The sequence below is a fragment of the Phragmites australis genome, chromosome 2, assembly GCF_958298935.1.
Source record: "Phragmites australis chromosome 2, lpPhrAust1.1, whole genome shotgun sequence".
NCBI lineage: Eukaryota > Viridiplantae > Streptophyta > Magnoliopsida > Poales > Poaceae > Phragmites > Phragmites australis.
The window spans coordinates 11,434,663-11,500,247 of NC_084922.1; the positions used below are offsets into that span (position 1 = coordinate 11,434,663).

At 43.0% G+C, this 65,585-nt stretch overlaps 3 protein-coding genes and 1 pseudogene across 8 annotated transcripts; 2 read left to right on the forward strand and 2 right to left on the reverse strand.

The window, feature by feature from the left end:
- The first annotated feature begins 1,882 nt into the window (after positions 1 to 1,882).
- Positions 1,883 to 5,452, forward strand: LOC133899581 (uncharacterized). 2 transcript variants are annotated; one of them, XM_062340583.1, is made up of 3 exons: positions 1,883 to 2,307; positions 3,384 to 3,711; positions 4,976 to 5,452. In XM_062340583.1, exons 1-3 carry the CDS (start codon positions 2,130 to 2,132, stop codon positions 5,178 to 5,180), a joined length of 711 nt encoding a protein of 236 aa, XP_062196567.1. In that variant the 5' UTR covers positions 1,883 to 2,129; the 3' UTR covers positions 5,181 to 5,452. The 2 variants fall into 2 exon arrangements, with proteins under 2 accessions (XP_062196567.1, XP_062196573.1); XM_062340589.1 differs by lacking the exon at positions 1,883 to 2,307 and adding an exon at positions 2,341 to 2,648.
- A 12,353-nt stretch (positions 5,453 to 17,805) lies between these two features.
- Positions 17,806 to 30,523, forward strand: LOC133899593 (probable peptide/nitrate transporter At3g43790). Of its 5 annotated transcripts, XM_062340618.1 has the most exons (18): positions 17,938 to 18,056; positions 19,762 to 19,870; positions 26,333 to 26,373; positions 26,492 to 26,552; positions 26,754 to 26,856; positions 26,945 to 27,047; positions 27,131 to 27,184; positions 27,305 to 27,367; positions 27,879 to 27,928; positions 28,019 to 28,094; positions 28,293 to 28,493; positions 28,658 to 28,745; positions 28,923 to 29,008; positions 29,327 to 29,434; positions 29,671 to 29,715; positions 29,813 to 29,901; positions 30,035 to 30,078; positions 30,219 to 30,523. In XM_062340618.1, the coding sequence occupies exons 3-18, from the start codon at positions 26,335 to 26,337 to the stop codon at positions 30,320 to 30,322; spliced, it is 1,314 nt and encodes a 437-aa protein (XP_062196602.1). In that variant the 5' UTR covers positions 17,938 to 18,056; positions 19,762 to 19,870; positions 26,333 to 26,334; the 3' UTR covers positions 30,323 to 30,523. The 5 variants fall into 5 exon arrangements, with proteins under 5 accessions (XP_062196586.1, XP_062196593.1, XP_062196609.1 ...); XM_062340602.1 differs by lacking the exon at positions 19,762 to 19,870 and having other exon boundaries at positions 17,806 to 18,056; XM_062340609.1 differs by lacking the exon at positions 19,762 to 19,870 and having other exon boundaries at positions 17,806 to 18,056; positions 26,754 to 26,814.
- A 638-nt stretch (positions 30,524 to 31,161) lies between these two features.
- LOC133902841 (calmodulin-6-like) lies at positions 31,162 to 34,124 on the reverse strand (annotated as a pseudogene).
- An 8,157-nt stretch (positions 34,125 to 42,281) lies between these two features.
- LOC133899624 (COP9 signalosome complex subunit 2) lies at positions 42,282 to 58,546 on the reverse strand. Its single transcript, XM_062340644.1, has 12 exons — positions 58,384 to 58,546; positions 58,161 to 58,253; positions 56,604 to 56,682; positions 44,989 to 45,229; positions 44,833 to 44,907; positions 44,607 to 44,741; positions 43,834 to 44,021; positions 43,652 to 43,720; positions 43,485 to 43,575; positions 43,245 to 43,379; positions 42,673 to 42,785; positions 42,282 to 42,591 (listed from the first exon to the last, which is right to left on the reverse strand). The coding sequence occupies exons 1-12, from the start codon at positions 58,391 to 58,393 to the stop codon at positions 42,501 to 42,503; spliced, it is 1,320 nt and encodes a 439-aa protein (XP_062196628.1). The 5' UTR covers positions 58,394 to 58,546; the 3' UTR covers positions 42,282 to 42,500.
- Between the last annotated feature and the right edge of the window lie 7,039 nt (positions 58,547 to 65,585).

The window sequence follows — 65,585 nt, forward strand, 5'->3', positions numbered from 1 at the left end:
CCCTCTTAAATGCAGCATCGGGCCTCCCATCAATTGACACCTCACCGTTGAGCCCTCGTGGGGACCACCGGCAAAGGACTTCTCATGTCCTCGGGGAACTGTGAGTGCTCAGGGACTACTGTTCACAGCCCCGAACACTTTCTCCCGGATATGCCCTCTCTTGGTCCTCGAGGAACTCTGGTGCTCGGGGACCACTGTTCATGGCCTCAAGCGCCTTCTCCCGAAACTTGATTGTTCGGGTCCTCGGGGAACTCGGGTGCTCGAGGACCACTGTTTATGGTCCCGAGCACTCTCTCCCGGAACTGACTTCTCTTATCATCGAGAAACTTGGGCGCTCGGGGACCACTGTTCATGACCCCGAGCACTCTTTCCCGGAACTTGGCCTTCTCGAGTCATCGAGGAACTCGGGTACTCGGGTACCACTGTTCATGGCCCCGAGCACCCTCTCCCGGAACTTGATCTTCTCGGACCTCGAGGAGATAATCCCCGAGGAAGGACGCCATATGACACTCTGCTGTCCTGATCTCGGGACTCGAGGACCCTGATTCCTATGTCACCGACACATACCTACTGAAAAATACTTTCGAAAATTGGATAGTCATATACCATTCAAAGATATCCCTCATCCAAATACACCCTTAGATTCACCAGTCTAGTGTTCAATTTGTTTACTCTTAACCTTTATATGTTCATCAAATCCTTCCGGTAAAAAAGTACTTGCACCTTTTTTCTTGAAGTTAGCTGTTGGCCAGTCAGTGCTTACACAAATCTTATTTATAAGACAGTGACATAACGTGTCTGAATATTTTCCAAAGGCCACGGACAATTGGCTAATACAGTTATCTTAATGCTTGAAAGACACAAATTAGAGTCAAGGTGCAATCCATATATTTGGTTAAGGTGGGGAAAAGCATGATCCCTTCTAGTGGGAGATGCAAATGTTCCTTGGCTTGCCATTTTCGTATAAAACGTTTCCTATAATTGCCGTATTTTCAACAAGAGTCGATTAATTATTTTGGTGGATGAAAAAAGGCGACATATCCTCTCAAATTTGTTGACTTCTTCGTTTCCTTAAAATTGGGAGAACTTAACATCCACTGATGCATGCTCACGACATACCTTCTTCCTAAAGGCATGCATGTCAAAAGTATGTATATTCACAAGCCGCATCTAAACTTCTCTCTCCTTTTCTCCGGGAAAATAAAATCGTTTTTTCATTTGATATTTGAGAGAACTAACGTATACTATCGTATACCGATTGTTTCAAAATCTTTGTTGCTCCGCATACTCTCGGTTTAAACTTGGAACTAGGCAAGTAACGTGCCCGTGTTCGAATATATTCTTCCGAAAATCAAAATGGTGGCCTCGAACATGCGATTGAGAGTCGTTGTGATTGATAAAACTTCTCATGTGCTAAACTATGGATGTGCAGGGATGAACAATTTGGTATGTGATCTATGTTTTTGAGGATTATCGTGTTAAACATTCGTTCCCGCATTCATCTATCCCGTATAATCTTTTCAGGCACGGTTAGGCCGAATCCGATCCGACCACGCTGCAACCGTGGAATTTTAGAATTTGTTTTTTTTAAAAAAATTCTAAGCATAAATCTATGCAAAAGTAATACGAAAAATAGACTTTTTACCCCACTATAACACATAACGTCATGATAATTGATACCGGGGTAACTACCACGTATAATATTTCAAGTCTAAAATGGAAGATCAGTAACATGATATCAAAATATCAGTGTCCTATTATTCAATCACGACGCTAAATATTATGGTACCGTGAAAAAAAAATATTTTCAAAAAATATTTTTACAGAGTATATTAGTAGAATATATTTTAAAAAATATAAAAACTCCACCGCTGCAACCGCCCGTCCGTCGCCGGGTGCCCGGGTCCAAGCCGAGGCCAGGACGCTTTCGCCCGCCTCGCACTCCAACTCCACTCGCTTTCTCCCCTCCCACCCGCTCGCTCGCCTTCCTCCCTCTCGTCACAGATCTCCATCCCACCGTCAAGGCGGCGCGGCGCGGATCGGGCCGGCGCCGAGGGGGCTAAGGCCGTCGCAGCTCGCGTCCCAGCAGTGCGAAGAGAGAGCACGAGCGACCAGGAATTGAGCAGGGGATGGACGGCGGCGTCGGCGGCGGCTTGGGCGGGCTCCATTGGACCGCGGAGGAGGCGTCGACGATCGGGGGCATCGCGACGGTGTCGCTGCTGCACTCGTTCATCCCTACGCACTGGCTCCCCTTCTCCATCGTCGCGCGCGCGCAGCGTTGGCCGCTCTCCCGCACCCTCCTCGTCAGTCAGTACCCATGCCCTCCCTCCCCCGCGCCTCCTTTACTCTTGTTGCTGTTTCCCGTTTCATCTCTGTTCACCACCCTCCTAGATCTGGGGCCTAAAGGGGCACGGACGGGTTAAGGCACGGGTTCAGGTCTGCCTTTAGCAGGAGAGTGCGGTTAGGGTTTATTCAGGATGTGCTGCTCTCGGTGGTTGGATTGGTTTGTTCTTGTGGGCTGTGGCATAAAGAAATGGCGCCAATTGTGGTGGTGTGTTGCCAAGGGTGCTGCTGCGTAGTGCATACGGCATGGAGGGCGCTGGCTCAACATCCTGGTGGTATTGCCCCGGCAGTGGCAGCATCTTCAGGTGTGCACCGCTCCTCCCGGCGTGATTGGGTAGATGAATGTATCGTGTTGGAAGGCCAGACGGTATTTGCATTAGAGATAGTTCCGTTGCGTATGGGCTTGTGTTGTCTTCCTCTGAGTGGATTTTCGTTCCGAGCTTGCTAGTGAAGTGTTGCCATGTCTTATCCCAATGAAGTGTTGCCTGTGGGAGGTGATTGTGACAAATGTAGTTTTTCGGTGTTTCTCAGCTTTGACCTAAATTGTTTGATATGGATAGTTGATGGTTACGGAAGAGATTAGTGTGCATTCTTAGTAATGCAAGTAATTTATCCACGACCCAAGTTTGGGGGAACAAGTTGACAAAGCTTTGTTTGGTTAGAGCAGTTGCATCTACATGAGTAATTTGGTTGCAAATATCTAATAGCGGCTTGTTTGAGACAATGTGTAGTTGTGATCTAAGCGGGCAATCTACTAGTTGCTTCATAATCATTGTGATCTCTAAGGAGTTAATGATTCATTACAATATGAAGTCATGATTTATGCACTACAGCTATCTTTCTCCCTACTTGGTTTCGCTTTTTGCACTGCAACAATGAATCCCTATCTTGCTTCATTTTGGGTAGGATACTCTCTGAAAACTTTATTTTGCACTTCCATATACTTCTTCCTTGTATTTACTGTGTAAATTAGTGATGACCACTGTTATTTTCCCAACTTCTATATGTTTGTACTAAGAAAAGATCACCAACTTCTGCAGCTGCATTTGGAGGTGTTCTTCATGTTGTTTCTACGGCTCTTCTCGGGATAACTGCAGTTACTATGGCAAACACTATAGCTGGCGAAGAAACAGTGCACAAGCTTGCCTCTCTGTTGCTAGTTTTTCTTGGAGGAAGTTATATCCTGTTATTTGTGTTAGGAAAAGGTGGTCACAGCCATGCTCATAATCATCCAATGGAAAAGATGGCAGTTGCTGGTCTTGTACTTGTGCCTGCACTATCGCCATGCGCAACAACCCTTCCAGTTTTTCTCGCAGTTGGCAACTCTTCCTCAATGATGATTCTTGCGATCATTGTGCTCCTCTTCAGGTGCCCACCCCGTCCTCTGTTTTCAATTGTTTTACTTGTTGGTACTTATCAATTAAAATGCTGCCGTTGCTTCTCCTTTCGTTTTCTTTTTTCCATGCTCTAGAGTTGAAAGGGGGAAATGAATGAACTATGACAATGTAATTTATTCTTCAACTAAATAAGAGCTGAAAAATGTAACCAAACACTTCTCAGGATTACCCATCGTCCTGGCTTCTAAGAAGCTGCTTAGTTGTGTAATTCCCTTTGTGTTGGGTTCTATTACCAGCATGTGCCACCTTATCCTAAGGAAAAAAAGAAAAAGTCAAAGAGATTCTTTTCAGTATGCTGTATGTATATACCACGTACAAAAACATAGCCTTGTTTTTCTTAGCATATGTAAGCTTTCGTTTTGAGGCATCTCTCTTGCGTCATCAATTATTATTTTGTTCTCCAAGCATATACATAACAAATCTAGACTCCAGAATATCAATAGATCAGTTTTTTTGCATGTCTACTGCATGGAATATATTTTTACCTTTTGGAGAAATCATGTTCTTGTGGTGCGCTTACTAATATTCACCAAAGTTCTAACCGTATATTCTGTTCTAAACCATCAATTAACGTGAATGTTCCCACAAAAGTACAGCTTTACATCTACAGATAAATGGAGTATTTGCTTTAATATTTGCCTTAATCAATGTGCTGGATAGGATAACTAGTCTGTATAGACTGCCTCTTAAGGATAGTTCTGAAGCCTTGCTGCCACTGTCCTAAACCTTGAGAGAGACTTCACAAAAGCCTCTGCGTGCCAAACGGTCTATCTCGTATGAGCTGTGGCATGCCTGTTAGCACAGGTTTGGGCATGTGGAACACTTGGGCTAGCTGAATTGAACTTTCAAGCACCTTCTGCTGTACGAGTATGGCCAGTAAGACTGGTGAACGAAAGAGAACTCATATTTAATGGCAGTACTTGTTCAGTGTTAGCATCATCATGAATGGTTGGTATTTAAAATGATAGTGATAGCTTTGATTGTTGTGACACAAGATTAATTCGTACTTGTTCGCTTTAGTATTTATTCTTCTAAAAACAGATGGCACGTTACTTTTGGGAGTGGTATGTAGTTGTAGCCAACGGAGTGCCTTTTTTCCTTAAAAAAAATCTTCTTTGTAATGGTTTTGAATGTGATAGGCACATAAATTGTTAACAAAACCTAGGCTTTATCATACTCCTTTTTAAATCCTTTGGTGTCCTATTTACTGTTGACTTACAACTTTCTGGCTGCAGTACCATCACAGTGATGACATCGTTGGTGGCCCTCTCATTCTACGGCGCTAGCCAAATCCAGTTTCACTGGGTGGAGCGCTACGACAAGATGCTCGTCGGCACGGTGCTGTGCCTTGTCGGAGTCTTAACATACGTGTTCCATCATCACGACGGCGATGAGCACTCTCTCCATGCACATGTGCACAGGAAGCTCGTGGCTCCATAGATGGCTACATAGCGAATGAAGTTCCGCATGTTTGTGTGGCAAATTTGATGTTGTTCCCTAACCGTCGTCGCATCGTGGTTGCTGTACACAGATGTGATTATTAATCCATCCAAATTTATCTGCCTTTCTGGCCTTGCTAGGAATTCAGATCAAGTGAATATAGCGGAAGCTGCGTGAACTTTGTAACCTTGTGGTGGTGATGTACAGGTTCATTCTGTGATCTTATCGGGACTCGGAAGTGTTTGAACTCAGATTTTGTTTGGTGTTCTAAATTCTTCGCTACTTCTGGATACAAGTTAGTGCAATTACCTATTTGCTAGAAATCCTTTCATTAGGTTTTCCTTTTGAAGAAAAAAAAACATTTTCTTATGTGTGAAAGTGAAATCAAAATGCAATTGGCCCATGACGGTATGTGAGGCCCAGTCTAGGCCCAAATCAAGCCCAACTAACTCTAGATAGGGCCAGTCCTCTTGGCCCAAATCGAGCCCAACTGACTCTAGATAGGGCCAGTCCTCTTGGCCCAAATCGAGCCCAACTGACTCTAGATAGGGCCAGGCTGGGCCTGGCAAGAAACGCGCGGCAGGCAGAGCGCGGCCACGCCTCTGCCGCTTCCTTTCGTCTCCCGGGCACCCAGCCACCTCCGTCCCCCTTTCCTCCGGCGATCCACCGATCGAATCCGATCGCCTCTCCGCGCGCGCGCGGGCGGGCCATGGGCGACCACTACCAAGCGCTGGGGCTCCTTATGGGGGTATGCTATTGGGTGGTAGGCAAGCAATTAACTTGTAGATTGGGTTGTTAGTGATAAAAGGGGCCTGAGTGAAACTAAATACGGAGGGAGGGGAATGGTAAACTGTACTCATTTTAATTTGGTACGTTGCAAAAAGAAGGGGAATCCATGCAATATCTTGTTATTTTCATCATTGCATCACAAGAGTGGAGCCAAAATGTGTTAAATAAGTACAAAAAAAGAGCAATTGGATGGCTTAGTTATATCTGTAAATTCGGCATCCAACAGAGATGTATTTTCCTTTTTCCTGTCAATTTATTCAGTAATACACATTTAGAAAATTACAGTATCTTAAATTTGGATTCCTAGTACTTTATATTGTAACGATGTACTATGTTGAAATTACGGAATAGCTTTGAACTTTGAATGGTACTCACCATTTGTTTTTAGGAAAACACATAAACTTTCGAGAAATTTTAAAATTTGACATTTGTCTGACTTAACCTGTCAACAAAGCGAAGTCCTCTACTTTAGCAAGATCATTTTGATTGAATCGTATCTTCAATTGAATCTACGCATAATTGATGGGACAAGCACTGTGATGGTATTTGCATGCTTGGCAGTAGTATAGTGAGCCCACAGACTTCAATCTGCTGTAAGAAAGTACAATGAGCCATTATTTGTATTACATTCTACTGATACCTTTTAGATTTCAGTGTTAACTTGGCCATTGTAATACTAGTTACTTGAGATGCATAGACCTTGGACTTGTGGGGAATTTATGGCAGCCATCAAAATATTGTTAGTTGCACGTCCTATTCTGGTGCATTTCTCTCCTAACCTGTAGAGTGGCCTAATGGTTTAATCCTTTCCAGCTGCACCCTTTAACCAAGACTACCCGGACCCGATGTTGTTTCACTAATGATGTAATCATTCTAGAATGGTTCATCGGTAAATGTAGATAGTAAATATATAGTAAATATTATATCCCGCCAGAGATAAAACATTCTCACTGACAACAAACCCCTCAAGCAGCCCAGTGATGATGTTTCAGTTCTGATGGGTGGGTAATCAGCCTGATTGGTAAATTTCAAAAAGTTGAGTGATCATAGACAAGAGATAAGGAAAGATGGTGAATTGGTGATTACATGTAAATGGCCACTTGAGCTTTTATTGTTGCCATGTTATGACTGATGTAACAAACAAAGTGTGTGCTATATTTATCTTTTGCAGAAATCATTTGAGGACACAATGGAGTCGATCGAGAAGGTCAAAAGGACGCAGAAGGGTAACCGGTAGAACTTGTGAAGTTAAATGGATTCTTGGTACATATATATAGAGATACTGATGTACAAAGCAATGTGCATACTGTTCTTCAGATCCCGATGTACTGCAATACGTATGGCCTAAATATTTTGTCTTGATCCTTATAATCTTGTGGGTCTGTATTCTCCCCTAGAAACTATGCTTGTATGGACGTTTTAAGAAAGGTCATGGGATTGTTCAGTTTTACTGTTATTTATTGCAAATAGGAAGGCAGCACTCAATCTGAACTGTAACTATACGAGTTTGTTTTTTTTTGTTTTTTTTTTTTTTTTGAGAAAACTATACGAGCTTGCTAGACTGTCTCAAAGACTGTTTAGCTCAGCCACGCTTGTGTAATTGTGTACTATGTTTTGGTTCAGAACCCTGACAGTTGTCTGAACTCTGAAGCGCAGCCCAGTGCATTTGCGTAACCCAGCCGAGCCCAATAGAACAACCAACACAACCATTTTTCCATAGGTGCACGTTTCAATTTCCATACTGGTTTTTCGTAACAAAAAAAAGTTACAAACTACTGCGTGGAGTTCCAGAGCAGCTGGAAGCAATGCTCACGTGGACGGCACGCTGCACTCCAAGTCCAAAAGTTTAACCGGAGCTGTTTGGTTGTCTGTATAACCTAGTTAGGCTCAAATCATATGAACGGCACGTTGCACCCCAAGTAGGAGTTTATCTAGGGCTTGTTTGGTTGTATGTATGGTCTAGACTGGTTCGTATCTAGTGAGCTAAATTTATTTGAGCTAGGTTAGATACATATAGTGATATTTATTTGGTTAACTATATGTGTTTAACTTGATTGAGAAAAGATTGTGTTTGGTTGTCCGTATGAGTATATGTTGTGTTAAATTAAAATAAAAAAGTAAGTGTTAACATAATGTTTATTTTCATAAATACACTCTATAGTACTTAATTATCATGTTAAGCCTTAATCTAATTTAAAATATACTAATATGAGTTAATACTAACTAATTATACACTAATCACGTTATTAATGACCTCCCATCGGCTTGGCCTGCGGAAACGGATTCGAAATCCGTTTTCGCCGAGCTAGGCTCGCTCGCTGATTTTGCACGCACGAGACCAGACCTGCTCTAGCACACAGGCAACCAAACACGTTGGACTGCACACGCAGGACCAGGCCAGCGCTGGAGCAGGCAACCAAATAGCTCGCTAGTGATTAGCGAATTGAAGCATAAAAAGAAGAAAGATTTCAAACTAGTACGAAGGCATCGCTAGGGTTTAGGTTCTCAAGAAATCTTAAGATGGATCTCATATATGATGGTTTGGTTTAAGGTCTATTTGTGTTACGTTTGACATATAAATACTTGAAAATAAAAAAATTCTTTACGAGAGTTTTGATTGGTGGTAGTTGATAGGTAATAGAGGGGAAAGAGATAATCAATATAGAAATAATATTTTATTGCTTGAAGAAGATGGTCATAGTAATATGAACATTTGTAATATATAAGGACATATCTTAACCAAAAAATTTTGGCTTACAACCCCTTGTTTACACCTACTAGGGGTGCCCTGATCAGTTTCACATCAATACATAAATAGATAAACTCCTGCGCTCTACCCGGCCAGTAATCAACTTACGGCGCTCAAACAGATAAACTCCTGCACTCTATCCGACCAGTAATCAACTACGGCGCCCAACAACGACTGCGAGCCTGCGAGTTGCACGACGCGTTCACACTACGGTGCAGCCCCACAACCGCTGCGTTCACACTACGTGGACCGTCATCAGTCAAAGCCTCTCGCCACAACTTAGTGTAGTCTACTGCTACTAGTGGCATGCGTGCATGCACACCCGATGTAAAAGTTGTTGTTACCCATGGTTCACCCCTCGGCTCTTCCGGCTGTAGATCATAACGAGAGCTCTTGACATATCCATCATTTTGTAGAGTCGAAGGTTTCGTAAATCTCTTTAATAAATTATATATATAGATTGTAGTTCTTAAGATGTGTTTAGATATATACGTGTGTGAGTATGTTATAAGTTCATACTATAACCTATACCCAGTTGAGGCTGAAACAAAACTCTCTTTGTTCCTGACACCCAGAGGCTGAAAGCTGTACGGCGACTAAATCGTTCCCACCAGTCTCCCAAAACTCGCTGGGATTGCATGCAGGGGAGGTGAGGACTTTTTTTTTTCCTTTCCTTTTCCAGACTCATATCAAATTTCTTTGTACCAACCGGGCACACTTAAGGCTACTCCTAGTGCACTGTATCATGCATATTTATTACGTGCTAAATCATGTATAAAATACAACTTGTGCAGTTGTGCTGGATATCTAAGACTAGAAAACTGTGTAACTTGCATTGTGTTGCATCATATGAAGAATTTTTTCATAAAACACAACAATTGACTTTGGAGACTAGGAAACAACAGTATGATACTCCCTCCGTCCAAAAATACAAAAAAGTATTTTTTTTGAAAAAAATCAAACTTTATATATATTAACCAACAATTAATCAAATTGTAAGTATGTTTAACGAATAAAAATTGTACAACTATATTTATATCTCAAAATGCTATCATATTAGAATAGTTTTGTAGGTATAAACGATATATTTTATGAGTAAACAATGATCAAAGTCGTTTAATTTTGAAGACCGAGCTACAATAAATTGTGTTTTGTATTCTTGGATGGATGGAGTAATATGCATTGTATGAGTTGTTTTCTCATATCAATTTAGTGCTCTCCAAGACAACTTTGGATATAGCAATTTGATACTAGACATTGAAAGTAGCCTTAGATTCCACTAGAGATTAACTGCATAATCTCGTTAACTAATGAGAAGGAACCAAGGCAATGCAACCATGTCATGTAGCAGCACTACAATGCTACAACTGATTACAGTACACTAAAAAAAAAAGAAAAAGAAAAAACTCCATGGTTGTTACATCACGGGCATCATCGAGGCATCGGCCACGCACAACCGTCCGATCCTCGGATCGGACGGACAAAAAAGACCCAACAAGATCAACATGCTAAAAAGGAGCAAACACACGGTAACCATTTGTCCATCACTTGATCCCTTTTCGATTTTCCCTAAAAAATCCCTTTTCGATTTACTCGAGAGCGTCAGATGATTTCCCAACTCTCCAGTGTTGGGAAGCTGGACACGGCCGCTGGTGCGCACACCATCGCCTCCAGTTCCAGAAGCATCGACGAGACGTCCTCCCCTTCCACAGCAGCGACGGCCATTGCGGTCGACTCATCTCTGCTTGAGCCGTTGTCATCCGGCCCCGGCTCCGGTTGCGTCATGGAGCGGTCGAGTAGGAATGCGGATGTGTCCAGCGTCAGGAGCATGCACGTGGGGGGCGTCGTCCAGTTGGGGCGCCGTGGTGGAGATAGGCTCCGAGATGGGGAAGCCGGTGGTCTCCTGCACCATGTGGCAGAAGTTGGTTGGGTCGGCGCTGATGTAGGTGGTTAGAGCACGGTGGGACGGCCGTGGCTTGCACTTGCTGATGCGGCCGACCTTGGGCCTCACCAGGGCCGCCGTGCGGGGCCTGCTCGCCGATGCATGAGATTTTTTGGCCTCCAGAGAGGAGCTCAAACACCGAGGAGCTTGAGGACGAGGACGGGGTGGCTGGGTACGAGGAGGCAGCGAGCGACATGGATGCCCGAAGTGCGGAGGTGAGCATCTTGTTCTCGAAGGCGGCGGCGAGGGTGAGCCAGGTGGAAGAGTAGTAGTGGCTGGCGACAACGTGAGCCGTATGGGTCAATGCGGGCATAGGGAGGTGGGCCCAGGTGGGGTTGAGGCGATTCGCCATGGGAGGAGAGGTGGTGGTGTTGATTGGAGTGAGGGGGTGGCCAGGTGGGGAAGGTGAGGTGAGAGGGCAGTGAGGATTTTATAAGAGGAAGTCAGAAGGAGGGCTGCCGACCAAAATGCTAGACATACATGGCTTGTTTACAACGAATGCTCTATGCTCAATTTGCAGAGATATAAGAGAATTTAGTGCCACTGTTTTGTTTTGTTTATTTTTAGTATTTTGCATGAGAAAGATATTCTAGAGTTAAGTAACATTGGAATTTAGTACATCAAACTTCATCGTTTTTAATAAATAAAAGAGCCTGGGATACCAATATCATAGAATTTTTGAAGCATACAACCAAACCGTTCAATGACAGTAGAATGGAAGGGGCTGCACTATGGCATGCTGACAAGAGATATCTTGTCTAGATTAGTAGGTCTCAAAATCTAGTTACACATAGTCGGTGAACATGGTAGGGTTCTGAGTTCGTGATACAAAGTGGTAGGCATATCCTGAATAAGATTTGAAAACCGCATGAGAAGCAAAAGAAATCGTTACTTCAAGATTGAAGTGTGCTTAAATTTGTGGTGTGAAGGAGCCGATAATAACTCGAACCGATAGAAACAGCAAGAGCAAGGGAGTTGTAAGCAAGGTAGGCTAGCTTTAAGCTTAGGTAATACAGAGACGAGCAATGAATCCAAAGAAGAAGAAAAAAGAGAGGCGATGGTGTGCGCATCCTGATGGTCATGTCAGCTATACTGCTTGATGATTCTTTAATCGACAATTTATAATGGAGTATCAATTAGAGAATATCAATACACATAATAAAACGAGACATGTGACATTATAACTCACGTGTGTACGGAAATAGGAATATGATCTCCCAGCGCGATCGGGATGGCACATCACGCAGTGGATGGCATAGTCTTCGACGAATATGCCGAACACTAGTTTTTTCCTCGTCATCCAAAACACAATTCAGAGATCCCACAGCCAGCGGATCGTCGTAGCACTACAATGCTCTCAGATGGTGTACGTTTTCCAAATGACCATATCAGCCCTCAGATGGTCGAACTGCTCAGTGAAAACCTCATACGCTGAACGAACCTGAACTCTGCCCACTGCGGCTACAAATTTAATATAATTAATTTGCAACAGCTTATTAATTAATACCATTTGATATTAAGAGTCTTGTGAATTTTCAAAAACATAATGTTCATTGAATTTTACAATTTCAACATAAATACTTCGGTATTGTATTGCTTTTTGGATCCTCTCTTTGTTTTATTATCTTCTGTTGCAAACCACTAGTTCTAAGTTAAAAATAATTCAATAAATACTGTATTTTAGTGTAACGTATAATAATACAATCCTATAATATAATCTTACATACGTCATCTTAACTAGAGTACCGATATCTAATTTTTGCACGCATATATATTTTATTTTCTTAACCTAATACTAAAATAATGTAATACAAAGATTTCTCCCTAAAATAAACATTTACAAACGATAAATTATTTTTCTACTTTCTAATTCAATCTAAATACACATAGATCGATAGACATAGATCGATAGACATACATCTAAAAACACAATTATAAAGGAAAAGCTTTACCTCAACGATTCTTCATCCTCCTTCACTTCTCCTTCCTCCTCCTCCTTCTCCTACCTCCTCCCTTCTTCCTCTTTTCTCTTTTCTCTTCTCCTCTCTGCTGTGTGCGCCTTGTCTGCTTGCTCACGCGACCCGCGAAAGGCAAATGAGACGACACAACCGTGCGGACGCAGGGGCGAGGTGATACAAGGGGCCCGGATTTTTTGCTGTCTCGTTTGGCAAAAATACAGTTTTCGTCATATGGTTTGGCGACAGCTAATTTTCGCGAAACCGTATAGCGAAAATTGCCTTGAAATTGCAGTCGTGCACACCAGCCTTTCTGCTGGCACCACGTCACCTATTTTCGCCATACGGTTTGGCGAAAATAAGGTTTTCACCGTATGGTAGGGTGAAAATATGTTTTCGCCAAACCGTTGGGTGAATAGGTATTATTTTTTAATTTTCTCATTTAAACTATTGGGCGAATAGGTATTATTTTTGGAATTTTCTCATTTTTGGTATTATTTCCGCAATATCTGTATAAAAAATAATATTAAAAAAATCCTAACAAATACGACCGATGACCGAAAATCGGACCCAGCGTATTCTTCGAAAACTGGAGACTTCGGTAAACAATCAGTTAAATTCAATAGAAATTTATCAAAATTTTGAATTCTAAATTTGAATTTGATGAAAAACCGTCTGATTTCTAAATACGAACCGGTTGAAGACCACGCCTTTCGAGCGGGTTTTCGTCGTATTTGTTAACCCGGTGTATAATCAGCTGGTCGATCGATCAAGCAGACGGTGCTGGAGCGTCCCCGGCGTGGCGGAAGTGCGTGGAACACAGCAACACGCCATATATATCCGCGATGCGATAGGCTATCGGACCAGAATCGTCGTGGGGACGACCGGTGAACTTTCCCTTGCTTGATTCGCGACGGACGGCTCGGCTCGGCTAGTCAACTGTGCATTATAGGAGCATAGCATCGTTGCTCGTCCTTTGGATGGAGATGGATCGGGACCGGGACCAGGACCAGGAGCCCATGTGCATCGATCAAAACTGTACCGTCTGTTCCGCCGAGCGATCTGTGCGTATGCGTATGACCACTGCCCAGCGGTTAAGCGTATAGATTATAAAAAAAATAGTATATTAATGTATTTATAAATCTAACACTTGTATTTAGTACTTAAATTTTAGAAAAACACTAGAATGATGGGCTCAGGCTATATTTGGCATCTGAGGTGATAAATAAGGTGTTAAATATAAATAATAGTGCCGTATTCGGTACCTTAAATACCGAAAATTGTCTGAGATGCTAAATATGTTGTACAGTATCGTATTCGACAACTTAAACGTTGAATATAGCCGGACTTACTGTACCTGTCGTCTCTGCTTTCAACGTGCAGTGACGTCGTATCGTCTCGCTATCACTTTCTATATTTGTTGTCCCTGATAATTAGTGATCCTCATGCTATTATTTTTTGTTATAAAATAAAAACGTGCTAGTAAGAAGTAGCGTTAGCGCATGCACAAACCGTCGCGAGAAGAGAGAAGAAGCAATAGCTCTACATGGGAAAAGAAGAGAAGAGTTTTATTTTAATCTATTTTTCTATTTTTGTCCTGTCCAGCTGCACGCATCGATCGTGTCTGCAGCACCAGCTGGCCGGCCACTGGTAGCTACTACTAAACACTAGCTAGTACTAGTACCCTCCGCATGTGATCGATCGTCTCGTGGCTTGTTTGGTTTTCCTTTTCCCATCCGTCAGTTCCGCTTCAGAAACCTAATAAAGGATATGATAAGTTGGTAATATAGCACGCGGTGACTATATTACTGGAGGGTCGTACACGTTAGGCTGATCATGGACTTATTTTTTCTGTCAATAATTATGGAACAGATGGACGGCTGTGAAAAGCCTGCACTCGCACAGGCATGCTGTTGTGCGTTTCTCTACACAAAGATGTGCATGTGAGTCAATGACTTGGATCAGTTGTTAGATTGAAGTGTTAAAAATATAAAAATTATAAGAAAACTTAATGAATAATCTCTTTTTTAAAAATTCTATTTAAAATTAAATTATGATTGTCGGAGGGTGAACTTCTCAAACATGGATCCGGAGAGACCCCTTTGAGATTCGACCAGGGGATGATTCTGAATCTGTTTTGGGAGTGAAATAAATGGGTGTAAATGCGATGCAGGTGGAATGGAATGATCGGATGTAGAAGTAGTAAATGCACATGAGGTTTTTAGACAGGTTCGAACCGCACTGAGCGTAACACTATACTCCTATGTGTATGCTATAAATGCTCTGAGAATGTCTCTCAGAGATATTGCTAGTTACAAGAATATTTATCTAACCTAGAGTTTCGGGCTCTTGTTCTTTGGTGATCTGAGCTTCTGTGCTTGTCTTTGCTGCTATCTTCGATTTTTCCTGGCTACTGTCCTCTGAAATCGTCGTCTCTCCAGGGAGCCCGTCCCGCCTTAAATACCCGTCGGGGCGGTAGCGTGTCCAGAAAGGGATGACGCGAGTTTCAAAGTGCCATAAATGGAAAGCAACCATCATGGGCTGCTGCGCGAGGTGACGAGGAGGGTTGAAAACGCGCCCCCCATCCGATCTTGTAGGTCATCATACCGTTTTTCAACAGGCGCCGCGGGGAGGGCCCACGGGGCAGCCACCGAGCAGCCCGGTGTGCCCGCCCGATCAGAGCGAGTCTGACACAGCAGGGCGGGAGGCGGGGCGCCTTAGGCTTCGCAATGTTATCCCGAGGCGCGTCGGATGTTCCGCGATGGGACCCGTGCATTAAATATCTCCACGCCTCCCTGCTAGACCGTGGCAGAGACTGACAGCAAGCGTGGAGGAGCAGTTGGAGGTGACAGGCCACGCGCCCTCTTAAATACAGCATCGGGCCTTTCACTGGTTGACACCTCACCGCTGGACCTCTGTGAGGGCCACCCCGAAGGACTTCTGAGGTCGTCAGGGAACCGAGTGCTCGAGGGCCACTGTTCATAGCCCCGAGCACTCTCTCCCGAAACTGACTGTTCGGGTCCTCAGGGAACCGAGTGCTCGGGGGCCACTGTTCACGGCCCCGAGCACCCTCTCCCGAAACTGACTTCTCTTGGATCCTCGAGGTACTCAGGTGCTCGGGTGCTCGAGGGCCACTGTTCGCAACCCCAGAGCACCCATTTCCCGGTACTTAGCTTTTCTGGTCGTCGGGGGACTCAAATGTTCAGGGGCCACTGTTCGCAACTCCAAGTACTTTCTTTTCGGCATTCGATCTTCTTAGATCATCGGGAAACTCTGGTACTCGGAGACCACTGTTTATAGCCCCGAGTACCCTCTTTCGGGACTTAGTCTTCTTTACCTTACGAAGGTGATCCCGCATGAGTGCGTCACATGGCACACTGCTGATCTGTCTTCAGAACTTGAAGACTCTTAATTCCTGTATCACTGATAATGATGATACTTCTACGTCATATCTATATTTATAGTTGATATTACTGTATTACGGATATTTAACTAGTATTATCAAAGATTCGGAGAGCCCATCTGCTTTTTCCTGTCCCATCGTCTCCACGCATTCGACATATGAGGTGGCGGACAGTACTAGCATGCTAGGCACGCGCACCTCTTCAATTGGCTGCGAACAGGCTGCTACTAGCCTGCTAGGCAGAGGACAGTACTAGCTAGGAACAAACATCATCACGTGGCTCATGGTCCTCTCCTCTGCGCTGCTTGCGTTGTCGCCTGGCGTAGCTACTAGCTCCTTGTTATTTTTCGTAGATTTAATTCTTTTTTTAGAGCTGAGCTGACGGTGATAAGTGGCCTGGCCGTGAGAAGATCTGTGATCGATCACACAGATAAGGTGTGGCCGCTATACACAACTATCCAAAATAAAAATATTATTACATTGATTTTGAGGCACCGGCACAAGAGTACTTTAATTAGCTTCCAAAACACCACTTCGACGAGTAACATTGGAGGTGGCATGGCACCACAACTGCCTCTTGTTTCATTTCCTGAATCTTTTCTTTTCCGGAAATTATACTAGGAGCTCCGACGTTCGGTTAAGAAGACGATGGGTGCTCGGGTACCACTACCAGCCCAGGCGGACGTGATGTTACATGACACCCTCTACCAATCAAGAAAGCGCTTGGTCCGGCCTGTTCGATTGCCTGTGTATAAGTAATAAGAGGCATTCTATTATGATAGTAGGCATATTTTAAGTAGAAGGTTGTTTGGTTGTTTCTATATATTATTATTTTATATATATATAGATATAATTATATAGTTGGAGTTTGATTCCGTAGATACGTTTGAATTGAGTTTTTCTATAGTGCTTAGTCCGGTAGATGTATTACATATGATACAGTACTATAATAGACTCACTCGTTAGCTTTAGATGTAGAGTCACTATATTCGTTTATGTAGGTAATCAAACACCTTCATATAGATCCACAGATATAAAGTCATTGTATCTATCCATACAAATAATCGTACACTCTTCTTTTCAAAGTTACTGAATCTGTTCAGTCTGCTTCTACTCACCCAAAATATACCAAGTAGCTTTAAAAAATATATCTGAGCAATCAAACACACTCTAAGTGGATCGATCTCTTTTCCACATAATTGTTTGTGTTGAAGGGTTTTAGACCCAAGCCCTCTTAAATAGTTAGTTTAAATAGAGGGGAAATTAGTTCATTTTTTCTATTCCAATGGCTTTAGATTGGGCCTATTAGTACATAGGGGTTGTTTAGTTTTTGTCCCAACAGACCAAAGTAAAATTTGGCTAAAGGTCAAATAAGAGTGCTGCTAAATTTTGACCATCAAAATAGTGAATTTGGTCGACTAAAATTTTTGGCGAACGCTTTGGGTTAACTGATCAAATTTTTTCGAGATATAATTAAATTTTAATCTTAAACCAAATAAAGAATAAATTTTTAAGACACGATCAAAATTTGAATTAGCTCCTTTAACCTCTAACCAAACAGCCTGATAGTACCTGCCCGTCCAAACAAGGCCACATGTTGAAGCATCTGCATGGGATTCGACTTTTCCCGATGCGAGGAACGAGACGCACGTGCCAATCGAGACCAGGGCACCCGGCGCGCGCTGTGTGGTTCTGACCTCTCACGTACCTGGCGTGCGCGCGCTTACATGCGCGTCTGCAAAAGCGGCCTCCTCCTCCGCTCGTTACATGCTCAGTACAGGTGATAGCTGCCTTTGCATCTCCTTTACTGCCACTCTGCTCTAGCTGAGAGAGAGAGAGAGGGAGGAGGAGGAGGAGGAGGAGGAGGAGAGGGAGCAGGAGATGGCCACCGGCGAGAATGGTTCGGCTGCGCCATTGCTGGAGGCGAAGAGGAAACACGAGGGGTGCCCCGGGTGCCGGCTGGACCAGATCAACAAGACCAAGACCGGCATCCCCTACCTCAACTTCTTCTACATTTGGATCGTCTGCCTCACCTCCTGTACGTTAGCCCCCCTCCCCCCCTCTTCTTCCCGGTTTTCTCGATTCTTCTTTTCTTTTTTTAACCAATTTTGATTGATTCTTGGCAAGTGGTAGTACGTTTTTAGGCGTGCACAGGCACCGTCTTTCATCTGTTAGCTACTACTCCCTCCCGCATAAGTCATAATTTATTATCTTTGACCATTAATGGAAAAAAACCATATAAATTGACGGTATAATGTTAATGTTATCAGACTCATCATGAAAAATATATTCATAATATATAACTCTTTCTATTTAAACTAATATAGTTTTATAAATGTTATTAATCAAAATATCATATTGAAAACCGTGTCCATGACTCCATGTCCATATAGTTTTATAGATGTTAGATGTTATTAATCAAAAACTGCTGCCAGGGGTAAAGGGGATACCTAATAAGGTCAATATTTAGTTCATTTTAATAACTTAATTAGGTGAGAGTAAATCTCTACTTTATTTTTTAATTTTTTTTAGTTGATCGAATAATTAAAAAAATACAAAATTTGCTTCCTATTGCTGCCAAAAGTTAGCTAGAACGGGCGGAATGAGAGAACCTCCGTACGTTAATTCTGAGAAGGGCAGGACGCCGGGGAAGCCACCGGACTGCGGCTTGCCGTCCGGGTGAAAAAGATTGAGGAGCTTCACGGCTAGCTCCGGCCAGCCCCAGACTCCCCGCAGGTCGAGCTGCCACTCTGCAGCTGGTTGCTTTGTTTCACCTTCCACTGTCATGCGCGGCTCCGGGCAAGTAGGCAACGTCCAGTGGGGCTCCAGAGTCAGGCAGCTAAATAATGGGTACATGCTGGTGGCTCTTTTCTCCTTCAGAAGAAGAGAGGATATATCTACCTCAGCTTGTCAGACCTAATTAGACCTGCAGCTATCTACAGTACTGTTTCCTTAGGCAGTGTTTGATTGGAGAGCGAGGTGGGATGTGACGATTCTATTCATATATTTGAGGATATAATAATTCTATTCATATATAAATGCTTCTTTGGTGGGTGAGATGGAACAAGTCCATTTTAGTATCTCGGGCCCACTACCAGTGTTATGTTTGAAGTGGGACGGCTGTGTTTCACTATTTTTTTGGAACGACTCCATCCCGAATCTTTGAAGAATATTCCCTGATTCCGAACCATTTCATCCCACTGTTCTCCATCCAAACAGTTCAAAAACAGGATAGATCCGCTCCATCCCCTCCCGTCCCACCAACCAAATACTACCTTAGTTTTTGCACCTAGCCCCGACCGGGACGGTATTGTCCAAGCTTTTACAGGCTTGTTTGGAACTTTGGATACTGCTAATGCGGCCCGTGGGTTTGCTCCCCTGCTAAACCCCGTGGCTATTTAGATACCTCACGGGCTAAATTTTTTTTGGCCCATTCCACCCCCATCTCCGTCAATTCAAAGGGAGAAAAAAAACTCTTTTGCACTCGTGAATTTCTTTCCTCGTCACGCTCTCTCTTGCTCGCTCCATCTTGTGGGTCATGGGTGACTCGTTTCCTTCGTCAACTGCCTCGCCGCCTCCTAATGCCCACGGTTCGTGGAGTTCGAGGCCCTCATGGCAGATCACACACGCTCCTCCGATCGAGATGACCCATCTGTCATCATCTTGTACCTCGTCCTCTCCTTTTGGTAAATCATGCTCGGCATCCCATATTGCATCTTGTCTCTCAGCGTCTCATTTCCCAGGGCGTTCCTTCGACCTAGCCACTAGCATCCGAGTCAGCGAATGTTTGCAGGGTTGGCGGCAGCCTGGCTTCTTCGAGTTCCACTTCCACCACCAAGCATATGGACTGAGGTAGCACAATTCGTTATGGAGAAACAATTCAATTTTTTTTTAATTCTATCTTGGGATGTTAATGGATATGATTAGTGCTACAGATTAACTGGATCAAATGCATGCATGGATTTGGTGAATGTTTGTGCCAAGCCTAGCAAATTTCTGAATTTCCTCCAATGTTTCTAAATTATTTCATTTTTGTTGATTTTGTTTGGATTTCATTTGTTTGGGTGGATTTTTTCATCCTCTATCTTCCAAACGTCAAGAGGAGATGTCTATGGATTTGACGGGATGCCATTTGCATGATAAATTTTCCCGTCGTGATTTAGCTCCACATGGGTTATTTCTGCCTTGCATCCAAACATGCCCTAAAGGTATAGCGAGTCATTTCTTGATGTGTGCGTGCATGTACATATATGTATGTATATAAATATGTACACACATTGATACATACGGCCTGCACCAGGACATGGTGCGTGAGGCACGTTTTCGCTGCACAACACACACGGAGCGTGTTCCTTCACCTCGTCGTGCAGCCGGCATGCACGCGCGTATCTTGCAGACGTCGCTACCTCTCTAATATAATCGAGAAAAGAAAGAGGTACAGACAGATACATTGTTATCACTGGGAAACTGAAATGAATTCTGAAACAATAATGTGCGTGCCCGCGACGCGAGGGTAGCACTCAGCTAGGCTTTCGCAAATCGCAGTATATATGCCAGAAAGGATCAAGGAGAAAGTGACCTCCAAATATGTATGCCAGAAAGGATCAAGGAGAAAGTGACCTCCAAATATGTATGCCAGAAAGGCATCAGTCATCACATGTATAGCACGCACGCCCATCTAGCACCGGCGTTGCCTGCCGTCGAGATCATCGCCGGCGGCGACGCGCTGTTGCTCATCGGTGTTAGAATGATCTTGTCATTTAAATTTGCGTATAGAATTAGAGTGTGCGTAACATGTGTGCAGGCGTCCGTGCATCACTACTGCGCGTATATATACGACTGGGGAGTCGAGTGTCTGTGCCGTTGTGCGCACGTAAGGATGTGTGCGTGTGCAGATGCACGTTGAGTAGTCGTAGGCAGGATAGAGAAGCATGCGTGAATTTGTGTTGAGTCGTGGAGCCATGCATGCTTGAAGTTCTATTTATAAATCGATCGTGATAGGATTTATCACTTCTAGTTTATAAAGACTTAATCATTGATATATCGGTTGAATTATGAATTGACAGTGATAAATCTTATTATTGCCGGTCCATAACACTAATTGTTAGTGTTGTATCACTATCGGTTCGTGTTATAAATTGACAGTGATAAATAAATATCATTATTGGTCTATAACAGCAATAATAAAGAAGTATTATTACCGGTCAATAACACTAACCGACAGTATTGTATCACTGCCAGATCGTATTATGAATTGATAGTGATAGTGGATATCACTGATTGTTTTTAATGACTCACTGATTGATTGACCATTGAAACTCGTGAACCGTCAGCGATATTTTATTACTACCGGTTGTTTTTGAGCCGGGAGTGAAAAAGTGACACGGAAGACTCGCTCTGTAGTAATGGGGTGTTACTTGGGATAGTGGCCTGCACGTATTAGGGAGTACGTGGTGCATTTGAATCGGTCATGATCACTGAATTAGCTAGAGCATTATCATCAAGAGTCTATACAAGAGTCTCAGCTTACAACGGGAACAAGTGTTTAAAAGATGCTTCAATAGGTTGATAGATTTAAGAGCCTACTTAAGCATATATTTGGCTCCAACTTGCACGACAAACTCCAACATTTTTTTCTCGGAACAGCTAGCTAGTCATCATTCGCATGAATCCTCCCCCCAGATCATACGAATTTCCATTTGAAAAATCGTGCTTACTGGCCAACTCGTTGTCTTCTACGGCGACATTATCGTCTTCTCTGGCGATGTCATCTCCTCCGGTGAAGTTAGTGTTCGAGGTTTGGGATTTTGTGGGCACCGGGCCTTAGAGGATGGCCGGGGACATCAACCGGCCCGGCGGGCGGGACGACAAGGTTGCGGGGTGCCACTGGCTACGGTGGCAAAGGATCGCTAGTAGGCAGTGATGGCCGGGCGTTCCGTTTTGCAGTGATTAGAGCTAGGATATATGTGAACTGCTAGCTGATCTTGCACATTGGATCAAGATCGAAAGTAGGAAAGATCGAACGATTTTGGAGGAATAAATCATGTGAAAATTATTTAGCCATACTTTTTTTGAACTAATATATTCTAATAGGGTATTTCTTTCCCCCTCCAACACCAATTTTTTTCTCCCCTTCTCTTCACTCTCTTCTCCGATTCCAGCATGATCCGACCATGCCTTCTCCATCTCCAGTTAGATCTGATCGGATCTACTCCATCTCTGATGAGCTCCAGCAAGAGCGAGGGTTTAGGGTTCGGGGTTGACCATGTCCTCGGAATTAGATGGAAGTCAGAACCGTGGTCGACGGACGGGGTCAGCGGTGGGGGCGACTCAACCATGATAGGTTAGCGTGGTGGAGGGCGGCAATCACTCTAGAGATGGGAGGATGAAGGCAGGGCTTAGGCGACAAGGCGATGGATAGAAGAATGTTGGAGGAGGAAGATATAAGGGGATCATTAGATGAGAGATGGATCCGATGGCCCAAAATTCGGTTGCTAGGTGGGTTAAAATGTTGGAGTGTGATATAGATTGGGCTTCTTTTTTCTGACTTGCTCTTCCCCTTCACACTTCTGTTCTTTGATTAAGGATATCAGTGAGCCAAGTTGGGTCAAGGCCCCATGGGTTTCTGATCAGGCGAGGATAGGTTTAGGTGGAGAAACCGACCTACGGGGCCATTAGGTTGGGCCCCCGATCCAAGTTGGGTTTGGGGTCCTATTTTGCGTTCGTGGGTGCCCCGTGGGCCCCGAAATCCCACCATCCAACTCACCGGGCCACCGACCTCCACCAGCGCGTACACTCACCTTTGCTCCTGCACCGCTACCATGGTCACGGCATCGTCGAGCGCCACCTCACCCTGCACCCCGATGAGGCGCAACGCCACCGTGCCACCCACTGCTGTCGACCCGTCACTCCAGACCGCCACCGCCACCATGATGTCATCGGGCGCCGCCTCATCCCGCACTCCGACGAGGCACAACGCCACCCACCGCCACTGTCCCGTCGCTCCGGACCGCCACTGCGGCCATGGCACTGTTAGGCGCTGCCTCGTCCCACACCATGATGAGGCATAGCGTTGTCCATGGTGAGGAAGGTGTTCTCGGTGTGCGGGTCCATGACAATGCCACTGAGAGGGGCGGGTTCCAGGAGTGGGGCGGAGAGGATGAAGGCGCAGGGAGTAGAGTTTTTAGGTTTCAGGTCCCCTGTCAAGTCTTGGGTCCCCGTCGAGGTCGAGGTAAGGGTGATTTTGCACCCGGTTTGAGTTTCGGGTCCTGATCGGATTTCATATTTCAAGTTTCGAGTCGGATGCGTTCTTACTCCACCCGACCTCAACCTGACCTGTTGCCACCCCTATCTTCAATGCTTTCCCTCTTATCCAAAATTTTGTGGACTTTTTAGATTTTGACCCTTTTCAAATACTTTTTCTACGCATGGACCTATAGGAAAACAATATTAAAAAATAGACCATTTTTATGGCATTATGACTATTAGTGCCGTTGTTAATAGCACAACGTTATGATAATTGGCGTTATGGTAATTGCCATGTAACCACAGCACAAATATCATGGCGCCATGTAAAAAGATCTATTTTTAGAAAATATTTTCGCATCAGTTTATTTGTAGAATATGTTTTTAAAATGGTTAAAATGTAAAAATTTCACCTCAAATTCCTAACCCGAGCTCCTGGCACCCGCAATGATGTGGAGGCCCCAGCATCTGGAGCAGTTTGTTCCCCCGCGCATGTCGCAGCTCCTCCGTGTCAACCTCATCGCCATGAGAGCTGCTCCATCGTGAAGGTTCAACTCCCATCTCAACAGAGCCTTTTGCTTTTTCTGCTTGGTTCACGAATGATTGCAGCTGCTTGAAACAGTTAGTAGCTACCTACCTCCATCATTTGAAACGGTAATCACGCTGCCCCTGAGCGCCCAGATCGTACGAGAACCGCTCGAAGCGTCGACCGCCAAGCGGAGCGGTGACTCTGTCTGCAAGATAGATCGAGCTAGCCTCCACCGTGGCAGGATCGACAAGTAACGACCCATAAGAGCACTGGTTCGAATGGAATCGCACTTGTGGGCTTGTTAAAATCGATGTTCCGCATGGTTCGGCATCTACACAGTCAAGCTCAAATCCTGAACTCATATCTATACTCTGTAAAATAGACGAGTTATGATAAATTTAAACGTTCTTCATCCTACATCTTATCTTACATAATGATCTATAATCAAAATTGATCCTCCACCTCCCTCTCTCCTGTAACATAGAAAGTCATAGTCGATTAACCGATTAACAATCAACCTACTCTTCACGCATCGTCCTTTCTCGTCTTCCTTGATTGCAGCACACTCTCTTTCCTTCTGCCACTCTATTAAAAGATAAATAATTATCACATAATAAAATATCAAGACCAATCATCATTTTCTTCATCTCTTTCAAAACTATGATAAAATCGTATATTTCCAAAATCCAGCTACATTCTTTGTTCCCTACTAATACGTACATAGATCGACAAGAAATAACATCAACTCCTGTCATGTGTCGATCACCTCCTCGGATGGACATTGGCTACCTTCGCTCATTGGCTCGCACACCTCATCAATACTGGCCACCTCTATTGATCGATGACAACTATCTCTTTGACACTATCCATCTCTGTGTCGCACGCCCACCTAAATTCAATCATCGTGCAAATCCTTGCTATATTCTTTTACCTACTCATATTGCTATATCTGAATTGATTCCACATGTGTGAAACACATATGCAATGGCTAGTTAAAGTAAATAAAAAAAGTCACTTTTCTATCTTCGCCCTTCCGGTATAGTGCTGTCCAGGGCCATTGTGGGGAACCGGATCAGTTGGCCATCGGTGGCCATCCATCCGTCGGCCTGGCCTAAAATGAGAAAAAAAAGGATAAATTTCCGCATCTCTGAAATTTGTATTTTTTTAATCTTATAAGTCATATTTTTATCTAAATTTTTTAAAGAGTTAGATTATAGCATCTTCTACATCATAATTTTTCATGACTATTCGTTTTGAATTTTGAGGGCATTGCATCACGATATTTTTTGGATTTTTAAACATGTCCCTAGTTGGAAGGAAATATGGGGGCAACAAGAGTATAGATTTACAAATTTTAAAAACAGACGTATATATTTGCAAATTTTAAAAATAAAAAATAGTAAATTTCTGTCGGATGGCTAAGCGGACGGATGGACGACGATCGGAAGCCGGCTGTCCTCTGACGTTGTTTCAGCAACGTCAGAGGATCCGGTTCCCCTTTGTGGTTAGTTGCCGAGCGTGTGTGCGCGTGTGAGCCCATCATGTGTACGCGTGTGTCGGGTACCACTTTGTCAAAGACTTCTGGCGCCTCCTAAATTTCCAACTCGAAGATGCAAGCACTGTCCGCGATCTGTGGACTGTGCCGCAAGCTCACTATTATACCTTCCTTATCCTTCGTTGCTGGCACATCTGGAAGCACCGGCACGACGTCGTCTTTCGCCTCAATGCAACCATCAATGCCGGCTGCCTTGCCATGAGATATGCGTCGCGGGCGGACGCGTGGTGTAATGCTCTGTCCCCCCGGTTTGACCATAAAAAATATCAATAGCTGATGAGAGAGTTAGAGAGATGGAGATGAGTGGATCGTCTCCAGCATTCGGTGACAGGAAGGCGGCGCGGCACGAGAGGTGTCTCGGGTGCAGGCAGGAGAGGAAGGTGCAACAAGGACTTCCTCTACATTTCGATCGCCTGCCTCTGCGCCAGTATGATCCATGAACCTCTTCTGCGTACAGACATATCGATACATAGCACTCTGATTGTCAGAGTCAGACTCGCAGTGATTTTTCTTACAAGAATACACAAGAGAGCTGCACATCTTCTTAGTAAGACAAAGAATTCAGAGTGAATCGTCATGGCTTTTAGAAGTAGACAAAGAATATGCCGACATGCGCGTATTAATAGGTCTAATCCGTCATGCTGAATTGCTGATGCTGCGCTCTGTTCTTTCGCATTGTCCAAGTCAGTACTGGTACTTGCTTATTCATGGTGCAGGTTGGGTTTTTTTTAAGGGGTTCTTCTGGGGAAGATTCTTTGAAGAAACTACTCTAGTTTGGTAGTGGTAGCTTGTCTTTCCTTTAATATAGTGGTTGCCATGTAACGTCCGTGGATTCAGATTTCAGCATATATACTGTTATGGGCATATTAAACATTCGTTGGCAACAACATAAAGTATATGCACAATTTTTACCTGTTTTTCAGTTCTATCGCATCAAATTAGTTTTATCTGTTGTTGATTAACCCCTCATTTTTTGACGTTCCAGCTATGCCAATCCAGTCATTGTTCCCTTATCTATATTTCATGGTATGCATAGATGTTTAAAATCTCATCATTTACCTTCATTGACATACTAAAAGCTTGCAACTCATTGAATTCTGAAATATAATGGTTGTCAACTGTTTACTATGTTGCAATACAACAGATCAGGGACTTAAAAATCGCAAAGCAAGAGCAAGACATCGGGTTCTATGCTGGTTTTGTTGGTGAGCAATGTCTCCTCTCATGGTTGAGAATTCACATCTAGTTTTATATATTTTTGTACTCTTAATCTCAGGTCACATGTGCATTGCCATCAATTAATTGAATAGACCCGTAATTATTATCGCTGTTCGACGATAGTTGTTGTCACTAGTAAATGTCTTGCTGACTGTAATTTTCTTGCTGACTGTAATTTTCTCTTCAAGGGGCAACTTATTTCCTTGGAAGAACCATCAGTTCTGTGCCATGGGGCATGTTTGCTGACAAGTATGGAAGGAAGCCCTGCATTGTGATCAGCATCCTCTCAGTGTGGGGAACATTCAGTCAAATCGTGAGACCATAGTTAGCTCTCGATTCAACTGGACTGAAGGAAATCTTGTTTTGATTCTTTTTTCAGGATTGTGTTTAACACACTCTTTGGCCTTAGCACAACCTACTGGATGGCAATTGTAACTAGGGGGTTACTTGGGTTGCTCTGTGGTATACTAGGACCAATCAAGGTAACTGATGATGCGGATGGCTGGCCCAAATAGCAAATGACATTTAGGTATTAGATTATCATGGCTGCATCTGCATTTTCCAGGCCTATGCTACAGAAGTCTGCAGGAAAGAGCACCAAGCTTTAGGAATCTCTCTTGTAAGAGCATTCCCTGCTATTTTTCCATTTCAAACCTTCAGCTTCTTCCTTTGATCAAATTTTCAGTTTGTAATGTTTATATTTACTTGTAGCTAACTTAGGTCTAACATTATGTCCTAGGTTACATCATCAAGAGCGATAGCTCTTGTTGTTGGACCAGCTATTGGAGGCTTTCTGGCACAGGTGAGGATAATTGCACTTCGATGGCAAGAAAAGTAAATTTTTTAATACTATATGTATCTGCATCATGCTTCACTTCATCAGAGCTTGACCTCTCACATGTATGCAAAAGAACTCAAGTAAATACCATAGAGTTACAAAGAGGATAGACTGTTCAGCTACCAAACAATAATGTTCAAGTTCAAAACTTCATCCAACAAGCAGACTGCGCCGTAGCGCAGTGGCAAAGCTCCAAGGAGGAAAAGGCTTTGCTCCGAGGATGGAGTCAGCCTATTTATGGGCTCCAATGAAGGGCAGGGCAGTGGCAAAATTAGACCCTTTTTTAAAAAGAAAAAACATCCAACAAGATTAAGTTGGTGCAAGTATATTCTTTGGTTACTTTCACACTTTTGCCAGCTTATTAACTATGATTAAGTCTTTCACAAGAATGGAGATGATTTGTATCTAATAGTCCAATAAAGCAACTATTGGACAAATACATGACTAACATTATCTACCCTCTATCTTGTATTAGCCTGCACAAAAGTACCCATATCTTTTCTCCGAGGAGTCCATATTTGGGAGGTAAATCATTGCTCATACTATTTCTATTATATTAGTTTTCATATCGTTTTGAGCATAAGATAAACCTTTGAAATTTGCATCTACTTTCAGGTTTCCATACTTCCTTCCTTGCTTCGTCATATCAGTACTAGCAGCAGGATCATGTATTGCATGCATTTGGCTTCCGGTACACCACATCATCTCCTTTGTATTTTTTCCCTTGAACATCTAACTTGCAACATCCCTTCAGAAAAATAAATGAAATATATCAAGAATGATATGCCGCCGTTCAGTACAAGTATCCAGTACTTCCACAGAAAAGGCATATTTCGAAATTTGCATAAGATTTAGAGAAAGTTCCTTAGCCTGTATCCCATTTTCTCAGGAAACGCTGCACTTTCACCATGATGATAAAGTAGAAGCTATTGATGAACTGGAGGCACTAGTTAGTGACTCGAACTTAGAAGGTGGAAAAGCTAAAGAATCTAGAGGCGAATCTACAAAGAACCTGCTAAAGAACTGGCAATTGATATCAGCAGTAATCCTATACTGTATCTTTTGTCTCCATGACACAGCTTATCTTGAGGTGATCTCCATTCCCTATTTCTGAATCTTAATTACGTGATCATGAGAGTAACTTCTTCAATAAAAATTCAAATTAGAGGATGCCTGTGCGTCATCGCAGTTCTTGAAATAGATACTAAGCTTCACATGGCGAATGCTAATATGTTCTCTAAATATCATCTTCAGACATTTTCACTCTGGGCAGTGAGCAGCAGAAAATTCCGGGGCCTGAGTTTGACCACCCAGGATGTGGGTACTGTGCTAGCCTTCTCAGGTATGTTATATGTTTCCAAGTTTCTAGGCTAATAATTTTTGCACATGAGAAGCAAAATGAATTAAATTAGCACATAAAAAGCATGCGTCTTTACCACTTCCTGGTTCATGCGTCTTTACCACTTCCTGGTTGACGTTGAATTATTTACCTGACGACTTTTTCATTTGATCTTTGTAGGTTTTGGTGTCCTAGTATATCAACTTGCTGTTTATCCTTTCATTGCCAAGTATTTTGGACCAATCAAACCCTTCCGTCCTGCGGCGGTATGCGAGATATACATCTTTGTGGGGTTTCCTTCAATACACCTTTAAGAAATTTTATCAAAATAGTTTTATGTTAAGTGGGGAAACAAATATGCATCAACCTAATAAGATAAATAAAATCCATGGTTAGATATAGATTTGAATATTAGGCGGGGGAGAATATTGATTAATTTCTTTTTATGAAAACTATGGGGGTGTGCCCTACATAAATATTTCTAAAAGAGGTGTATTGAAGCAAATTCCTATCTTTGCTAAGATAATTCTTTAATCTGATTTATCTTTTCAAGTACCAAACTCAAATGGGTGTTTCATGTGTAGATTTTGTCTATACTTCTCCTCACAACATATCCCTTCATGGCCAACCTACATGGTCTGGAGCTCAAAATACTTATCAACACAGCTTCGCTTTTGAAGAATGTGTTCTCTGTGAGTCAGTTTCTTTTATCTCTTTTATTGCCATTTTTATCGCTATCGGCAACTAGAATAGGGAAATTTTGGATCTCATCTGTGCTGACATAATTCCCATTTCTGAATTCTGATGTAGCAAAGAGAAAGAGTACAGATAAAAATGTATAGCAATCTTCTTAGAGAAAATAAGCTCAGTCATTTTACAAGGAAAAATTTATCATGAACAAATTCTGATGTATATTTGAACAAAACAGGCTACGATTACTACCGCCTGCAACATTCTGCAGAACACCGCAGTGGTAAGCTTCAATCTTGTCTACTAGGCTTATTTGTGTCAATACATTTGCTCTATCATTTTTCTAGCTTCAAACTTCTCTGATGATGAAACATGTGCAGACTCAAGAACAAAGAGGTGTTGCAAATGGCATCTCTGTGACTCTGATGTCAATGTTCAAAGCTGTAGCTCCAGCTGCAGCAGGAATTTTGTAAGTACTATTTTTTTTTTGTCTGGACAAAAAAAATACTGTTTTTTCACAGAACAATAAGGTCCTGGATTAGCTTTGCTTAGCATGCAAATGTACTTTCCAATCGCTTAGCTTCTTTTCTTGCCTTCTACAGGTTTTCGTGGGCTCAGAAGCACATAAGTGGGTTGTTCTTACCAGGTACATAAATAACACATAAATGGCTCCTCCAAGCTTGTTAATTGCATTACTTCTGATGGCATTTCCTTACCTATAATGTCAGGTGATCAGATCCTGTTCCTTCCTAAGTGCATATTCTTGTTTCGTTATGCAACTTGCAGGTGATCAGATATTGTTCCTGGTGATAAACATGGTGTCAGTAATTGGGCTAGTTCTGACATTCAAGCCGTTTTTCTCCCTGTCAGATGCGATGAGGCGTTCTTAGCTGTGTATAGGTAGTTTGACTTGTGAATTAAATCAGGGACACTGTTAGATTGCAGGCCTGGGTTTAAAATTGCAAGAATTCATGTAAAGTGTTATTTAATCAGATGTAAAGGGTTGTCCCAATTTTTGTGTAGAGTCTGAAGCACCAGATGTTTCATTGTTATGATAAAATGGAATTGAGATCAGCCTTGTTGTCTCTTTATATCCTGGGCTCCAAGTCCTAACTAGTGGAGTTACATATTATATTTTTCAATTAAAATGGCTCCATTGTTTTCTTTTGAATATGAACAATTAGCTTTCATAAGAAGTAAATGTGCAAATATGGGGATCTGATAGTATTCAAAAAGTGCTATGCACTATGTGGATTTCAGGGTGGCACATACTAGCACCTATCGGAGGTGGCAGCGAGCTAGACAGCCACCGGGGGTAGCAATTGATCGGGTCAATTCTGGTAATGCTATCTTACGGTGTTTGAACTTTGCTATCTTCATAGCAGTGACCAACTAAATGAGCATTGTCAACTATAAAAGAAAAAGGAAAGCCAGGCAAACATGTTCAGATGATTTTCCAAAACCAGCAGCTTGAAGGAATCTCAAAGTTATGTTGCAGGAAAGCAAGTACAGAATTGCTACAAAATCATAAGGAAAACTAGCTTGTGTACAGTACAGCATGAGCCATGAGGCATGAATACAATAGGAAGTCTTGCAATGTAATGATCGTTTCAGTTCGCTCTAGTCACCCACAAACTAGCATCAAAACAGAAAATGATTTTGGTCTGCGACTACTGAAGCTTCCCCATCGATTCGGATGATACTAAAGCTCGCTTGGCCATCATGACTTTCACGAATTCCTCATAGTTAATCTGGCCATCCTCATCTCGTCAACCTCCTCATCAGAACTTCTCACCGAGGTTGGTCATGACATGCCGAAGTTCAGCAGCAGAGATAAAACCATTCTGATCCTTGTCAAACACACGGAACGCCTCCTTGAGCTCCTCCTTGGAATCAGTGTCTTCAATCTTTGCGGGCCATCAGATTGAGGAATTCAGGGAAATCAATTGTGCCATTGCCGTCAGCATCCACCTCGTCAATCATGTCTTGTAGCTCAGCCTCAGTCGGGTTCTGCCCTAGAGAACGCATGACGGTTCCCAGCTCACTTGGTAGTGACACATGACGGCTACGTTACATAGCTTTGATGCTAGGTCGTATCCGTTGCTTAGTTTGTGTATAAACTTCTATTGCTCGTTGCATCCTGACCCAGCATGGATTATTATACAAGACTCTCTATTTTTCCATTTTAAAATAAAGATACGTAGCTTTCCGATATATTTGAGAGAAAAAATGTGATGCAACCTGGAAAGAACATACCCTTGTCATTCAAGTCTGGGAAGAACATACCCCATGCCATTCAAGCCCAGGAATCGTTCAACTCGTGATGTACCACTTTTTCATCATTAAGGCTTGTCTGTGTTACGACAAAATAAAGCAATGGAACAGCAGTAAAGCAGGAAGAAATGAACCTTAATTGCAAATTTGCAATGGCTACAAACAAATTTGTCAGTATTTAGTAAGCAAAACACTGCCAAAAAGTTGAGACGGCAATAATTTTGGTAATTGCTTAAATAGAAACCCAATTTTGCATTAACACAAACAAGTTCTGGAACATTTAACATCAACCGAAAACCACATCAACGAATCACATATCCTTCTGAATGAAGAATGTATAATGGAGTTGCCATGGAATTTTTCATGCATATTTTTAGTTGTACACATCGGCTCCGTACATGGTTTGTACTGCATCGGTATGAGTATCGTGAGATAGCCACTAAGGCATGTACTAGACTAGAGTGGGCAGCCAAGAGCTCTTTATCTAGTTTAAATGACAGTCTAGACTCCGCATCTAAGCCTAAGCAGAATAACCGTAGCTAAGAGGGACCAGGAGTAAAATCTTATACTACGGTTGTATCAGCTTGATGTAACAACGAGAGTTAATAAAACTCCATTTTCCAAAAAAAAAATAGAATTTTTCCAACTCGTTGAACTTGAAAACATAGCAAGTTAGCATCTCCATAACGTGACAAATTGCTACATACTTCAAAACTAGAACAGCATCCAATAGCAATGTAATGAGACAACCTGACTGTCGGTGACACAGGAACCAGGAGTCCCTGAGTCCCGAGATCAGATCAGCAGGTTGTCACGTGGCGCCCTCCCGCAGGGATTATCTCCACGAGGTATGAGAAGACCAAGTCCCGGGAGAGGGTGCTCCGGGCCATGAACAGTGGTACCCGAGTACCTGAGTTCTCCGATGACCCGAGAAGACCAAGTACCGGGAAGAGAGTGCTCGGGGCTGCGAACAGTGGCTCCCGAGCACTCAAGTCCCCCGACGACGTGAAAAGCCAAGTACCGGGAAGAGAGTGCTCGGGACTGCGAACAGTGGTCCCCGAGCACCCGAGGACCCAAGGGAAGTTAGTTCCGGGAGAGAGTGCTCGGGGCGGCGAACAGTGGCCTCTGAGCACTCGGTTCCCCGAGGACCCGAACAGCCAGTTCCGGGAGAGAGTGCTCGGGGCCATGAACAGTAGCCCCTGAGCACTCAGTTCCCTGAGGACCAAGAAATGGCATATCCGGGAGAGAGTGCTCAGGGCGGCGAACAGTGGCCCCCGAGCACTCGGTTCCCCGAGGGCCTAAGAAGTCCTTCACCGGTGCCCCCCACAGAGGTTCAGCGGTGAGATGTCAACTGGTGAGAGGCCCGATGCTGCATTTAAGAGGGCGCGTGGCCTATCACTTCCAACTACTCCCCCCACGCTCGCTGTCAGTCCCTACCACAGTCTGGCAGGAAGGCGTGGGGACATTTAATGCACAGGTCCTATCGCGGGACATCCGGCGCACCTCAGGATAACATCGCGAAGCCCAAGGCGCCCCGTCTGTCGTCCTGCTGTGTCAGGCTTACTCTAACCGGGCGGGCACGCTGGGCTTCTTGGTAACTGCCCGGTGAGCACTCCCCGCAGCACCTGTTGAAAAACGACATGATGACTTACAAGACTGGACGGGAGGGTGTTTTCAACCCTCCCCGTCACCTCGCGCAACAGCCCATGATGGTTACTTTCCATTTATGGTGCCTTGGAACTCGCGCCATCCCTTTCTGGGCACGACATCGTCTCGACGAGTATAAAGGCGGGACGAGCACCTCGGAGAACAATGAGGCCAGACTGAGTGAAGTCAAGTTCAGAACAGTAGCCAAGTGAAGCACAGACAAGCCCGACGAGCACCGAAGAACAAGGAGCACGAAACTCTAGACTAGACAAACATTCTTGTACACAGCAAATGCTCAGAGAGACATTTTCAGAGTATTTATAGCATACACACAGGAGTAGGGTGTTACGCTTAATGCGGCCCAAACCTGTCTAAAAATCCCCTGAGCATTTACTACTTCCTGCATCCGATCCTTTCACTCCACCTGCACCGCATTTACGCCCATTTATTTCACCTGCAAAACGGATTCAGAATCATCCCCCCTGCCGAATCTCAAAGGGGGTCCCTCCGGATCCCTGCTAGAGGAGTTCACCCTCCGACACTGACCTTGCATATTCGGTTCAGTTTATTCAATTAGATGTTGTTCACAGTGATACTGAGTAATGAGAAGAAGGTAAACCAAATAGCCAGACAGATTACCATGAATCAAGAACATGGGGGAGGGAGGGAGGGAGCAAGAGAGGAAGATGTAGCACCGTCGACATCCTTGTCGAAGAGACTGAAGGCCTCCTTGAACTCGGCGATCTAATCATCGGTGAGCTGGTCCTCCATGGGCCGCTGGTTGGGGTGGCGAGGACAGGCGAGGGGAGGAGAAGCGGCGGCACGAGCTGGTTCGAATGAGTGACTTGTCTGCTAGATGCGCCTTGGTTCAGAACGCGACTCCCTCCAGTTTTTTGGGCGTTTGCTGATGATGCAATTTGATCATTATTTTTTTATTAAAATATAATTATAATATTTAATAAAAAAAATAATATTATAAAATTATTTTTTAAGATAAATTTATACGTATGATTTTTAAGTTTTCAAACTAAATATTTTAGAAGTTATTAACAGTCAAAACTTTAAAAGTTTGATTAGATCTTAATTAAAACATCAAGAATTTATAACTAAGATGGTGAAGAGTATTGAGTAAATTTACATATAGATCATAATGGTAAAATTAGTAGAAAACTACAGCCTTATCACAAATAAAGTTTATAAAACAACACTTCCATTTTATAAAAGCACGCTTACTTCTATCGGCAAGGCGGGTTATTTTCTCTTGGAGGCGACGGATATGTTGGCATGTGGTGAAGGTCTGAATCTGACTTCCCGACGGCTCTCTCCTAGTTACTTTGGAAACCGATTGCTTATAAATTTGTGCTGCACTCGAATCAAATGAAGAAACAAGAAGTCGTCTGGCATTGTTGATAAGGGCAAGTTAAATTGAGCGCTAGTGAGCTCCGTGAGGTTGAGATTAAGCATTGTTTAGATATCAAAATGAAGCAGTGCATTGTCTTGCGCAGAGTGCATGTAAGATGTCTTCTGATTAATGACTCAGACATGTTCCATTTGTAATCGCGCAAATCCTCCGCAATGGTTGTACTATGTTTTTAGTTAATAAAAAAAAATCACATCAGATCGCAAAAGAAAAACACTTACGTCACACCAAACGAAATTGACAAATGGACTCTAAAAGTGAGGTTTTTTCAGCATGATAGACACATCGTTATATGAGGTGTGCTGGTAGAGTGGTGAGGGGTTTAAACAAATATGAGCCTTTTCTTTAGGCATAAGACAATGCCTAAGGTTTTTTTTTCGGAGACGAAAATCCCATCGTAAAGAGATTTTCGTTCCCTTCAGCGCTCCAACGGTTTCCCTTTACGGTTCTCATCATGAAAGTATTCTCAAGGTTATTCTCTTCAGGACCGAATTCTTTCTCCTTTCCCTTCGCGATTCCCCTCGAAGAGAAGCTGTTGGAGATAAGAGAAAATAAAGGGAATAGGAACGGAAAAGGGAATCGAAAAATGAACGAAATAAAAAGAATATGGTTAGAGATGGTCTAACAAACTCATCAACCATTCCATGTAGGTAATCACATTGTGTCCGCTTAATTAATTTTTTTTCACTCTATCAGAGGGTAACTTTCTAAATAACACCCATCTAAGCTACAGTACTCAAATGCCACTAGTCCCTATCAAACTTTGTTCATTTGCCACTATTTTCAGCACCACCTGGCAACTTTTCACGTTTTCCAAGCCGTTCTGACATGGCACCTCACGCGAAATGACACCCCTGCCCCCTCTTTCTCCTTCCATTCTTCTTCCTCCAGGTGCCAAAGGCAGCCGCCGATAGCGCAGGCACACACTTCGTTCCTCCTCGTCTCTCAGGCCTTCCTCCACCATCGTTGAGGCCATCACTGTCTCCACCCCTTCCTCGTCACCATCTCCACCCCCGACCACGGTACTAACGACGTGGAGTACTGCGCGGTAATTGGTGCCCTCGAGCTTGATCAAGGAGCTCCGGGTATCGCTAGAGCCTGCGGGGCACGTTGGCGAGTCTGACGTTCATCCCCTGGAGGTTCTTGACGATGGGGGGGGGGGCATGTCCATGATGACGCTGGCGATGGACATCGAGCTTGCCAAAGTAGTTGAAGACGGGGACCATGCTCATGCAAACGTTGCAGCCGAGCACAAATGGGTACATGGCGAGGTCCTCCTGGGTGAGGGAGGAGAGGAAGTCGCCGAGGGAGCGAAGGAACTCATTGTGCTCATGCATGGACTCGACGGTAATCAAGAGCTTGAGGCTTGCTAGTTTGCACTATTAAAAAAACCCCTTCACTGTTGGCTCATAAAAGGGGTTTTACTGTCGGTTTTAGAGCCGACAGTGGGCAACGGGCAGTGATAGTCCAATGAAGGAGTTATCACTACCGACTGAAGGTTTCAGCTGGCAGTGATAGTCGGGCGCTGAATCGATCTTTTTGGGGCTGAAAAAATTGATTTTTTTTTTGCACCCGAGGAACCCCACGCCCGCTGAAAGTGCATCTAGGCCCCATAAGTGGGTTTTGGCTTATTGATGACAAAACGATTAAGGATATAATATGTTTATCTAAGTTATGAATAGGTTTAAGTCTTAGTTGAGAAGACATATGACGTTTGACGCCCGTCGAAAAGAAAGGAGAAGCAACTAGGAGTACTCAATAGGATCTAAATTCTTTTATTTTTGAAATTGAGTCTAGGATAGCCGCTCTATTAAGAGGGTTGCATTTGATTGCTTGATTAGTGTCTCAATGCTCAAGATATTCTTTAGAACCAACAAGTTGAAAGACACACTCACCCACAGACACCGGGTTAGTTTTGCAAAATACTAAGTCCGGAGTCTCCGGTGTTCACCAGATACTCTGGTAATCAATATTTAGTCCGGAGTCTCCGAGGTAGACTCCGGCAGAGGGTGCTCGGTTCCGATTTATTTTTGTTAAAAAAGGACCGGAGTCTCCGGTGTTCACCGGATACTCCGGTAGATGGTGAGTTTTAAGGCCGGAGTCTACGAGGGAGACTCTGTCAGAGGTCAATCGGTTAAGTCTTTATTTTTATTGAAAAAGATCGGAGTCTCCGGTGTTCACCGAATACTACGGTAGGAGAAAAATGTTTTAACCGGAGTTTCCGAGGGAAACTCCGGCAGGGGTGTCTCAGTTACCATTTATTCTTTTTTGATAAAAAGACCGGAGTCTTCGGTGTTCACCGGATACTCCGGTACCTGGAGAGGCCGGAGGGTCCGGCATGTCTCCGGACTTAGTCTTTTTGAAAGCCCTGTCAGGACTGGAGACTCCGGTAACTTAACAGAATTGTAACGGCTAGTTCTGACACGTTCTGTGACCGTTCTGACGCCGTTTTTGGATTTGGAGCCGGATACTCCGGTGTTCACCGGATACTCTGGTCAGGCCTGACAGAACAGTAACGGCTAGTTTTTGAGATAGGGCTATAAATACTCCCACACCCCATGACATTAAAGGCTTGTTGTTGCTGGTGAACTCTAGACTCCTTGAGCACTTTAAGAGCATTCAAAGTCCCTCCAACCACCTCTAGTACAAAGTTTACAAAATTTAGTGAGTTTGGGTTTGAAGTGAGATTAAGCCACTTGAGCATTGAGTTCTTCCTCGAGCATTCGCTGTGATCTTTACTCTTGAAGCTTTGTGCTTCTAGACGGCAAGGCGTCGCCCGTAGAGCACTCAATCTTTGTGGAGTGCCATAGGAAGTTTGTAATCGACTTCAAATTGAGTAAGGGAATTCTAGCTTGATCTTTGTGGTCGCTAGAAGAGGATAGGGTTGGAAAAGACCCGGCTCTTTATGAGCTCCTCAACGGAGACGTAGGCACTTCTTTGTGAGGTGGCCGAACTCCGGGATAAATCTCTCGCGTTCATATTTGTACAATTTACTTAATCGTGCGAATTTGTGAATTTACCTATAAGTTACCTTAGTGATCATCTTGCTAGTTTTAATTGTTGTTTTAGCTCTGTGATATCTAGTAGACATAGCTACAACTTTAGATTCTAGCTGATCACTTCAATTCGTAGTTGTTCTTGATTTCCTGTATAGACCGGAGACTCCGGACTAGACCGGAGTATCCGACCTTCATCGCAGTATCCGACAGATTTAATCCGCTGTTTTAGTTTTAATTTTCAGAAAAGCTTATTCACCCCCCCCCCCTCTAGGCACTTTCACCCGCACCGTCACAAGTCACGCGTTTTTCACGCGAAATATGCATGCGTGCGATTCGTGGAACTCGAACTTGGAACCTCTTAGCTTGCGCGATACGTCCATACCATCTCACCACAGAAGTATCAGTGATACCATTAGCATATGCAATCATTTTGACATCTTCTGTCTGAAACTTTAAATGATTTTTTGGATATCTAAATGATATCAAATGAAAAGGTTTTCAACTATAAAGTTGTAGATCTCGTCGAGGGCTACAGTGATGATTCTTTTCGAATGGCCTTTTAGTACCAGTCCATGATATGAACCAGTAGTGATATTCCATCACTACCCGCTTGTAAGAAATCAGCAGTGATGGGCCGGCATATTAGCCTATTTTTTTGTAGTAGTGCTGCCTGGTTCGATGCCGAGGAAGGAGAGGAAGGCATCAATGAAGGGCGGTCTTAGCTCCATTTGCCATGGAGCAAAATCTCGTAGGGACCAGATGGCATTTGAGAACTGCAGCTAAGGTGGATGTCATTTGGAAGTTGATTAGCCCCATTGTGTCCCTATGCCAAATCCCGTCATGCCACAATAACATGTCTGTTGGAGCTTGTTGTCCATAGTAAATGAACATACCACCACTAAGTAAGAAATCATCAAAGGAGACATGTCATTAGTGACGGCTTCTCAGTACGCGTCACTAATACACTATTAGCGGGTCTAGTACCGACCCATCACTAATGTGTGGTTCAGGCCTGGACCCAGCAACGATCTGTCACTAAAGATATTAGTGATGGGTCATATTAATATCCGTCACTAATAATTCAGTCATTAGTAGCGGGTATATAAGGCACACGTCACTAAATATAGCCTACTCATTAGTGACGGGTCGTTATGAGACCCGTCACTAATATTAAAGTAATTAGTGATGTGTCGTAGTTATTACTATCATTAATGACTGACTCATTAGTGACGGGTCGTTATGAGACCCGTCACTAATATTAAAGTAATTAGTGATGGGTCGTAGTTGTTACGATCACTAATGACTGACTTATTAGTGACAGGTGTACTTATCACCCGTCACTAATTTCTGCCACTCCTATCTGCTCGACCACTCTTATCCGGCCATTTCTCTCTCTCAACCACTCTCATCTTCTCTCACGTCTGCTCGCCTCCTCCTCCCACCGTCGCCTTTCACACCTCGCCACCGACACTGTCGCCATCTTCGCCCTCCACCACAGCCCGACGTACGCTACCCCCCTCTACCAGCTAGGGTTAGGGCGATGGATCAAGGTAGTGACGGGGCCTGTTGCCATCGCCGTGGTAGACTTGGATGGATCCTGATAACTTCTCCATTGACTCACGCATCAGATGTACACTACCCTCTAGGTGTTCCCCCACCGGTGTTCCCCCACAGGCCACGATCGAGACCGATCAGAGTAATCTTTTTTCTTTTCCTCTTTTATTGTTAGGCTCATAGTAATACTAATTAGGACACAACAATTTAATTGAGTTTATAGTACATTAGACTCAATTTATATCATCCTATCATGTAGGTGTTGAAACCGATCCTATGGCTTAAAGAGGTAATCCCTGCGATAGGTGGTATTGTACCTTTGGTGCAATCTACTTAGATAGAAGGAATTTTGTGAAGCTATCTATCTCTTTTGATATACGTTCAAGGGGAGAAAGTAATGGGGATATCACTATTAGGGCTTGTGGCAAGGCATCACCGATTTCCTTACATTCCGAAAAACCGCCGGCGTGCTAAAAGTGCTTGAGGAGCATGTGTTCTTTTTGCCTGACTACAACTATTTTTGAATAAAAGCGTTTGAGGAGGGCAAAGAAGATTTAGCTTTGATCAGTGAGAGGCTTGCTCAGTTTGATGAATATGATATGGTACAATAATATGAAATCCGGTTATTTTGATATACATGACTATTAGCGTGTATTATTTTATAATTTTATATTCTTTGCTTATAGGATATTTTTGGTGACACCTTTGCGGCAATTAGCTTTCATGCTATCTTAGATCAAGCTATGGAGCATCTTGAGTTAAGCTTTTATGGCCCCAAAGTAGACTTCACTGCTGAAGGTAACTTTCAGACTGATATAAGGTTTTATTTAAATGAAAATAAATCAGCTAATAAGACATTATTTACTGTCTATGGTAAAGTATTGGGTCATCCATGTCAAGCAAAAGAGAGTGCACTAATTCATACGCTAATGCATATCGATGAAGTAATAGGATATAGTATTGTAGATTTTAACTATGTTAAATATCAGAGGTTATGTACTCCGGCAGATGCTCAAGTGTAATGATGTATGGATATTTGCATAAGTACTTAATGTATGCATAACTATATTGTATGACTGACTTGAGTTAAGTTTAAGTTTCTGGATCTTTATCTGTGTTCTTGAATGTGAAGATGTCTGCTAAATCGTAACATTGCTTTAAGATGTCGTCCATCGAAATTCAGTTCAGTTCTGTTGAATGGGATGTTGAAATACTCTTTGTTTGTATGTATGCCTCTATGCATAGGAGACGTATTTTAGTGACGGATCTCAATTATGATCTATCACTGGTGATTATCATTAGTGATAGGTCCCAAACTATCACTAATATTTTATCATTAGTGATGTAATAAAAGTGACAGATATCGTAACCATCACTTACGACGATTATCACCCATCACTAATGTGCTGGTTTGGTATAGTGCCTGGAGCTTGTTGTCTAATGAATGTTGTGAAAGTGCTGCTTGTGAAATGACTCAAGTCAAATAAAAGAATATGATTTTGTGAAAATTATACTCGATGGCATCCATAATTTGTATCCATGTTCTTTTAAAAGAATCTAACATTGATTAAGATGTGCTTAGATGAATTGAATACACTCGATGGGGTGGAACACAGGTAGTACTCGTGTTATCCTCACAAGTAGCAAACTGAAGTCATTCAGATTTATATATTTATTTCATCTAAAAAGCAAGCGCTTGCATTTAACTTAAAATACTCATCCAACTAGTAAGGCGTACTACAATAAAGTGTCAATATCGCCTTCAAATTGGAGTAGTTTGAATGGTATGACATGTTGGACGACAACAATACTTCATAACCATGTGATCTATGCCAGCTCGAATAGGAGCAGTGTTTGAAAAGGCCAAGCTAGGCGGAGCACCACCACAGCGCTTAGCACCTGACATTTTGTTTCAGCATTTTCCCAATCCTCTATTTTTATGTGTTAATACACCAATTTTTTATTTTTTCCCTTATATTCTCGATTTTCTATGTTAGTAAGCCATAAGTACGTCTGCCTAGGCTCGGCTAGACAGTAACTACTCCCTCCGTTTCAGTTTACCCATTACTGCCTTTTACTATAGCAAGTTTAATTATATATTGTTTTTAAAAAGAATGTATAGATATTTAAATATATATAATACTAGTAAAGTTTGTTTCACGATAAATCTAATAATATAAAAGTTTTTATGTATCTATAATTTTTTTAAAAAAAACATATGATCAAATTTACTATAATAAAAAATAGTAACAAATAAACTGAGTAAAAGGTAGTAGTCACTAGGCGAAACCCAAACTGCCCGCCTAGCACCTTTTGAAACATTGAATAGGAGAGATGTTACTAATAGTTAGGATATAAATAATGATAGGTGTTTATAGTTAGGTGTTTAAAAATAGAGTTAAGTAACTACATATAAATTATAATTGCTAATACAAACAAAGATTATATACGCTTAAATATAACTAACTATTTTGTTAGCGCTTATATAAACAACAGTGTTTGAGCATCTTTACCCTTCACCTAAACACATATACCAGTACAGTTGAAAGAAAATCTTTTTTTTTTCTCTAAACACCTCTTGTACATGCTCTTAGATGCACAGCAAATGTAAACCATATTCATATTTTATTGAATATTTCGATTAGGGATAATTCGTATGCAATTTTCACCCCTAACTGTAGTCCCTAAGCTTAGGTGAATGGTTCAAATAGGCCTGAACTCAAAAGTGGATATTTGGAACCGCAAATCAAACATGTTTGAAGTCACTTCATCTCCTCCCTACTAGTGCAGGCATATCAACAAACTACTGCTGTAATCACGATGCTACCAAGTTAGCGCGAGGGGAAGTAGGGAACGGCATAACTGCCACTCCAATCTCACAGACCAACAGTGAAGGACTTCAGCGGCAGCAGTGACTTGGACCACAGCAAAGTCCTCAGTACACTGGGTTCAGTCAGGACAAAACCCCAGCATCCTTCTGGGAAATAAAACCGAAGGGAGAGAATATAATCCACCAGATGCAGTGCTACGTACATTACATTAGACATTTCTCTTTACCCAGATCCTGGATTCTATCTCAATCATCACAAAAAAAATTCTTGCATTTACCCTCAGATCCCAAAACAGGCTACCAATCTATCGCAGGTGCAAAGCATGTGACGGGCACCTGCAGTCTCACCCAACTCTGTTGGACACCGTTTGGTAAATGGACTTCAGCTGAGTATTCCACTTGTCAATGGCATTGTATTTCCTCATTCCCTTTGACCTGCCAAATGCAATACAAATCACCATCCGAGCCTGACATCATAAAACATATTAAATCAAGGAAAAAGTTTGGTTGACACACCTGTCACCACGTTCTAGCAGCTTGTTCACCTGATCAATGTGGCCCTGGATACGGTTATCCAGAATCAGCGACACCAAGAGCTGCTCGACATCCTTTTCTGGGACATTTAGCTCCTAAAAGCAGATAGTGATGAAATAATTTGGGTCACTGAGCACTGTAAATTTTGTTCCTAAATGCAGGTGGTGATCAAATAACTGAGTCACTGAACACTAAAAAAGAAACACCACACAAACTGAACTTCCACTTTGCAGAATAGTGAAGGGTGAATAACATATAGTACTACGCTACTGAAGTGTAGGTATGCTTTCAATTTTGCTGCAGTGGACTAGTTTTGACACAGATTTTAGGAAACGTTAAAGCTTCATCTTGGGTGTCTTGTAATACCCAAAATAGCACATATATAAATATATAATACCAGACCCATACGATCTAATCATTCATGTAACTTCTGCTAGCACAGTGAATCTCTGGCATTTGTATGGTGGGGGGCAAGTGAAAACCATCCAGAAGAAAAATATGAAACTTGTCTTTTCCACAAAGAATATTCTGGACATGCAGCAGAGAATATCTACCTGTGAAATGAACGGTATCCTGATCCGTGTATATGGTTTAATAAGCTTGAGCAGGACTTGAGTTCTGATGTTCTTCAATAGGTCCTCAATATAATTGCGGATAAAAGGATCATCCATTATTGTTCTTCTATTACTCTGGCGAAAATTAATAACAATTACATGAGAATAGGTAAACAGAAAGTTAAGAGTTGAAAATTGCTTCAGACATGATAAAATGACCATCTACACAAAAAGGCTGACCTTTAGGATCTTTTCAAATTCCATGATGTCGTTCTTCTGGTATGCCGCAATCAAGTTTGTCATTGCAAGGATTTCAGGATCATTTTTGTACCTGCAAACATTTAAGGAGTTTAGGGTGGTAAGAAAATCAAGCTACAAGATTTATGTGGGGATCATCAGTGTCTTACGGCTTGGCCTCTTGTCCATCAAAGGGATTCACTTCAGATTCCATCAACATATTGGCAAGGACAAGATATCTGATGCACAGCAAAAATAAAAACATTTTTTATGATATGGATCACAGTGAGTTCTCAAATTTATCTACCTACAAACTTAAGATGGAAAATAAGTGCAGAGATTGACAAAGTACTTGAGGCATTGAATTCTCCGTGGATTGCCTGCTTCATCATAGTTCTTGAAAGCTTCAAAGAAATCAGTTGCTGCTTCTGCCCACTGTCTCTCAGCCATGTGCATCTTCCCACCACATTCGCGAATTATACCCATGATTCTTGGATGAGGTATCGCTGATTTGATGGAAAGAGCCCTCAGATACAATTCCTGCAGCAGTGGTTCACTTCAGAAAGCATGCAAACAATAATCTAAGACAGGATTATCACACCAATAGGTCAACACAGTACACAAAAAGACCAAAATAAATGACCTTGAACAAGGATTGTAAAAGGAAACAAAAGAAAGGTATCAGTCTTGAAGATTTGAGTTGAGGCTATAAAAGGAGAAGAGAAGAGAGAACCCATTTTCTCCCTTCAATGTGCTGGTGTATATAATATACTGCAATCATATTAGCCAAACATGCTCCCAGAGTTTGAGATAAACTTAATATTCCATCCAATTTCAGATATGACAGCTAAAAGTTCTCCCAGAAGAGAAAACTTAGTATTACATCCAATTTCAGATAGAATCAAATTGTTAACATACTCACAGAAAGCCACAAAACAAAATGGTGAATAATCATGTGCAGCGATAAGAAATTTTAATATAGTAAACAATTTTTTTTAAAAAAACGTACAGCAAACAGTTACAGCATCACACAGCAAGAGTTGAACGGAAAATATTGGACAATGGTAAGCCACGACCCATGGAAGAATCACTTGTGAAAAAGCAGTAAAAACAGAGATGTCTTACCTTAAGTTTTTTATTGTTCTTCGTTTCAGTGTACATTTGAATCTCAATAGCATAGACTTCCAAAAGCTGCGTGCCTTTCTTTTGATCATCAGAACCATCTTCCTTTTGACAAGATTTATGCAGCTCCTTCAATATCTGCCAGTAAGAAAATATATGGGAAATAATTTGAGAATAAGAATTGCGAATGGCTACGGGATAGAGATTGACTAAAAGAACTGATAAGGACCTTGCTCATGCGACCGTACTCCCCCATGTCAAACCAAATTTTGCAAAGCTTCAGGTTTGTCTTAAACCATAATCTCTGCACCACAAACAATGAAAGATATGACGAACAACCTATCAGCACATAAAATTATACTTTGCGCAATGCAACAAACCCAACCTCATTTTTTGCTTCTTCAAGTGCTTTTAGTGTTGTCTGGTAGAACTCTTGCAGAAGAGAAAAGTTCTGGCTAGCTGACCCAGAAACAAAATCCATTATGTTGTTTATACATTTCTCACTGTAGTTACGGGTCACAGCAGATTTTATGTATGTCAACATCTCCCTGTAGGCATCCATCATTTCTTTGTACTTCCCCAGTTTGTAGTACAGCTTGACAGTTTGTTTGAGAGCTTTAAATCCCCTATGAAGACAAATTTATAGTGTAAACATCAGAAGCGCAAAGATAACAAAAATTATTGTAAAATAAGAGTTACACAATTAATTTCACTTAAAAATTTGAGGCTGTAGAACGAGTGACTGCTTAAATGTGGTACAAGGTGCTACACCAAGTATGTCCACTTGCCACCACAAGGGTATCAGTTTTGACCATGATCTCCCTGTAACCGGAATGGAACATGTTTGGGAAGGCACATTCAGGCAGTTGGAAAATAACCAATTAAGTAGATATTGATCCTGAAATTTGGGTTGTTAATGAAAATGAGAAGACAAATGAATGATCACCTCTGGAAGCTTCTTTGAATTTTTTAGCCTTAAAATGGAATTTTGGTGAGAAATTAAAACTATTTTTCACATGTTACAGAAACTTAAAACAATTGTTGTGCATAAATGCTGAGCACCATAAACATGAGAAAACTGCAGTAGGTCTAAAATTACATCTATTAATTTTGGGAGGTATTCATTCGAACTGTATTAAAACAGCAACCCAATTCAAGTTAAAGAATTCAAATTGCGACAAATGGGAAACAAATCATTTGTGCATGAGCTAAACCCATGTCATCCAAAATGCTGAATTCAAATAATGTGTGATATAATTCTTGATTATGCATTTTGGTTGATTTCCTGTTTTGTTTGAAAGTTCTATTGGACTCGGATCCTCCGAGAGGTGGGTTGATAGAACGCACACGCGAGCACACACTGAGTCTAACAATTGGTATCAGAGAAAATCATGTGTCCAGTGTGTGCTCGCGTGTATTCTGTCAACCCACCTCTTGTAGGATCCGAGTCCAACAATTGGTATCAGAGCCAACTCTCACGGTTACACAGGTTCGTGCGGGCCAGGGGCGTAGGCATAGAGCGCATGGCGCGTGTGGACCTTAAGTGGTCACATGGCATGACATATGTTCCGGCACTGGACGCACGGATGTGCTAAGAGGAAACGATCCTGGTCATTTGCCCAAGTGTGGGTATGTTTGACCAGAGCCAGAGTTAATCAATCCAGCGATGTTGGCTCCTACGAGTAGGTGCGTCTCCGAGTCTCAGACGATGCTTCAACCACCGACACTCCCTTCGTCGCCGCTACAACGATTGCAGCACTGAAACATTGGTGGTCGTGATGTGATCTACAGCGTGTGGTCAAGGAGGTTAGCGGTGCGTCTTACCCGATTCTCACACGAAGCAACTACGTCAACTGGAGTCTGCTCATGAAGATCATGCTGCAGACTCGCGGCCTTTGGGATGCAATGGAGTTTGGCGATGCAAATTTCCAAGAAGACTGCATGGCGTTGGAGGTCATCCTCCGGGCCGTGCCCCATGAGATGATCGGCACGCTCGCTGTCAAAACAAGCACCAAGCAGGCTTGGGACGCCATCACATCGATGCGCGTCGGCGACAATCGCGTCTGCAAGGCCTCAGCGCAGCAGCTGCGTAAGGAATTTAAGGTAATTTCGTTCTGTGGCAGTGGAGGATCGTCTCTCCGACCTCGTCACCAACCTCGCTCATGCTGGAGGAAGTGACTGGAAGCCTAAAGACGATGGAGGATCGTCCCTCTGACCTCATCACCAATCTCACTCAGGCTAGAGGAAGTGACTGGAAGGCTAAAGGCGGTGGAGGATCGTCCCTCCGGCCTCATCACCAACCTCGCTCATGCTAGAGGAAGTGACTGGAAGACTAAAGGCGATGGAGGATCGTCTCTCCGGCCTCGTCACCAACCTTGCCGCGCTCGGGAAACGATGGAAGAAGAAAAGGTGGTAGAAAGATCTATGCGAGTAGTCATCACGAGATTTTCGCAGATTGCTCTGTCCATTAAGACTACTCGATCTCTCGAAGCTCACGCTAGAGGAAGACTCGGAGGCTAAAGGTGGTGAAGGATCGCCTCGATCCGAAAGAATCCCTTGCCGTTGGCAGTAAGCTCTTCCTCATTGAGGAGCAATGGCTCGCTCGCATGGAGAAGTGGAAGTAGGGCCAAGAGTCCTCGGGCTGCGAAAATGCCCGTCATTGTGCGCGAGCACCACAGAAGAAAGGGGGAGGCGGCGGGTCCAATAACAAGAAGGTCGCGCGCGATCTCTCCCACGACAAGTGCCGCAATTACGGGGGCTTTGGCCCAGGGCAAGGACGACAAAGACGAGCCTACGCTCCTGACGGAGCGGGTGTGTGCTCTCAGTGATGCACAGGTGCCATCGCCAAGCCACGTCCACCGCGACAAGCACCATGCACAAGTCCACTTGGTGCCAGCAACGACGGCGACCACCTGGGGGCTGGTACTTCAACACTAGCGCCACCAATCACATGAAGAGTCGCTACGATGTCTTCGCGAAGCTCGATCAAGGTGTGATGGGCTCCGTCCGTTTTGGAGATGGCTCGGTGGTCGACATCTGCGGCTATGACACCATCCAATTCGCTGGGAAGAACGGAGCACAAGGCTCTCCGGCGTCTACTTCATCCCACGGCTGAAGAACAGCATCATCAACGTGGGCCAGCTGGATGAGGGCGGCTCCAAGTAGCTGATCGAGCACGACTTCTTGCAGATCAAAGCAATCCAAGCGGAGGAGGAGGTGAAGAGCGATCAGAAGCTTTGCATCCTTCGCACCGACAACAACGGCGAATTCACATCCATTGAATTCGCACGCCACTGTGCGGATCACGGCGTCCAGTGACACTTCTCTGCGTCGTACAGCCCATAGCAGAACGACGTGATGGAGACGCAAGCAGTCGATCGTCACAACAGTGCGTGCGCTCCTAAAACAGAGGAGCATGTTGGCGAAGTTTTGGGGAGAGGCGGTGAGCATCGCCGTCCTCCTGCTCAATTGCGCACCAACGAAGAGCCTGGATGGCATGACGCCATTCGAGGCGTGGCATGGCCGGAAGCCAGCAATGAGTTTCTTACGCACCTTCAGTTGTCTGGCGTACGTCAAGGAGACGCGATCGCATCTGCGGAAGCTTGATGACAGGAGCACCCTGTGCCTTCATCAGCTACGAACGTGGCGTGAAAGCGTACCACCTCTATGACCCAAGCACCAAGCGCGTTCGCGTGTCGCGAGATGTGATCTTCGACGAGGATGCCGGATGGAGCTGGGAGGCGGATGACGCTAGGAGTGACTATATCGAGCGACTTCACCGTGGAGTTCATGGTGAGTCAAGTCCATCTACCGACAGCTAACGGGCCCACATAAGCCGGAGGACAAACATCCAGCAGTTCACAATCGCAATCGCCACCATGTACCAGGGTCCGTGACAGCGCCAGCAGAAGTGGCGTCGGAGATGGCGGCGACCTAGTGGTACAAGTGGTGAAGGAGATTAGCGGGTCGACTGCGTAGCCGATGCTGACGCGGACCAATTATGCTGGCTGGTCCCTCATGATGATTGTCATGTTGCAGGCGCGAGGCCTATGGGACGCAGTAGAGCACGATGTCAACACCGTCGAGGAGAACAGGACATGAACGCTGGTGGAGCTGTCGAGTGGACACCACCCAATCAGGCTCAAGTTGGTGTTCAAACTCAAGAAAGACGAAGCCGGAGTTGTGATCATGCACAAAGCCTGCCTCGTCGCCAAGGGCTATGTACAGCAGCTGGGCGTGGACTTCGACAAGGTATTCACACATGGATGTGAAATCCATGCTGGAGTTTGTTGGGAGTCCATACACCTGTTGCTGGCGCTAGTTGTCCGAGACAAATGACCGGTCCATCACATGGTTGTGGAATCAGCATTTCTCAAACGACGAATTGGAGGACGACGTGTATGTTGCATAGCCGCCAGGGTTCGTTGTCGCCGGAGAAGAGCACAAGGTCCTGCGAGCTTCATCTGATTAGAGGCTATCAGCAACTATAGGTTTTTGGATATTGGAATAAACATAAGAAGCTGCTGGCAGTAAGAAAAGCACCGAATGTGCTTCATCGGATGGAAGCACGGAACGTGCTTCATCTAATGTAACCCGTTAGAAGCTGTTAGCAGCTATAGGCTTTTTGGTGTTTGAATAAACATCAGAAGCTGTTAGCAGCGAGAAAAATTCATATGTCCAGTGTGTACTTGTGTGTGTGTGTTCTATCAACTCACCTCTCGTAGGATCCGAGTCCAACAAGTTCTTCTAAGTTCCTGAATTTCAAATTTGCATATCATGTTTTGTGAAATTTGCATGAATTTCTGACGACACCTTAAGTGATAATCTCACCAAAAATTTAACCATGTGTTCCTGAAATGCCCTAGTATATTTGGTATTTTTTCTAGAATTTTGGAACCACATTAGGACCTGTAAGAAAATTCGAAGTAAAAATCAGAAAAAACACATGCACGGACGCACATATAACACAGGCACACCAGCCAGCTTCTTCCACCTCTTGACGCTGGATTTGAACAGTGTAGCACATCGAGCTTTGGAGCACTGACTGTGCCGATTGCTCTTCCCATCAAGACCAGCGATCACCATCTACAGGAGCTGCTGTCCCTCTCCGCCCCCACCAGCCAGAACTTGTCCTCCAAATCGCTGCCACATGCCACACACGTAGCTCGAGCTCTCTAGGCCATCGACGCCTATCTGAAGTGGATGCCGCTGCCAAAACCCCCAGCGCGCCCGTTTTGCCCCCCAAATCCTCCTCAGAACACTCACTTTTTTCCCCTTCTCCTTTATCTTCCCAACACGACAATGCCTCCACATGCTTGATCAGACAGTGCGATTGTCTCCCTCAGCACCGGCCGGGCCTATGTGCACCATCCGGGTATCTATAAGCCCAGCCATTGATACCTGACACGTTATACTACTTGAGCTTCATGGACCCCTTTTTGCGGCACTTCTTGTCCGAGGTCGAGCTGGATCATGGCAACACCATGGCACACTTGTCTTCCTCTGCTCCAGCATAGCACGCTCACCACGGCAGCGACGCACCGCGGCTTGATCACGTGTCTGAAGGCCGTGGGATCTAGAGCTTCTCCTTCATCACCGAACATGGTGCACGATCGACACAAATCCTCACAAGATCTCTTTCTCCGGTGAGCCATTACACGATTACACGCTCCTGCACCAACTCTAGAACCTCATGTAAGTATGTAACTAAACATTTGCCTCTCGCCCAACCGCTAAGAAGCCCCATCACCATTGATCTTACGTTGCCGCCGCTACTCACTGTCGATCTCCCCGTCACCGACCATCACTGGCAACCAGACCATCATGGTGAGCTTCCTGGAGCCCAAGAATGCTCATGTGTCTGTTAGTTATATTGAAATCACACCCCCAACGACACATGCACATGTACCCGTGTACAACACTCTCGCCTCTGTTGCCGTCAGTGATGCTCCGATGACCGGCTCGATGAGCCATAACCACCAATTGGTCCTACATGATCCCAACACCCAGTTTTGCTAATACCCACCGGTGCTCTGCGCTAGTTGGCCACCTATGGGCATGACAGCAAGGTCTACCTAGTAGCCTGGACGTGCTCCTGTTCTGCTCCCTCTTGCAAAGATGACAGATGAGACATTATTTAGATTAAACACCTGTCACATTACTTCATTCGCCAAGGTAGCAAGATTATTCCTAGTTGGGTTAATAAGCTAGGGCCCTACCCACTTTAGCACTTGTGGTTGTACTGTTTACTTAGATGTTAAAGCACAAAATATCGATCATTAAACGACACGAGCAAGGCTCCAAACCTATCGTCCGTGTGAGATGAACTCATCACCAATTCTACACATGTTATACAACTTGCTTAGTCATACATATCTTTCAGTTTTTAGTAATTTAACATGTGAACAAATCCACCAAGTCCCAGTAATAACCGTCACATAAGCATGGCTAAACATTCTAACAATATATCAAACCGAATAATAGCCCAAGTGACATTTCAGTTTGTCTAAACCATTTACTAAGGGTGGCAACAGTAGGGATAACAATATTTCGAGGATCAATGCATTCAAATGGGAGGTAACTTACCATTCTACCTTGTCCCAATAATAACTTACCATTCAAGTTATTGTTATCTTGAATAAATAAATGGTTTTGAGTTCTAATTTTTGTTTAGTCATGTTGTTTTGTGGGTAGATACTCGATGGAGCTCCCATCACTATGTGTGTTGGGGCAAAAGCTTGCCAACACAACAGTGAGTGCTCCGTGGTCATTTTTGGCGGTGCGGTGACGAGTTCATGTGTAGCCGTCAATTAATGGAGCGGAGGTAAAACATTCATTGGGAGGTGCAAGGTTAGGACTAGGTGATGTAACAGCTTCCCTAATTCACATACTGCGTGTTGTGTGTGAGGTAGTGATGGTGCCACAAAAGGGGCATTCATGTCTTGTAGGTAAAATGTAGAACCTCTGCAGAGTGTAAATCTATTCGAATAGTCATGTTTACGGTCATGAACGACTTAGAGATGACTCATTGTTTAGAGTTTTGTTTTGGTTCTTTGGGAAAATGGTGGTATGTAACTTGTTAATAGGCTATGTTGATAGCTTGGAGATGAACGTTGTTTATGGTCTATGGAGGCCATAACTTGCTACTAAATGTCTTTATTTACTTGCTGAAATTTAAATGTCAATGCTTTCTAATTTCGTTGCAAAGTTCTACTTATTGAGTTATTGTCATTGCAAATAAAATTTGCTTTATGCTGAAATAACCTGTTGTAGAGCCTTCCTTTCATAAGCCTTGCATATGTGCATGGTTATTAAGGCGTCGCTTAAGCGGTAAGACGGCCAGAGGGCGACGCCATGCTGGACACCACGCTTTGAAGTAGTATGGCATCTGCTTTATTCGCAAGGCGGATCCATAAGGCGGCCGTAAAGCGTCTCCATGGCTTAGGGTGGGGTGAGGCGAGCGCCATATGGGCAGCCCGTAGCCCCTGGCGGGAAGAAGCCGAAGAGAGGAGGGAATCCAAAATTGGCGCGATATGCAGGAGAGAGGAGAGGGAGAGAGAACATAGAGGGAGAGAGCCAACCTCCAGCTCTTGCGCCACGCCGCAACACCGCCAGATCCAACCTCCATCACGCCGCGCCACGCCGTCACCAACCCGCCAACTCTTGCGTCGGCTCCCTCCCTTGCCGCCCTCCAGCTGTCGCGGCGGCTCCCACCCTTGCCGTCCTCTAGCTCCCGCGCCACCGCCCTCCAACTCCTACACCGGCTCCCTCCCTCGTCGCCCTCCAGCTACCACAGCGGCTCCCGCCCTCGCCGTCCTCCAGTTCCTGCGCCACCGCCCTCTAGCTCATGCGTCGGCTCCCTCCCTTGCTGCCCTCCAGCTACCACGGCGACTCTCGCCCTCCCCGTCCTCCAACTCCCACGCCACCACCCTCCAGCTCCCGCCCTCACCCTCTGTTTTGCAGTTGTGCTTTGGCAGCACTTGATAGCAGTTCGTCACAATGTCAGGACCAAGAGATGCAAGTCCAAGCAGCGCATCATCAGCTTCAGTTCATTATGATCCAAAGACTGATCCTAAAGGGAAGGCCAAGTCTAGTGATCCTGGGTGGAAGTATGGCTATTGGCCGGTACTTGGAAACAGAGATTTGGCTGGGTGCTCTCTGTGGCACTATAGTATATGCAGGAATCAAGAGACTGAAGGAGCATCTTGTAGGTGGATATTCATATGCTGTGAAATGCCACCTCACAACTCCATAAAATGCAAGGGAGATGGAAGTGGCATTGGTTAAGAATAGAAGGAGACCGCTGAACCTAGATGATGATGATGATGATGGTGTTCAAGAGGTATCAAGGGAGGGCCAAGTTCAGGAGAATGTCACCACTAAATCAGCTGGTGTTGTGCAACATCCAAGTTCAGGGACAACTGCCCAAAGGAAGCAATCAGCTCTCAAGTTTTCAGCCATACCCCCTAAACCCAAACAAACTACGACAGTAATTAGCATGCTTTGGAAAAAAACCTGAGGAAGTGGTTGAGGAAAGGCATTCCAAGCACGGTCCTGCACAAAGTATCGCGGGGGGAAGGATGAGGACGAAGGAAGAAAGATATGAGGTCAACATGCATGTGGGCAATTTCTTCTATGAGTGTGGCATACCATTCAATGCTATCAGATAAAGGAGCTTTGAGATTATGTGTTAAGCCATTAGGCGGTACGGACTTGGATATATGCCTCCTAGCTACCATGAGGTGAGGGTGCCATTTCTTCAAAAGGCTATGGAACAGACCAACAAACTAAAGGAGAAGCATGAGGAGGCTTGGAATCAATATGGTTGTACACTCATGTTGGATGGATGGACGGATAGGCAGGGACGACAGTTGATTAATTTCCTAGTCAATAGTCCAAAGGGGACTTTGTTCTTAGTCCATTGATGCATCAAGTCAAGTACATGATGCAAGGATGTTGGCTGATGTATTGTAGCAGCGAATTGATGTCATTAGAAGGGGCAAGGTTGTACAATTATTCACCAATAATGGTGCTAATTACAAGGCAGTGAGCAAGTTTCTCATGGAAAAGATTCCTACACTGTTTTGGACCCCATGTGCTGCACATTGCTTGGACCTCATGCTGGAGGAGATTGGCAAAAGGAAAGAGTTTAAAAGGCCTATTGCACGTGCCAAGCATGTTACCACATTTATTTATAGGCATGGTAGGCTTCTTGATGCAATGCGGGAGAAGACAGGTGGGAGGGATCTTGTTAGACCTGCAGCTACTCGTTTTGCTACTGCTTTTCTCACTTTACGCAGCCTGCACACTCATAGGGATGCTTTGAAATTCCTATTTGTTAGTGATGATTGGACTAAAGTCCAAATTGGCAGCCACAGAGGCAGGGAGAAATGTGCATGACATCATTCTCTCTTTGGAATTTTGGAACTCAGTTGAGGTTTGTCGAAGAGCTTCACAACCTCTTGTTGAGGATTGTTGATGGGGATGAGAGGCCTGCAATGCCGGAGGTTGCATTTTGTATGGACCATGCAAAGAAGAAAATCACTAAGAATTCCTACCAGAGACAAGGAAAACTTGCTTAAGAAAATATTGGCCATTATTGACCGGCATTGGTAGGACCAAATGGACCAAAAGCTTTAAGGGGCTGCATTGTTTTTGAATGCAAATAAATATTTTGACATAAAAAAAGGATGATGTGCAGGCTGGTAAGCTAAGGTCTTCATTCACCGATGTTCTTGCAAGAATGGTGACTGACAATGATCTTCAAAACAAGATTGATGACCTAGCTATTGAATATGAGGACCTACGAGACAGCTTCGCAAATAAAATTGCAATCAATAATTTTAAAACAAAGACTCCTCGTAAGTCCTACAATCCTATTCTATATAAACTTGATTGTTTCCTAATTCTAAAGTCTAATATAAGCATGTTTTGTGATGCTCAATAATGTCTAATCTAGTTGAATGGTGGCGTTCATATGGTGATAAAGCAGTAGAGCTCCAAAGATTTGCAAAGTGGGTTGTTAGTCTATGTGCTTCTTCTGGCTGTGAGCGCAATTGGAGCACATCTGAGTTTGTAAGTAACTAAGGAACATATTCATTTCAGCATCTGTCAATCATAAATATCATTCAAATTCAAGTATTAAATTTGCTATTGCAGACCCATACTAAGAAAAGAGACAGGTTAGAACACGAGACTGAATGATTTGGTGTATGTTCAATATAACCGGAAGATGGCAGCGAGGTTCCAAAAGCGGCATGAGAAAGGTTCAAGTAGCTTTGACCCATTGTGCTTGGAAGAATTTGATTGGAACAATGAATGGGTTGACTTGGATGCTGCACCCATTTACAATGGTTGTGGGCTTGATGGCATTTCATGGCAGCAAGTTGATGATGTTGTTGGTGCATCAACCATGCTTCAAGGTCGCAATTTTCCTAGGAGAGCCCGTGGTGATGGGTGTGGGCATGATTTTAGTATAACCTATGCTCGAAAGCGGCATGCAGTTTCTAGTTCCTGTACTTCAGTAAGAGTGCATGAAGAAGAGGAGGTTGAAGACTTGGAGTTAAGGAATGAAGAGGATGGAGAAGAAGATGAAGATTATGCGGTTGATGATGAGGAAGTTGATGACTACGGTGAAGTAGCACCTATTGTTGCTCAAGATAGTGGTGACCAAGCTGGTGGTGATGGTGGTAGTTCAGATGCCTTTACTATGGATGATGACTACTATTGAGTGTGCTTAACTGCTATAAGTGCAATAGTATATTTTGATTGTTTAGTGGACTAGTTCTCTGCTTCTCTTCAAAACTAAGATGTATTGATGTTGTGTTGTATGTTGGATTATTGATGCGCTGTCCTACACTTGTTTTGTGGTGTGATACTGTCATTTGTCCTCTCATCTCTGTCTTTAATTTTTTTTCTGCTGCTGCTTACCCTACTTTTGCCCAGTTACTAAATTATTTCTTTTGCATAATGGCAGCATGTTATTGCAATGGAGCTGGGGCCTACATGGGGAAGCTGCAACATCAAGGTAATGACACGCTCCTGAATTGCCCCTTGAATTTGTAGCTATGCTTACTACTTTACTAGGATAGGATGATGATATGGCATCGCCTCGCCTCACACCTTAGGCACTAAGGCGGTAAGGCGGTAGTGAGTCACCACGCCTCACCTTTACGTCTTAATAACCATGCATATGCGTATAATTTGGTGATACACTAAAGTCTTGTGGAGTACGAAAGTACTCGCCCTTGCTTAATATTGTGGTTTTCAGAGCACGATAAAGGTATAAATTGCAGCAGATTTCAGGGAGGACGACGCCAGGTCTTTCTAGGCCTAACTCCAGTTGGTTGCCTGTGGGCTGGTTGAGGCACACCCGCTGGACATTATTGGGTTTATTTTGTCATGTTTCCGCTGCCATTTATGTGTTCATTGTGATTTGATTTGGCCAGTCGGCCACCTTGTTGTAAAGCTTATTCCTGTATGTCTAAATTTTAAACCTAGTGATGTGTACTTGATGTATGGATTTGATACAAACGTTGCCATGTGGTACTCCAGATATTCCATTCACTGGGGGGCGACAGATATTGGCCTATAGCCAAAGCAATTATTTTTTTTACGGTTCCACTGGTCTAAGCAATTTTAAGTTGGTTTCTACATTAAGAATTAATAGATAGCATTTTGTAGTACTAATTTTTAATTTGAACAGCAAGATACTAGTATCTTACATCTTGAACTTCCGGCACAAGCTCAAGTAATGAGTGAAGGCTAGTAAGAGACAGTTTGAATATATAAATATCCGAAACATATCAGTATGTGAAGGGTTTGGAGTTCCTAAAGCCTAATGATAGAAGTTAGCTTGGCTCCTATATTAGAGTGGACTTATTCAATATTCATCAATCAAGATGGATAACATGCTTTAGCGTTCATATTGTCCTGAAACTAGCAAGAGGCAGATGAAACAGAATAGTGACTTGGAATAGTTTGAAATCTTATGATGCTTACCATTCAGCCTTTTCAGGCTCCATACGAACTACTGCATCAAAACCAGCAAGTGCACCCTCTGGATCTGTCTCAACCAAACCTGCAGAAATATACATTTTGTCCAATATCATATTGCACGTCAGCATATGCATGAACCACCAAAAATCAATCAAAATAATAACACTAACAATCTTGTAGTAATTGTAAGCACACAAAATTGATGTGTGCAACGGTGTGCTCCCATCTCACAGATATCTGTCCCATGATCAAAAAAAGATAGAACCAACCGTAATAACTAATATTTGAGTCCTACCAAATATATGAGACTTATTGGGCTCGTGCAAACATTCGAATAAAACCAGCACGATAACTCAATGCAATCAAAAACTTGATTGACTGGAATCTAAAGAAAACAAGCTTGGCTTATATTTTGAGGAAATGCACAGCTGCAGATTAAATTCACCTGTTACAAGAAGCTGCAGAAAATATGAAAGAAGGGCTCCTACTCCTACAACCCTCATATCATATATGACTTATGAACAACAAACCTATAGAATATGGTATGGACAGTGATGTAACAGTTTGCATGGAAAATAATTCCCTCAGTCATGACAAAGGATTACACTGACAAGGTGCCAATATAGTATTATAGAACAACTGGTGAGATTAGTACCACCTCCTTCCCATTGAAGTCTCAATTAATCCTTAAATCAGAAAAGGGTAAGTCCAAGAAATCATTAGTCCTCACACAAATTGAAGGCAAAAGAAGAAAGACCTTCGACATTCATGATGGAGTCCCATCAAAGGTTATAAGGGTCCAAAAGTTTCCATAAAAAGGAGTAACTAAATTATTTATCTATCATTTAAGTTCAGTGCTTTCACATTTTCCAGTCTGAAATTTTGTATGTACTACAATAAATAGAAGGTGAATTAACTTACTACTCTCTCCGGTCATAAATACATGTCGTTTTGGATAAGACACGGTCTCCAATGCATAACTTTGACCACTATTTTCTATTAGAATATATTTATAAAATTCATTGAATTTGTTATATTATGAAAGTATTTTTCAAGACAAATTTACACATGATTTTAAGGTTTTCAAACTAAATATTTTGAAAGATATTGTTAGTCAAAGTTTTAAAAGATTGACCGAACCTTTTCAAAATGACATGTATTTATGACCGGAGGGAGTACTAATTACGAAAATAGTGAACTTCCTAATAAAAGCAATAAAAATAATACTAATGTATAGCAGTTCAAGCTTCAAAATATGCATGCAACTACAATGTCCGTGTTTCAACAGTGGTTTGGTTTTTAAGGTAACAGAAAAGATACCGGGTATTCCTATGCATTAGTTTTTTTAGTTGGAAAGAAAAAATTCAGTACAAATAAAACTGTTAATTGCAATGGACAGAGCATGAGTAACTGCGAGCACGGTTTAATAAGCTAATTGGTTTTAGCAGTACCCACGCATCAGAACTCAAATGAGGACCCCAACGAGTGCCACTACCACTAGAAAACGAGGATCCGCGACAGGAAACTGGATTCGCAAGAAGAATTGGGAAGGAACCGAACCTTTGGAGTTGTAATACTGGTTCTCGATGTCGACGTCCTGCTCCTCCGGCTCGTCGTCCGAGTACTCGAACCCATAGTCCTCCATGTCCGCATCTAATCGCCGCCGCACGCAACCAAAAAAGGAAACGATCGCAGACACCCCATGAGAGAGAGAGAGAGAGAGAGAGAGAGTAGGGAATCGAAGACAGAACACTAAGGCACGAATCGGAGGACGCCCGCTTACCGGAGCCCATGGCGGCGGCGAGGGGGAGGCGAGCGCGGCAGTGGAGAAGAGGGGGCGGGGGAGCGAGGGCTAGGGTTTCTGGGAGAGGAGGGGTTTGCGCCTTTGCGGAGAGAAGATGGCTAGGTGGGAGGAAAGGAGACGGGAAGGGACGGCAATTTTCGCGTATAGGCCCCTAGAAAAATAGAAGCTTTTAAAATAGCGTACCTCCTAAATTTCCGGCTCCCGGTGACGGTTCCTGGTGCGAGGTTGATTGAGAGCATCTCAGCATATCATTTATCCAGTGCTACAGTACTCCATAAAGTACTATAGTACTAAAAATTTATCTTCAGTAGATCCTCTATCCAGTGCTATAGTGCTACTACAGTGTTAGGAAGAGAGAATTTGTTACTCTAAATTTGCCGAGTTACTGTAGCAGTACTGTTTGTAGAGGCTGACAGTGGGACCGAAGGGAGTAGAAGAATAGTAAAAGGTAGGAAATAGGGTAGCTGTTGGAGATGAAAAAATAAGGGATGATGTAATAGTGTTATAGGAGACAAAAAATTAGAATATCTGCTGAAGATGATCTCAGGATTTCTTTTACCATCAGGCTTAGAAAAGGGTTGGGGAGGGAGGCCGATCCTAAGGAGGAGTGGGGGTGGAGGCGGAGCGGCGAGGCGAAGGAGCACCGTTGGTCGTGGATGATGAAGGATGACCGATGAGCTAGTGTTGGGGTAGGGAGGTAAGGACGTTGGGTTAGCGTGGCGTCGATGGATCCATGGATGGAAACATCGTCAGTAACGAGTGGAGAAGGGCGATTGACGGGAACAAGCACGCAAACTGCACATGGGGTGAGGCTGTGGGTAGAGGTAGAGCCAGGCAGGGGAAGACGCAACGAGGAAGAGAGAGAGAGCAACGGCTGGAGGAAGAAATATAATCTCCTACATCCGATTGAATCCGATGGTTGAAGATGTCGCCCGATGAAAATGTGTTGTTTCAAAATACCTAAAGTATAACATCACTTTTAAAATAGGAGGTCTCACTCCATGTTCCATTCACTCCCTGGGTTGAGAGTGTTTTTCTTTTCTTTTTCCTTTTATTAGGGTTTATGGTTTGTGTCATGTTCATTTCTATATTTTGCAGGAATCATTTTTTATCTATTGGTATTTTTATGTTGAAACTACTCCTCCTATCTTAAGTTCCAAATGTGCGCTGATAAATTGTTTCGGCAACTAAAAGGGTGATGAATTTCCATTTGCTCTTATAGCAATTGCAAGAATGTGACATTAGCCTCAAGTCGAATGTACCATACAGTTAGAGCACTTCCTCAGCAGTGGTACATCAATCCAGCATTGCTGAGATAGAGGTGGGAAAGTGACGGGCTAAACATGTTGGTTCATCAACATTATGGCAAAGAAAAAATTGGCCACAACTTAGGCTATTTTTTAAAACATTAGTACAACTTATGTCAATACATTTACGTCCACTACACCCGATCTCTTTCTCTTCTTGTATATTCCGAGGTCTTTGAGAAACCCGTATTTTTAGCCTTGAGAACTGGGTACACCTCGCACTCGACCTGAGTGCTCCCCCTATGCCACTAAGAGAACATCATGTCCTCTAACCCCGGTGAAAGAACCTTGGCTAGTTTCGGTTGCCTTTTCTTTTACTTTTTCTTCAATTGACTGGGTTTCGCTATTTCTAAATGTGATTTCTCCGCTTTCGGACAGCTCACCTCTTGCATGCAAATATGACTGCGATCGTACCGGGAATTACAACCAAAGATTCTCGTTGGTTTCTTTGGCTAACTTTTCATCTTCTGCCTACCATTTTGCCCTTTTCCCCACGTACTCGATTATGTTGGTCCTGTGGTTGTACTTGTTCCTAGCCTGAAGCTGCTTCTTCCCCTCACTCTCTTTTTTGAACTGCTCTGAGTTCTTCATCTGTACAAAAGCATCATAATCTTTTCTTTCAAGTGCTTGTAACTCTCAAAGGGCGTCACCCCTTTAGCCAAGTACCGATTTATAAGCTTGCTCTTAAAGCTTCGGTGAAGTTTCATGATCGCTTTCATTACTACATTAATCGCGGCGATCGTTTGACGTTCACTCATATTTTTAGAGTACTCCAGATACTTATTGACAACATTATCAAGAAAATCCCTCTTTGCTTTGTCACTGCGATCATCAAACTTAGTCGTTCTTGACACCTTCTCCCGAGCAATGAGCCATATGACCCTTCAGAATCTATTCAATGACTTTTCATCCGTAGGCAGCCCGTTAGCATCGATTCTTGGGACGGTAACCTTGCCTGTCATCCGCTGTATTTGTGTCCTTACCTTTTAGGCTTGTGCACCACTACCAGCTATCTGATTTGGAGATTGTGCTTCCTCCATCTAGAGAGAAAACAAGGGGTTGATATGAATAAAAATATTCTTCCATTCAAGAAGTATAAAATGTATTGCCTCATCTTAATACCTATTTGACGGGATCATAGTCGGAGCTACCTGCCCGACGTCGGCTCAGAGGCTCACACAAAATAGGACTCGGGCTGTGCCATGAGTGCTGGCTTTTACTGTTGCCGGAGGAGGGGGACGGGTGTGAGCTTAGGCTCCTATTCGTCCTATCTTTGTGCCGGGTGATCTCTATTGTGAGCATCCTCTATGCTTATGGTTTCATAGGGGTGGCAGCCATCATCTATCACATGATTTCTTACAGTAAAGAAAATAAACCAAGGTTAAGAACATGGCACATTCAAAAGATTTTCTTCTGATCAAGTGTAATATAATCGTGATCATTAAATCTACTATTCGAACTATCATGCTGACTAACATAGCATGTAATATTGTAATGTATGAAAATAATAATACATCCAACAGAAAAAAGAAAAATTATAAATAAGAAGAGTACATATCCATGAAAGTCTAGTAGAAAAAGCGGCCATCTAATAGCAGCTATATAATTTAACATAAAGTAGAAGGCATGTTTGCAAAGAATCCAATTTAATTTAGAAGCAAGAAAAATGTAGAAGATTATCTATAGAAGAAAGAAATTGTAGTAAATAATGTGATAATATGAGCATGTATTTCATTCCACATATACATATACATATACATATACAAAAACATAACTGAAAGTACTCATTACACATGACCTTTGAAAAGGATGACAGTAAAGCATAAAGATCAATTTTTAAAATCATGTATACACCAAGTACTAGATAGCAAGTACATTTCTTTTGTATAAGTGCTCTCAGAAAAGATATAACAATTGGCCTCGGGACAAACAAGATCCTACTATCTAATTGTTCTAATGAATCCATCATTGACTGGATAGTTTACTAAGTTCTCAAATACTTATTAGAACCCGAACATATTTCTCAAAACTGAAATATCACCATAAATAGTGCTGCTATACTAATCTAGAGAGCAAAGATCTTGAACAGATGAAATAAGTTGCAGCTGAGACAGATAAATATTGAACAACATAGCACAAAACAATTACTAATAGTAGCTAAAAAGCTCACTCGGCTGAATTGTCCAGAATCAAAGATGGTAAACTCGCTCTTAGCTAACAACAACACTAGAACCAAGGATAAAAAAACATATAGCCCACTGGAGAACCAACACAACAAATGTTCTTCGATGAACTAGAACATATCAGAGAGTATCACCAACAATAGTCTCCAGGGGCTACCAAATATATCAAACAATTCGAGAATTCACTAGTCTAAAACTATTGTACTTAATAAGCATGCCCAATCTCAATGCATTTGTTCATCATCGAGCTTTTCATATGTAACCAAACTGTCCAGATAAACAGAGGGAGGAAGGGAGAGTAGTGAACCTTGAATACTCACAATGCTATGCACTCAAATGAACAGGACTCCTCTGGGACGGTAGTGCGCAGAGGGAGGCAACAGTGTCGGGCTCCTGGTCCTCCTCCTCTTCGGTGGGGGCGACGGTAGCACGGGCAGCCTCCTCCTCTGGGATTGCGGCGGTGAGATGGAGGATGGCGTGCGGAGGAACGCGATGGTGTCAGGCACTTGGACCTCCTCCTCATCGGTGGAGGCGACGGCAGCACGGGCAGCCTCCTCCTCCTCCTCCTCTAGGACGGCAGCGGCGTGGGCTCCTGGTCCAATAAGATGGTGGCGACGGTGGCAGGCTCCTGGTTCCACGAGACTTCAGCGGGCTCCTAGTCTCAGAGGCGGCTTAGGGACAAGTTAGGGCTAGGACTTAGGACTTAAGCAAAATGACACGGAGAAAGGTGAGACTTCGGTCAATATATAATATAAGGTCATAGGTGATGGGTGAATACTATCACTCATCACCTATTATAACCACATGTCATTTATAACAAGTCATAGGTGGCAGGTGAATAGTATCACCCATCATCTATGACCGATCAGTGGCCAGTGAAGAAAATCATAGGTGATGAGTGAATAGCATCACCCATCACCTTTGACCAATCAATGACTGACAAAGAAAATCATAAGTGATGGGTGAATAGCATCACCTGTCACCTATCAGTTGTAATAAGTGCCGGGTTAACATGATCACCTGTCACTTATCACTTTGACAGATTTGATATTAATATTCCAAATTTAATATATACAAATTCAAATTTGACATTAAAATTACAAATTAGATATTGCTATTACAAATTCGAATAACTTGAAACCTAAAATTCAAATTTGACATTAATGTTACAAATTTAATATATACAAATTTAAATTTGACATTAATATTATGAATTTGACACTCAAATTCAAATATGTTGTTTTCGTGCTTTCTTAACATGGATCCCTTCGTTATGGTCGGAGAGTAGGTATGGAGTTTTCTCGGTTGGCGAAAGGCGTGGCACGATTGCAGTAGCAAAAGGGAAGATTTCATTGAATTGATTGAACTCCTCCTCGTCAACGACATTTGCAACTCGATGTGTCTTTTCCCAGCGAGAACCATATGGCATTTCTTCTTTGTTGTGTCAATCAGGGCAGAGGGGCACATACTACGGTCAAATAGAAGAGATCTAGAAGCTAAACTACTTGGGATTCAAGGTAGCCCTGTTTCAGCGCTGTTGGGTACTTGGGGCAAATGACGTCACTAATGACAAGTATGGATTCACTAGCGTTGATCTCAAATATGTCGGATACAAGTATGAATCCTTCGTACTCGCTAAAGATGTTCGACAAGTTGACGATTACAATATAGTATATGAGATATGGAGAGTGAGATTTAGTTAGTCTATTAGAGTGTATAAAAATACAGTACACATGCAGATTTGTCTCAAAAAATATTCTTATAATAGTATACTTTTATTATATTTATTAATATATTATAATAAAAAGTAGTAGTCAAATTTGTATTTTAAAAACTATGTTGATATATATTTCAGACTAGAGGGTCGATTAACTATGCTCAATTCGGTCGATATGCATGCTTAGAAGGTTGTCAGTATTGTAATAATGCTATCATGAACCTTTCCATATGTTTCCTTGCAACCTAAGCTTCGATCTGCTCTAGATTCTCTTCAAGTAGTATCTGCTTGTGATCATCGACGTATAAGCACACTTCGCTCATTTATTGTAACACGAGAAAATGAGCTTTGTCGTATACCTTCGGATCAGGAGTTATTGTCATCTTCCCCAGAACCCCTACACCTTCGAGTCTCCCCTCATGGCGAGACTTAGGCACACTAATCATGAACCTTTCCCGAACACTTGCTTTTCCACCAGACGAGAGACAACCAACATGTTTCTATTTTGGCTTTTGTACGTAAGGAATCAAGCATTTCCTGATAGACAATCTAGTACTCCTACAAGTGCTCTGTTAAAAAAACTAGCATAAGACCCTATATACACAATTATAATATATCAAGGGTATGATATAAATGGATACATATTTTACATGCCATCGAAAATGTAGGATGGGAGCTGAGAGGTTTTGGGTCGTCAAGGATTTTGCTCAATTGCATTGAAGAAAAAGCACAGGTTTATGATAGCCTCGCGAACCTTAATTGGGAGGATGTTCCTAATAGCTACTGCAAGCAGTGACGTTATCAGCACATAACAATAATAGGACTTCATCATGGCGAAATTCATTTTCAGCTATTTCACCAAAACTATTCTTGCGATGTTGGACGAGTAACCAAAAGAAACTTTCACACTATGCAAGAACTCGCAGAATGTTTTTTCCTCCTTCTTGGAGAGAGTGATAGCTACTGGTGGTAGGTGTTTTCCTTTGTTCGTATCATGTGCATGGAGCTTCAGTCTTAAGCCCATTTTTTAAGGTCCACTCGTGCATTCTCATGATCCTTTCCTTTTCTCTTCATTTGGAGCAATGTACCGATCAGACTCTCACATATATTCTTCTTTATATGCATGTTGTCGATGGAGTAGCGAATATCTTTTTTTTTTCAATACTCTATCTCCAATAGTATTGATTTCTTGTTCCACATTCCTTTTTGTTCTTCATCTTTGGAGGATCTTTTTTGCTTGACAAGGACAACATTGATATTCTTAACATGATTATGGACATATTCTATGCTGAAATGCCTTGGAGGTAATGCTTTCTCCCTTATGCCATCGAAATGCTTGTCCATATTTTCTGGAAAGGAAACGTCGATACCGTATGTATACTATTTTCTTTGAGTTGTTCAACTTCAAACTGCATGTGTCATCTAAGCAATGGTGGCAAGCTTCACATTTTCTTTTGCTCTGACCTGACAAGTTACAAAGTGTTGGCAGATCATTGATGGTGACGAACAACATAACGTGCAAGGTAAAGTACTTTTGCTTGTACTGATCTCAAACCTCAATGCCTTCCGACTAGAGTTTTTTAAGATTATCGACTAAGGGCATGAGGTACTTATCGATATCGTTACCAGGTTGTTTTGATTCTTATATTAAGATCAATAATATAATGTATTTTCGCTTGTTACAAAGCCAAGGTGGAAGGTTGTATATCGACAAAACAACAGGTCAGATGCTACGTGAGGTACTCATGTTACTGAATGAATTAATGCCATATGTGCTCATAGTAAACCTAATATTTCTTAATTCTTTTAATGAACCAACCAAATGTGAAATCAATGGTTTGTCCTTTAGCAGAATCCGTCGGGTGCCCTATCATTACGTCGTTCTTACGAGCATCCTTATGCCAACACACCAATTGTGCCTCCTTTCTGTTAGCAAACAAACGCTTCAGATGGGAAATTACAAGAAAACATCAC

What these genes read in the sequence shown, in the direction of transcription:
- LOC133899581 (XM_062340583.1), top strand. Translation starts at nt 2,130, where the DNA reads ATGGACGGCGGCGTCGGCGGCGGCTTGGGCGGGCTCCATTGGACCGCG. An exon ending in CTCCCGCACCCTCCTCGTCA is followed by an intron (nt 2,308 to 3,383) that starts GTCAGTACCCAT and finishes CAACTTCTGCAG; the next exon opens with CTGCATTTGGAGGTGTTCTT. An exon ending in ATCATTGTGCTCCTCTTCAG is followed by an intron (nt 3,712 to 4,975) that starts GTGCCCACCCCG and finishes TTCTGGCTGCAG; the next exon opens with TACCATCACAGTGATGACAT.
- LOC133899593 (XM_062340602.1), top strand. Translation starts at nt 17,900, where the DNA reads ATGGCCACCGGCGAGAATGGTTCGGCTGCGCCATTGCTGGAGGCGAAG. An exon ending in GAGGAGTCCATATTTGGGAG is followed by an intron (nt 27,929 to 28,018) that starts GTAAATCATTGC and finishes ATCTACTTTCAG; the next exon opens with GTTTCCATACTTCCTTCCTT. An exon ending in AAGTGGGTTGTTCTTACCAG is followed by an intron (nt 30,079 to 30,218) that starts GTACATAAATAA and finishes TGCAACTTGCAG; the next exon opens with GTGATCAGATATTGTTCCTG.
- LOC133899624 (XM_062340644.1), bottom strand. An exon ending in AGTACGGTCGCATGAGCAAG is followed by an intron (nt 44,742 to 44,832) that starts GTCCTTATCAGT and finishes TCTTACTGGCAG; the next exon opens with ATATTGAAGGAGCTGCATAA. An exon ending in AATTTGAAAAGATCCTAAAG is followed by an intron (nt 43,380 to 43,484) that starts GTCAGCCTTTTT and finishes AATTTTCGCCAG; the next exon opens with AGTAATAGAAGAACAATAAT.